Below are 72,089 nucleotides of genomic sequence, written 5' to 3' on the forward strand. Positions count from 1 at the left end.
TAGATACATCCCAAAGCAGAAAAAGTATTCTAAAGAGAGGATAAGGCAACTGTGGCTGATAAGGGAGTCAAAGCCAGCATAAAAGAAAAGAAAGGCATATAAGAACAGCAAAAATTAGTGAGAAGTTAGAAGATTTGAAACCTTTTAAAAACCAGTAGAAGGCACTAAAAACTCATAAGGAGAGAAAACATAAAATATGAAGGTTAGCTAGCCAATAATATAAAAGAGGAAACCAAAAGTTTTTTAAAGATATATAAAGAGTAAAAGAGAGGTGAGAGTGGATATTGGGCCACAGGAAAATGATGGTGGAGAGGTAGGAATGGGGGACAAAGAAATGGAGGAGGAACTTACAAATATTTTGCATCAGTCTGCACTGTGGAAGACAGTAGCAGTATACCAGAAATTTAAGTGTCAGGGGCAGAAATGTGGGTAGTTGCTACTACTAAGGAGAAGGTGCTTGGGAAACTGAAAGGTCTGGAGTAGGTAGGTCACCTCGGCAGAGGGTTCTGAAAAAGAGGTTGTGGAGACATGAGTAATGATCTTTCAAGAATCACTAGATTCTGGAATGGTTCCAGAAGACTAGAAATTTGCAAATGTCACTCCACTCTTCAAGAAGGGAGAGAGGCAGAAGAAAGAAAATTATAGGCCCGTTGTTCTGACCTCAGTGGTTGGGAAGATGTTGGAGTCAATTATTAAGGATGAAATTTCAGGTTACTTGGAGGCACATGGAAAAAGTAGACCAAAGTCAGCATGATTTCCTTAAGGGGAAATCTCACCTTACAAACCTGTTGGAATTCTTTGAGGGAAAAACAGGCAGGATAGACAAAGGAGAATCAGTGGATGTTACTTACTTAGATGTTCAGAGCCTTTGACAAGGTGCCAAAAATGAGGCACGGTCATAGACCGTGGAATTACTGGAAAGATACCAGCGTGTATAGAAGATTGGTTGACTGGCAGGAGGCAAAAAGTGGGAATAAGGGTGTCATATTCAGGTTGGGTGCTGATGGCTAGTGGCATTCCACAGGGGTCACTATTGTGACTGCTTCTTTTAAGATTTAATGTCAATGATTTGGATGATGGAATTGTTAGCTTTGTGACCAAGTTTGCTAACAATACAAAGATAGGTGGAGGGGCAGGTGGTGCTGAGGAAGCAGGGAGCCTGCAGAAAGACTTGGACAGATTGGGACAACGGGCAAAGAAGTGCCAGATGGAATATAGTGTAGGGAAGTGTTTGGTCATGCACTTTGGTAGAAGGAATAAAGGCACAGGCTATTTTTTTTAAATGGGGAGAAAATTCAAAAATCAAAGGTGCAAAGGGACTTGGGAGTCCCCATGCAGGATTACCTGAAGGTTAACTTACATGGTGAATTAATGGTAAGGAAGGGAAATGCAACATTAGCATTCATTTTGAGAGGACTAAAATAAGAGCAAGGATGTGATGCTGAGGCTTAATAAAGCATTGGTCAGATTGCACAGAGCATTGTGAGCAGCTCTGCGCAATTTATCCACTGGAGAGGGTCCAGAGGAGGTTTATAAGAATAATTCGTGCGAAGGGTACGAGGAGCATTTAATGACTTTGGGCTTGTACTCGCTGGAGTTTAGAAGAATGGGGGAGGGGGAATCTCATTAAAACCTATCGAATATTGAAAGTCCAAGATAGAGTAGATGTAGAGAGGATGCTTCCTACAGTGAGTGAGCCTCGGACCAGAGGGCACAGCTTCAGGATGGACGCACATCCATTTAGAAAAGAGATGACGAGGAACCTCTTTAGCCAGAGGGTAGTGAAACTGTGGAGTTCAGTACCACAGACAGCTGTAGAACCAAGTCACTGGGTATATTTAAAGTGGAGTTTGACAGGTTCTTGGTTAGTCAGGGCATCAAAGGTTACAGGGAGAAGGCAGGGATAATAAATCAACCATGATGGAATGGTGAAATAGACACGATGGTCCAAGTGGTCTAATTGTGCTCCTATCTCTTATGGTCAAATGTGTTTTTCTCCTGACGCTGTGATGGAGAAATTCCCACTGATGGAACCTGACTCATAGCCTATTTTGATTCTTAGAGAGGCTCTGACTTAGCTGCGATTGTGTGAAAGTGTCAAAAACATGCAGCTTATATACATCTGGATGCTCACCAGCAACAGCTGATGACAGCAGTGATACCAGACAGGGATTCGTGAGGCAAATCAGTAACTTCAATCAAGTCCAAACAGATGAGAGAATTTTCTGCTTAACAGCTTCTAACTTCTAAGGACTCTTAAGACCTTAACTTTCTTGCTCTTGTGCAGCTGAGCGAATAGGTAAATTGTACACTAACAGTGGCTGATCTCAACTTTATGACTGTTGTGACAAGTGTTTAAAGCTTTGATCAATGTATTCAGGGATTCCTCATTAACCTCTCTGAACATGCCACTTCCACTATTATTAGCAGCAATCGGTTACAACCATTTTCATTTACTTCCATAAACTAGGCTATTTAAAACAAAAATTGATCCAGGAAACTTTGTAATCCCACGGTTGTCACACAAAGTATTGAAAACATTATTATGTTTTATCATTAATCATTTTTGCTGCATTATAAATTGTCAAGACCACTTACGAGCCACCAGCCTCACTGAAGAGTCCCCCCTAATGTGGATGTAACAATCAGTCACGGCCATGAATTGCTCAACGTCTCAACAGGGAAGCTCTGCTGTTCCACCCTGGTAGTGAAGCGAGAGTTATTTTCATTAGATTCTCTTCTCTCTACAACGCAGCAAGGGATTGAAGTGAGATTAACTTAATGTTACTGTACTCGAAGCATGATGATACTGATTTCAGGTCACCGATAAAAAGGGAGAGGGTTAAGTTAATATTTTTTTTAACTGTAATGCAAATGATTTTATTTGCAGTGTAACTACAAAAATTGCCAAAATCAGTAAGTATACTTTGGGCAATATTTGGATTCCAGGAGTTTTTGATTTTCTTTTTCAATGCCTGCAAATGGGTGGTGAGTCGTGTGTAAATTATCTCACTGAAGCAAGACATGCATCTTTTTTGTTTGTTTCCAGACCTCGCTCATTTTAATTCAGTGAGCTGAGAGTGTAAGAGTCTCTTTCCTGAAGTGTGGTACTCTGCTGGAGCAGCTGATGTTGAAGAGCCTGCAGCTCCTTCTTAAAGTGCTGGGGTGGGGGCACCTGCAATGAAATCAAACACAAATTTTACATGGCCAGCAATATTTTCACAAAGCACCAAGGATCTGAAAATCTGGACTGCAAGCCTTAAAAACTTCCAGGTCATTAGCATTTTTTTAAAAAAAGTGACAACCACAAACAACACTCATGGACTTCAGCAAGAATGTCCATATGGGAAGCTTAGAATGGCTGTTTCCCATCAATGATCAACGTTTGATGAGTAGGGTCAGATAAGGTGATCATGCAGGTAGAATTGAGGATCATGCAGAAGGTGACTTTGATTAATACATATTCACGAAGCTGAAAAGCAATAAATACCTAGCATTGTTTACAGAATTGGTCTCTCTATCCAAGGAAGGATATACTCGCAGTAGAGGGAGTATATTGAAGGAATACTAGGTGTATTCCTGGGGTGTATTAGAAAAGTAAATAGTCTATTGCTCTTTTATAACGGGATACAAAAATAATGATATCTGACTAGAATGAAATGGGGCCTTTCATCTGCACTGTTGTGCACAGTTTTTGCCTCCTTACCAAAAAATAGTGTATTTGTTGTGCAGGGATTATAGATTCACCAGACTGGTTCCTGGGATGGCAGGTTAGTTGTATGAGGAGAAACTGACAGAACGTTTTACCATAGGACCATAAGATAAATGAGCAGATAAAGGCCATTTGGCCCATCAAGTCTGCTCTGCCATTTCATCATGGCTGATCCAATCTTCCTCTCAACCACAGCTACAAGATGAATTCATAACTTCTATCGTCAGGAGAACAATCATGAAGGCAGCTTCCTTTACCACCCCACTCACTTGTGTTTCCACTTTCGGGGGGCTACGGACTTGTACCCCAAGTTGCCTCGGTATATCAATGTTCCTCAGTGCCCAGCCAATCATTATACACATTCCACTTGCACTTAACCTTCCAAAGTGCAACACTATAGCTCTCTCTGCTCTTTCTCCACCCAGATTTCCAACTGATCTCTATCCTGCTCTAACACAAACAGAAGAAAATCTGCAGATGCTGGAAATCAAAAGCAACACACACTGTGTCCTGCTGTGTCCTTTGACAACCATCTTTTCCAGCTACAAACCCAGTGATTTGCATATCATCTGCACACTTACTAACCAGAGTTTCTGCATTTTCATCCAAACTATTAATATATATTATAAACAGAGATCCCTGCACTAATCCTTGTGGAACATCACTTAGCACATACCTCCAGTCAGAACAACACCCCTCTATCACTAAACTGGCCATACGGCCTCTCTGAAATGTATCATGAGGCTGCTTGCCCTCTGACCTAGCCTTAAAAGTTTTAAAAGAAGACCTGTCTTGCAAACTGAGAGGGAAACACACTTGCTGGTACATGCAGAGGCTCCGAAATTGCATTGTTTGGTTGAAGGCAGATATAAAGATCAAGAGCAGCAACAAATGGCTCAGAGCTCAGCTTGATTTCATAGAAAAAGAACAAACCAGAAGCAGTGGGAGGTATAAGGTTTGCATTGTATAGAGAGAAACACTTTGTTTTTTTTATGGGCTTTGTTCAGATGAACACAAAATGAGCCAAATTCAAGTGGGTTCAATAGCTCCATAAAAAGGGAACTGATAGATACCTGCTTAAGCACTGTCTTTAAGGACACAAGCATAGGGATTGACAGGATAATTAAATCCTCAAAGGATCTATGAATCATGCAACCAAAAGTCTTAGTCTGGACACCAATTACTCACAGTGGTCTGAATGAGTCAGGCTGAAATTTCCCATTTAATTACTGGGACAGTTGATCTGGATTACCTTCCTGAGTAGTCCATTAGTAAGAAAGTGTCTGTGAAAGGATCAGGTATGAGAGACTGAAAGTCATTACCTTCTACAATGAATATCCCACTTCTTACAGTTAATAGCAAAATTCATAATGAAAATAAGAAACAGAATCCAATGAACTCCAGTTGTCCTTTCATGCCTTCTCCACCGTTCCATCAGATTATGGATAATCAGCGACCTGGTATTATTCTCCCCACATCTCTACCTACCATGAAAAATGTATGCTTTAATGGGATCACCTCTTATTCTTCTAAACTCCAGGGAGCATGAACCTAATCTCTCCACTCAGGACAGATCCCCCCTCATTATCTGATGTTCACTTGAGTGATTCCTATACTCCACTCTCATGAAACAAGGTGATTAGTAAACACATTTATTCTTGTCCCATGAACTGAGGTGCAGAGAAAAACTTTTCTTGTGCACAGTTCATACAGATCAATTCCTTTTCCGAGGATCGTGGTGGAAAGGCTTGTAAACTCCTGAGATCTTGAGAGTGATGCTGTCTGGAGTTTAGCCATTTGGAGCTTAGCTCCTGGTAGGGTCACCCATTGTGGTAAGGTCAAGAGGCAGGCTCCGGACAAAGAGCGATCCAGCCACGACCATCGTAAGATGACGACATATCACAATGGCACTGAAGCTGGAGGAAGACTCCAGCAGTGAAGGATTCCCAGTCATCTTGCATTCCATGATGCTAGAACCTGACACAATCTGTCAAGGACCGTGTGCATTCCACAGTGCTAGAACCTGACCCCAATCTGTCAGGAACCGTGTGCATTCCATGGTATTAGAACCTGACATAATCTGTCAGGGACCGTGTGCATTCCACAGTGCTAGAAACTAACCTAATCTGTCAGGGACCGTGTGCACTCCACAGTGCTAGAACCTGACCCCAATCTGTCAGGGACCGTGTGCATTCCACAGTGCTAGAAACTAACCCAATCTGTCAGGGACCGTGTGCATTCCACAGTGCTAGAAACTAACCCAATCTGTCAGGGACCGTGTGCACTCCACAGTGCTAGAACCTGACCCCAATCTGTCAGGGACCGTGTGCATTCCATGGTGTTAGAACCTGACCCCAATCTGTCAGGGACCGTGTGCATTCCATGGTGTTAGAGCCTGACACAATCTGTCAGGGACTGTGTGCATTCCATGGTGTTAGAACCTGACCCCAATCTGTCAGGGACCGTGTGCATTCCACAGTGCTAGAAACTAACCCAATCTGTCAGGGACCGTGTGCACTCCACAGTGCTAGAACCTGACCCCAATCTGTCAGGGACCGTGTGCATTCCACAGTGCTAGAAACTAACCCAATCTGTCAGGGACCGTGTGCACTCCACAGTACTAGAACCTGACCCCAATCTGTCAGGGACCGTGTGCATTCCATGGTGTTAGAACCTGACCCCAATCTGTCAGGGACCATGTGCATTCCACAGTGCTAGAAACTAACCCAATCTGTCAGGGACAATGTGCATTCCACAGTGCTAGAAGCTAACCCAATCTGTCTGGGACTGTATGCATTCTACTGTGCTAGAAACTAACCCAATCTGTCTGGGACCATGTGGTGGCTGCCGGTGCATCATCTCTCTACATTAAACAAAGTCATGCACAGACCTTCTCCATTGATCTGGTATGGTATCAGCCTCTACAGGCATCTGAAGACCCACCAATAGATAATTCCTTAGGAAAACAGCATACTTGACTTGAGTGATGACACTACAACAGATCAATTCATTACAACAGTACATTGAAGTAGTAAAAGTCCAGAAAATAGTGAAAAGTTAAAGCTACAGAGAAAGTGCAGTGCAGATAGACAATAGGGTGTGAGGTCATAGTGAGGTAGATTGAGGTCATGAGCCCAATGTTAAGGTATAGTTTTAAATACCATTGATTTGTGAGTCACTTTATTCTGATTTTTTTTTAGTGATTACATGCTATTAATCGGCTGCCACTAATTCTAATTCTAGAAGACTTCAAGAAGGGAAAAAAGAAGAGACTACTATCGGTGGGATCCCATAAAGAAACCCAAATTCACCAACATCAACATGGAGTCATACAACATCTCGCAAACCATGACAAATGAGACACATTTAATTATCCCAGAAGCAGCCCACTACATCATCGTCATTCTGTATGCGTCGGCCACCTTTCTGTCATTGAGTGGAAACTTGCTGGTCATCTGGGTCCTGACCATGGGCTGCAGAACCAGAACAGATATCACCGTGTTCCTCATCAACCTTGCTGTGGCCGACCTGACCATGGCCATTTTTTGCATCCCCCTCACATTTACCGAGGTTCTCTTGCAACGGTGGCTCTTTGGGGAATTCCTCTGCCCTCTGGTGCGGTTTGCACAAGTAAGTGTTTTGCTTAAAATATCAAATTCTGTTCTATTACTGGTTTAAAGCAGTACAGTCTTTTAAAAAAAATTAAACAGTTTTGCTTGTGAAGTATGACGTCTGTATGACAGGTGAGTCAACACTATCATGATAACATCAAATGTCTGTAAATGGAAAATGAATGTAATGGTTTCTTCTTTCTTAAAATGCATGAAGCAGGTTTTTCTCGAATAATCATCACAGTTAACACCCCTGCTAATCTAACGAATCATGGTGCCAGAGTCAAACAAGTATCTCTGCCATAACTGATTTCATGCTCTGCTTTGAAAAGTTTACAGCCATCCTTTCACATAAATTTTCAAATTAATACCTGATAGCATCAAAAACTATGCAGAAAATCAAGGCCAGCAATATTTCAAGAATCCATATGATTGAAATTATTTTTGATCCTCCCCTGCGCAAAAAATGAGCCACAAGCACTGAACTGATTATATAATATTATTCTAATTGTACGTATCAGTCATGTCAGCTTCAAGAAGCCCAATAAGCTGCAGAGCATGATAAAAGTATCAATAGGACTTCTGCACAATGACTCAAAGCAACTTCCCTTTGCACCGTATAGATGACAGGATGGTCTGTGCTGAGTTAACAGATCTTCCATAGGTTACCCGGACTCAATATTCATGGACTCTTGCAGATGTTGAGACAAATTTTCATGGTTTCACTTGTGATTTGATAATTTCATCTTCTTAAGTGACAGTGTAAGTTGCATACTATATCTGCACAAGGAGAGTAGTGGACACTGGAAGCTGCTGTTGTCCATGAGGCATTGAGAAATTTATACTTGCCCATTTTGGAGTCAGTACTTGCTGCACCTAATTTCAGAATGTATGGATATGGTTGGAAGGGTCTATGATATCAACGGCCTGGCTTGTCTCAAAGAGCCAGTGAGAATCAGGCGGCTGCTGGCGTCATTGTGTGGATTTTAGGCAAACAAAGATGAAGGATAAATAGGAGGTGGAGGGGAATGGAGATGAGAAATAAGACAGAGACAGAGGAGGAGCTGAGCTAGCAGGGATTAGAAAGAATGGTTGCTGGGGAGACAAGTCAGCCCTCATACAGTAAGTGTGGATTAAAATACTTTGCTTCAAAAATTTATTTTGCAGATCGCTCGGACTAGTTTTACAAAGTGTAGTCAGCAGTTGCTTCAGATCTAACCAGACTTGCAGTGGGGTCCTTGAGAAGGGAAAGGCCACTGACTTGTTATAAAGTCTGAAATAGGTATGTCTTTCCAACACAATAAGCTACACACACTCAATGAACAATACAGAACCGTGCAAAAGTCTTAGGCACATATATACAGCTTGTTAATGGAGAGGAGAGCGAGTTTGATAATCTGGTGGGAGCACAGTATATTAGGAATGGTGAAAATGGGGCACCGTGAAAAGGATGTGTGACAGGTGGCAGAGAAGGAGTCCCAGGGGCAAGGGCTGTCATGGCATGGCAGCATACACACCCAGCCCTGAGGCACCAGGCAAGGTCATTTGATTGCAAACAATTGGTTTATTGATCATTACAGAATGTCTCTCTGGTCCTTCCCACTCCTTCCTCTCTCCCCAACCATGATTCCCCTCTCCCTGTTCCCTTCCCACTCTCAGTCCACAATAGAGACCCATATCAGAATTAGGTTTATCATCACTCACATGTGTCATGAAATTTGTTTTTTTCTCCAACAGCAGTACAGTGCAATACATAAAATTACTACAGCTCTCTGCAAAAGTCTTGTGGACCCAAACTATATTTATGTTCCTGGACTTTTACACTGCTGGATGTCTGTGCCTCCTGAGTACAATATTGGCTGCTCATCAGACTGGCAAATGCCTGACAAGTAAGAACAGCTCAGCTGAACTTAAGACCTTATGTTTCTGGATGAGACAGAATAACATTCTCTAGGTAGAAAAAGAACATGGTTAGAATGCTTTTTCAGACATCAGTAGCATCTGCTTAATGAAAGATAAAGACCTCTAGATCCGTGACTGAATGCTAATCTACTCTCTAGTTCATTGACTTCCCACAGTGAACACAGATTAATAGTTGCAATTCTATTGAAATTAATCCTTTTTCTAGATTCTGCAAAGCTCAGTAACTCTGTCAAACCAATCCCTGCAATAATAACTGAATTTAGATTCTACTGAACTGCGGGCTCCAGAATTTCTCACCAACCCATTCCATAAGACCATAAGACAAAGAAGCAGAAGCCAGCCATTCGGCCCATCGAGTCTGCTCTGCCATTTTATCATGAGCTGATCCATTCTCCCATTTAGTCCCACTCCCCCACCTTCTTACCATAACCTTTGATGCCCTGGCTACTCAGATACCTATCAATCTCTGCCTTAAACACACCCAATGACTTGGCCTCCACTGCTGCCTGTGGCAACAAATTCCATAGATTCACCACCCTCTGACTAAAAATATTTCTTTGCATTTCTGTTCTGAATGGGCGCCCTTCAATCTTAAGTCATGCCCTCTTGTACTAGGCTCCCCCATCATGGGAAACAACTTTGCCACATCCACTCTGTCCATGCCTTTCAACATTCAAAATGTTTCTATGAGGTCTCTCTTCATTCTTCTAAACTCTAAGGAATACAGTCCAAGAGCGGACAAATGTTCCTCATATGTTAACCCGCTCATGCCCAGAATCATTCTAGTGAATCTTCTCTGTACTCTCTCCAAGATCAGCACATCCTTTCTTAAATAAGGAGACCAAAACTGCCCACAGTACTCCAAGTGAGGTCTCACCAGTGCCTTATAGAGCCTCAACATCACATCCCTGCTCCTATACTCTATTCCTTTAGAGATGAATGCCAACATTTCATTCGCCTTCTTCATCACCGACTCAACCTGGAAGTTAACCTTAAGGGTATCCTGTACGAGGACTCCCAGGTCTTGTTGCATCTCAGAACTTTGAATTCTTTCCCCATTTTAAATAATAGTCTGCCCCTTTATTTCTCCTGCCAAAATGCATAACCATACATTTTCCAACATTGTATTTCATTTGCCACTTCTTTGCCCATTCTTCCAATCTATCCAAGTCTCTCTGCAGACTCTCCATTTCCTCAGCACTACCGGCCCCTCCACCTATCTTCATATCGTCAGCAAACTTAGCCACAAAGCCATCTATTCCATAATCCAAATCGTTGATGTACAATGTAAAAAGAAGCGGCCCCAACACAGACCCCTGTGGAACACCACTGGTAACCGACAGCCAACCAGAATAGGATCCCTTTATTCCCACTCTCTGTTTCCTGCCAATCAGCCAACGCTCTATCCACGAATGTAACTTTCCGTAATTCCATGGGCTCTTATCTTGTTAAGTAGCCTCATGTGTGGCACCTTGTCAAAAGCCTTCGGAAAATCCAAATATACAACATCCACTGCATCTCCCTTGTCTAGCCTACTGGTAATTTCCTCAAAAAATTGTAATAGGTTTGTCAGGCAGGATTTTCCTTTAAGGAATCCATGCTGAGTTCTGCCTATCTTGTCACATGCCTCCAGGTACTCTGTAACCTCATTCTTGACAATCGACTCCAACAACTTCCCAACCACCAATGTCAAGCTAACAGGTCTATAATTTCCTTTTTGCTTCCTTGCCCCCTTCTTAAATAGCGGAGTGACATTTGCAATCTTCCAGTCCTCCGGAACCATGCCAGAATCTATCGACTTTTGAAAGATCATCGCTAATGCCTCCGCAATCTCCACAGCTACTTCCTTCAGAACATGCGGGTGCATTCCATCTGGTCCGGGAGATTTATCTACCTTTAGACTATTCAGCTTCCTGAGTACTTTCTCTGTTGTAATTGTGACTGCGCACATTTCTCTTCCCTGCCACCCTTGAGTGTCCGGTATCCTGCTGATGTCCTCCTCAGTGAAGACTGATGCAAAATTCTCATTCAGTTTCTCCGCCATCTCCTTATCTCCCATTACAATTTCTCCAGCATCATTTTCTATCAGTCCTATATCTACTCTCACCTGTCTTTTACTCTTTATGTACTTGAAAAAGCTTTTAGTATCCTCTTTGATATTATTTGCTAGCTTTCTTTCATAGTTCATCTTTTCCCTCTTAATAACCTCCTTAGTTTTCTTTTGCAAGCTTTTAAAAACTTCCTAATCCTCTGTCTTCCCACTAATTTTTGCTTCCTTGTATGCCCTCTCCTTTGCTTTAACTTTGGCTTTGACTTCTCTTGTCAGCCACGGTTGCATCCTTTTTACACTTGAAAATTTCTTCTTTTTTGGAATATACTTATCTTGCACCTTCCTCACTTCTCGCATAAACTCCAGCCACTGCTGCTCTGCCGTCCTTCCCGCTAGTGTCCCTTTCCAGTCAACTTTGGTCAGTTCCTCTCTCATGCCACTGTAATTTCCTTTACTCCACTGAAATACCAACACATCGGATTTCGACTTCTCATTTTCAAATTTCACAGTGTACTCAATCATGTTATGATCACTGCCTCTTAAGGTTTCCTTCACCTTAATCTCCCTAATCATCTCTGGTTCATTACACAATACCCAAACCAGTACAGCCGATCCCCTAGTGGGCTCAACAACAAGCTGTTCTAAAAAGCCATCTCGTAGACATTCTACAAATTCTCTCTACAAATTTTCCCAAACCACTCGCATGTTAAAATCCCCCACAATTATCATAACACTGCCCTTCTGACAAGCCTTTTCTATTTCCTGTTGTAATTTGTAGTCCACATCACTGCAGCTGTTCGGAGGCCCGTATATAACTGCCATCAGGGTCCTTTTACCCCTGCGATGTCTTAGCTCAATCCATAAAGATTCTGCACCTTCCGATCCTATGTCACCTCTTTCTAATGATTTAATATCATTTCTTACCAATAAAGCCACGCCTCCTCCTCTGCCTACCTTCCTATCCTTCTGATAGACCATGTATCCTTGGACGTTCAGCTCCCAGAGACATGCATCCTTTAGCCACGTCTCAGTGATGGCCACAATATCATACCTGCCAATCTGTAGCCGTACGACAAGATCATCCACCTTATTCCTCATGCTGCGTGCATTTAAGTACAACACCTTAAGTCCAGTATTTGGTACTTTTTGCTTTGATTGCACTGCAACTCATCCCAATGGCTGCAAATTTGCCTCATCCCCTGCCTGTCTTTCCTGACACCTTTACTGCTCACTATGTGAGATTTATTTCTGCTTTCCCCCTCCTCTGCTCTATCATTCCAGTTCCTATCCCCCTGCTAAATTAGTTTAAACCCTCCCTACAGCTCTATTAAACCTTCCCGCCAGGATATTGTTCCCCTTCGGGTTCAAGTGTAACCCGTCCTTTTTGAACAGGTCATACTTCCCCGAGAAGAGATCCCAATGATCCAAGAATCTGAAGCCCTGCCCCCTGCACCAGTCTCTCAGCCATACATTCATCTGCCTGATCCGACTACTCTTGCCCTCGCTAGCACGTGGCACAGGTAGCAATCCTGAGATTACTACCCTGGAGGTCCTGCTTCTCAGCTTCTTTCCTAACTCCCGGAAATCTCTCTTCAGGACCTCCTCCCTTTTCCTATCTATGTCATTGGTACCAACATGTACCAAGACAGCTGGTTGCTCGCCCTCTCCCTTCAGAATATTCTGGACCTGATCCGAGACATCCTGTACCCTAGCACCTGGGAGGCAACACACCATGTGGGTATCTCTATCAGGCTCACAAAATCTCCTGACTGTTCCCCTGACTATAGAATCCCATATGACTACCCTCTTCACAGTGTACTCAATCATGTTATGATCACTGCCTCCTAAGGGTTCCTTCACCTGAATCTCTCTATCATTTCTGGTTCATTACACAATTCTTCTTCTCCCTCCTTCCCTTCTGCACAACAGCGCCAGGCTCAGTGCCAGAGACCCGGTCACAGTGGCCATCCCCTGTCAGGTCATCCCCCTCAAGAGCATCCAAAACAAGATACTTGCTGTTGAGGGGGGCAGCCACAGGGGTGCTCTCCACTATCCGGGCATTTTCCTTCTTTCTCCTGATAGTCACCCAGTTTTCTGAACCCTGTAGCCTAGGGATGACTGCCTCCCTGTAGCTCCTGTCTAACACCTCTTCACTTTCCCTAATAAGCAGCAGGTCATCGAGCTGAAGCTCCAGATCCCTAACACGGTCTCTGAGGAGCTGCATCTCGGTGCACCTGGCGCAGATGTGGCCATCAGGGAGGCTGGAGGTCTCCCAGGATTCCCACATCTGACACCTTGAACAAAGCATTAACGCTGCAGGCATGCTACCTAGTTCTACAGGAATGAAACAAGGATAAATAAGTCTACTCACCCACTTACCTTGCCAAACACACAAACTTTTTAAACTGTTAGCTCATACCATTAGTTGTGTGAGCCCTATTGTTCCTCTGGCTGTCCAGGCCGATTCACCAAGGGGTAAAAAAAGAGTTGGTGCCTTGCTCACACCTCTTCCCATTACCGCCTAAGCCTGTTGAGCCAAAGCCCTACACTCTGCTGCCACTCACTCCACTGCCCGCTCCGACCACTACCCACTGTATAGGGTGGTCTCGTTTTTAAACTCTCTGTGCTGTCCTGTCTATGTCACGCGCCTGCGCGGTCTCGTCCTTCTTGTACTCAAAGAAGTTTTTTAAAAAACTGCCTTCCTTCAGAATTTAGCTCTAAGACCGCTCTTCTTGTCCCGATCCAAAATGGGCAATAATTGGTGGTGATAACTACATCCTGAAAAATAAATAAGCAAAAGGGTGTTCCTCGCGAAAGACTTCTCTAAGGCCTGTGCACTTATTAACAGCATCAATCTGTATGCAGTCCCTGCTTAATTCACTGCCAGAGACGGTTGTGGAGGCCACTAATTGGCTATATTTAAAGCGGAGGTGGATAGTTTTTGATTAGTAAGGGCGTCAAAGGTTACGGGGAGAAGGCAGGAGAATAGGGTTGAGAGGGAAAATAAATCAGCCATGATCGAATGGTGGAGCAGAGTCAATGAGCCAAATGGCCTAATTCTGCTCTGACGTCTTATGGTCTTAATGTCACTGCTGCACTATTGATTACATTGGGTTTGTAATGAGGGCGACAGAGAAGGAAGCAAACTCACTTATGTGTTCCATAACAAGAAGAGTTTAGGTCCTACCTATAGGTTACATACTTACTTCCCCCAAACAATCCCCAGATCTTCAATTCCTTGCCCATCAATCTGATTGTGTACCTGACCACTCTCCAATGGCTGATTGACTTGCAGCAAGCCTCAAGAGGCTGACGTCACCCACTTCCCTTCTCCTCACTAATGCCCAACCATCTACCTGAACTTGGGCTCCCCTGCCTGAAGTCACCAACTTCCCTTCTCTCCAACCATCTACTCAAACTTGAGCTCCTCTGCCCTGCAGTGCTGGCAACCTATACCCGAGACAAACCTCCCTCTCTTCACACACACCACCAATGCAAAGTGAGTAAAGGACTGTCATGGGTTAATTATTTCAGGCAGAATCTGCAGCAACTGGCTCTCAATAAGTTGTTGTCCCTCCTTGTATAGTCAAGTGAAAACAAAACTGCTGATTCTAGAAACCAGAAATAAACTGTTGGGAATACAGAGCAGATCAGACAGCATCTGTGAAAATAGAAACAAGGTTAACATTTCAGGCTGAAAAGCTGGAGGGAACAGAAGTAGTTTTAAGTTACAGAAATAGTGTGGATGAGAAGGAAAGGACAAAGGAAATGTCTCTGAAAGAGTGAAGGCAGAGGTGCCATGAAGATAAACTGTTAATGAAGTAACCTGGTTGGAAGATTAATAAGACAGGGAGAAAACATCAAAATAAAATCTGTGAGATGTGGTGAATTAGAGAGAAAAAAACGCAAAGGAATGTGAAAACTGCAAAATGCAGAGCTGTAGGAAATGCCCAGTAGATCAGGCCAAGTTAATGGAGAGATAAGATTGACCTAATGTAACTGATGGATAACCTACAACAGAACTGGTCCATTCTAATACAAAACAAAGAAGTGAGCTGTTAAATACAGTATCAATTGTGATAAGCTGGAATTTGCCCAAATTGAAGATGAGATGCTGTTCCTCACACTTGTTATAACAGTGCAGCAGCCCACAGTTGGATGGGTCAGAGTGGGACTGGGATGAAGATTCCACGTGGCAAACATCAGGAAGCTCAGGGTTGGCAATGCAATTGCCCCACAAATCAATCACTAGTCTGTGTTTGGTCTCTCCAATGTCGTGGAGGTCACTTTATGAGCACCAAATGCACATTAGATTGGATGAAGTGTAGCGAATTGCTGTTTCACCTAAAAGGATTGTTCAGTCCTTGGATGGCGGGAAGTGGTTAATCTCTTCCCCAAGTTGAAGGCAGAGGTCAGAAATGGAGGACCAAACCAAAGACAGACCACATGAAGGGGAGAGCGGGTGAAACATTTGTGATTACATTCTTGAACTGTTTGTGAAAGTGTCTAAAATGATGACAAACTTCTATAGACTTCTATAGTGGAGAGGATACTGACTGGCTGCATCTCAGTCTGGCACGGAAACACCAATGCCCTTGAATGGAAAATCCCACAGTAAATAATGGATATGGCCCAATCTATCATGGGTAAAGCCCTCCCCACCATTGAGTGCATCCACACAGAGCATCACAGGAAAGCAGCACCCATCATTAGGGACAGTCACCACCCAGGCCCTGCTTTGTTCTCGCTGCTGCCATCAGGAAAAAGCTACAGGCACCTCAGAACTCACACCACCAGGTTCAGGAACAGTTATTACCCTTCAACCATCAGGCTCTTGAACCAAAGGGGATAACCTCACTCAAACTCACTCACCCTATCAGTGAACTGTTCCCACAACCCATGGACTCACGGTCAGGGACTCTGCATCTTAGGTCCTCAGTACTTACTGCTTATTTATTTGACTTACTATTTATTTCTTGTCTTGTTTTCCATTTGCACAATATCTTGTCTTTTTTGCACACAGGCTGTCCTCTCTGTTGGATGTGATCTTTTATTGATTCTATTATAATTATTGGATGTATTTGCCGGCAAGAAAATGAACCTCAGGGTTGTATATGGTGACATGTATGCACTTTGAAAATAAAATTACTTTGACCATTGTAGATCGGTCAGCAGTGGTGGAGAGAAAGATTTCATATTCTTACTTTTCATCCAACATCCTGATTCTCTCACACAGCCTATTAATTTCAGCAAGGCCATTGGCATTTCCAGCCTCATTGACACACGACAGCCAGAACACCCCATCGACAGTGACTGTTGTTGCTGGAGGTTAGCCTAACTGTTCATTCAGCTGCCCACTTGTCAAATCAGAACCAGAACCAGGTTTGTTATCATTCACGTATGCTGTGAAGTTTGCTGTTTTGCGACAGCAGGACAGTGCATGACATAAAAGAATTACCATAGGTTACGCTAAGGAACAGAAAAATAAATAAATCAATAAACAAACAGTGTAAAAGGAGAGCAAATAATGAATAGACCATACAAAATTCTGATGGTGGAGGGAAAGAAGCTTTCCAAAACAGCTGTGTGTGGGCCCTCGGGCTCCTGTACCTCCCTACTGATGATAGTAATGAGAAGAGGGCGTGTCCTGGGTGGTGAGAGTCCTTAATGATGGATGTCGCCTTCTGGTGGATTGCCTTTTGAAGGTGTCCTGGACAGTGGGAGGCTGGTACCCATGATGGAGTATAACCCTCGGCAGCCTTTTCCAGCTCTGTGCAATTCCTCACCGTGTCCCTGCGAGCAAGGGATCTTCCGGCTTTCCCATCAGATGAGTGAGCACTGATCCTTGGCTCTGCTGAGGTTTCCCAGTGCAACAGGACCACTGAGATGCTGAGCTATCTGGCTCCATCAGAAAACGTGAAAAATTGGCTCTGTCTCGCACAATGAGAAGTGGTGTTGGGGGCAAACTTACGGAAACTATGCCACCGTCACACAACTCATTCTGATCAGCTTTTTGAAGACCCTACCTCTTGTCATCTTCTCTGCCCTATATATTTTTCTTGTTATTTTCCTTTTAATTGTCTATCACATTGTTAGCATTAAAAGTGCTAACCCTTGTTCAGTTTTCGTAACAATGTTACTTCATTCTCTTTAGGCCCACTTGTAAATATTGTTGCTGTTGTTTCTTGAAGTCTCAGTAATATTCCCCTGAGTATCTATCATTATCTTTGCATTATCAGAGAATTTTTAGCATGCATCCCTTTTAAGAGCTTTGTAAAATCATTGCCGATATTAGACCATAAGACATAGGAGCAGATTAGACCACATGACCCATTGAGTCTGCTCCACCATTTCATCATGGCTGATCCAATTTTCCTCTCAGCCCCAATCTCTGGCCTTCTCCCCGTATCCCTTTATGTCCTGTCTAATCAAGAATCTATCAACGTCTGCCTTAAATATACCCATTAACATGGCCCCCACAGCTGCCTGTGGCAATGAATTCCACAGATTCACCACCTTCTAGCTAAAGAAATTCCTCCTCATCTCCGTTCTAAATGGACATCCTGCTATTCTGAAGCTGTGTTCTCTGGTCTTAGACTCTCCCATCATGGGAAACATCCTCTCCACATCCACTCCGTTGAGGCCTTTCAATATTTGATAAATTTCAATGAGGTCCCCCATCACTCTTCTGAATTACAGTGAGAACAGGAACAGAGCCATCAAACACCCCTCATCTGATAAGCCTCATATTATCAGCTATGTAGTTGTGAATTGTAAATGCTAACCAAAAGTTATCCAGAAATACTTCTCAAAAAAATCCTCATTGCTTTCTACTCATAATTATCTCATGTTCTCCTTTTAACGGTGTGCTGAACAATAGAAATAAATTATTAAACCTTCCTAAACGTGAAATACAAACTCATCATTTTAGAGCAAAGGAGCCTCTTAGATGAGTTAATAATTCAATCTTTTCATTGGATTTATAACTCTCCCTATAACAGCATGGTGCTCAATATTCTACAGGATAAGACAGATAAGTTTTATGTGAATGCTGTGTCCACAGAGTATAGTGATACAATTTTAATGATCAGGAAAAGGAATGTGGATGGAAACTAACCATCTATCTAACAGAAATACCAGTTACTTTTTGGTGTTTTTTTTAATATATTCTAAGCAGAATTTGTTTGAGATAAGCATTAAGAGTTCCGTGAGTTTAGCTGTTAGGAGGTCTATTTCTGAATTCTAGTTGAATTTAAGTATAATTCAGAAAGAGACTGAAACACAGAGTGGGTGGGATGCTTTGAACTGTGGAAAACTAGGGAAGAAAATGTTGGTTTGGGGGTCAGTTTTTAAGGCCGCAAGATCAGCAGTGAAATAAAAAAGACTTTAGAAAAGTACTGGTAGGCCCCAAACTAGTTTTGCTTTGCTATATTGTAGTATATTCTGTTGAATTCTGTAGTTTGCACTTTAACAGAGTTAGCAGAATGGACAAATAACCAAATTACTCTTGAGGGAATTTAAATATTATAGAAACATAGAAAATAGGTGCAGGAGTAGGCCATTTGGCCCTTCGAGCCTGCACCGCCATTTATTATGATCATGGCTGATCATCCAACTCAGAACACCGCCCCAGCCTTTCCTCCATACCCCCTGACCCCCGTAGCCACAAGGGCCATATCTAACTCCCTCTTAAATATAGCCAATGAACTGGCCTCAACTGTTTCCTGTGGCAGAGAATTCCACAGATTCACCACTCTCTGTGTGAAGAAGTTTTTCCTAATCTCAGTCCTATAAGGTTTCCCCTCTATCCTCAAACTGTGACCCCTCGTTCTGGACTTCCCCAACATCGGGAACAATCTTCCTGCATCTAGCCTGTCCAATCCCTTTAGGATCTTATACGTTTCAATCAGATCCCCCCTCAGTCTTCTAAATTCCAACGAGTACAAGCCCAGTTCATCCATTCTTTCTTCATATGAAAGTCCTGCCATCCCAGGAATCAATCTGGTGAACCTTCTCTGTACTCCCTCTATGGCAAGGATGTCTTTCCTCAGATTAGGGGACCAAAACTGCACACAATACTCCAGGTGTGGTCTCACCAAGGCCTTGTACAACTGCAGTAGTACCTCCCTGCTCCTGTACTCAAATCCTCTCGCTATAAATGCCAGCATACCATTCGCCTTTTTCACCGCCTGCTGTACCTGCATGCCCACTTTCAATGACTGGTGTATAATGACACCCAGGTCACGTTGCACCTCCCCTTTTCCTAATCGGCCACCATTCAGATAATAATCTGTTTTCCTATTTTTGCCACCAAAGTGGATAACTTCACATTTATCCATATTAAATTGCATCTGCCATGAACTTGCCCACTCACCCAACCTATCCAAGTCACTCTGCATCCTCTTAGCATCCTCCTCACAGCTAACACTGCCTCCCAGCTTCGTGTCATCCGCAAACTTGGAGATGCTGCATTTAATTCCCTCATCCAAGTCATTAATATATATTGTAAACAACTGGGGTCCCAGCATTGAGCCTTGCGGTACCCCACTAGTCACCGCCTGCCATTCTGAAAAGGTCCCGTTTATTCCCACTCTTTGCTTCCTGTCTGCTAACCAACTCTCCACCCACACCAATACCTTACCCCCAATACCGTGTGCTTTAAGTTTGCACACTAATCTCCTGTGTGGGACCTTGTCAAAAGCCTTCTGAAAATCCAAATATACCACATCCACTGGTTCTCCCCTATCCACTCTACTAGTTACATCCTCAAAAAATTCTATGAGATTCGTCAGACATGATTTTCCTTTCACAAATCCATGCTGACTTTGTCCAATCATTTCACCACTTTCCAAATGTGCTGTTATCACATCCTTGATAACTGACTCCAGCAGTTTCCCCACCACCGACGTTAGGCTAACCGGTCTATAATTCCCCGGTTTCTCTCTCCCTCCTTTTTTAAAAAGTGGAGTTACATTAGCCACCCTCCAATCCTCAGGAACCAGTCCAGAATCTAACGAGTTTTGAAAAATTATCACTAATGCATCCACTATTTCTTGGGCTACTTCCTTAAGCACCCTGGGATGCAGACTATCTGGCCCTGGGGATTTATCTGCCTTCAATCCCTTCAATTTACCTAACACCACTTCCCTACTAACATGTATTTCGCTCAGTTCCTCCATCTCACCGGACCCTCTGTCCCCTACTATTTCTGGAAGATTATTTATGTCCTCCTCAGTGAAGACAGAACCAAAGTAATTATTCAATTGGTCTGCCATGTCCTTGCTCCCCATAATCAACTCACCTGTTTCTGCCTGCAGGGGACCTACATTTGTCTTTACCAGTCTTTTCCTTTTTACATATCTATAAAAGCTTTTACAGTCCATTTTTATGTTGCCTGCCAGTTTTCTCTCATAATCTTTTCTCCCCTTCCTAATTAAGCCCTTTGTCCTCCTCTGCTGAACTCTGAATTTCTCCCAGTCCTCAGGTGAGCCACTTTCTCTGGCTAATTTGTATGCTGCTTCTTTGGAATTGATACTATCCCTAATTTCTCTTGTCAGCCACGGGTGCACTACCTTCCTTGATTTATTCTTTTGCCAAACAGGGATGAACATTTGTTGCAGTTCATCCATGCAACCTTTAAATGCTTGCCATTGCATATCCACCGTCAATCCTTTAAGTGTCATTTGCCAGTCTATCTTAGCTAATTCACGTCTCATACCTTCAAAGTTACCCCTCTTTAAGTTCAGAACCTTTGTTTCTGAATTAACTATGTCACTCTCCATCTTAATGAAGAATTCCACCATATTATGGTCACTCTTACCCAAGGGGCCTCTCACGACAAGATCGCTAATTAACCCTTCCTCATTGCTCAAAACCCAGTCCAGAATAGCCTGCTCTCTAGTCGGTTCCTCGACATGTTGGTTCAAAAAACCATCCCGCATACATTCCAAGAAATCCTCTTCCTCAGCACCTTTACCAATTTGGTTCACCCAATCTACATGTAGATTGAAGTCACCCATTATAACTGCTGTTCCTTTATTGCACACATTTCTAATTTCCTGTTTAGTACCATCTCCGACCTCATTACTACTGTTAGGTGGCCTGTACACAACTCCCACAGCGTCTTCCGCCCCTTAGTGTTACGCAGCTCTCCCCATATCGATTCCACATCTTCCCGGCTTATGTCCTTCCCTTCTATTGCGTTAATCTCTTCTTTAACCAGCAACGCCACCCCACCTCCCCTTCCTTCATGTCTATCCCTCCTGAATATTGAATATCCCTGAACGTTGAGCTCCCATCCCTGGTCACCCTGGAGCCATGTCTCTGTGATCCCAACTATATCATAATCATTAATAACAATCTGCACTTTCAATTCATCCACCTTATTACGAATGCTCCTTGCATTGACACACAAAGCCTTCAGGCGCTCTTTTACAACTCTCTTAGCCCTTATACAATTATGCTGAAAAGTGGCCCTCTTTAATGCTTGCCCTGGATTTGTCGGCCTGCCACTTTTACTTTTCTCCATAGTACTTTTTGTTTCTACCCTCACTTTACACCCCTCTGTCTCTCTGCACTGGTTCCCATCCCCCTGTAGTGAACTAACCTCCTCATGCCTAACCTCTTTAATTTGATTCCCACCCCGCAACCATTCTAGCTTAAAGTCACCTCAGTAGCCCCCGCTAATCTCCCTGCCAGGATATTGGTCCCCCTAGGACTCAGGTGCAACCCGTCCTTTTTGTACAGGTCACGCCTGCACCAAAAGAGGTCCCAATGATCCAAAAACTTGAATCCCTGCCCCCTGCTCCAATCCCTCAGCCACGCATTTATCCTCCACCTCATCGCATTCCTACTCTCACTGTCGCGTGGCACAGGCAGTAATCCCGAGATTACTACCTTTGCGGTCCTTTTTCTCAACTCCCTTCCTAGCTCCCTATATTCTCCTTTCAGGACCTCATCCCTTTTCCTACCTATGTCATTGGTACCTATATGTACCACGACCTCTGGCTCCTCACCCTCCCACTTCAGGATATCTTGGACACGATCAGAAATATCCCGGACCCTGACACCAGGGAGGCAAACTACCATCCGGGTCTCTGGACTGCGTCCACAGAATCGCCTATCTGACCCCCTTACTATCGAGTCCCCTATCACAACTGCCCTCCTCTTCCTTGCCCTACCCTTCTGAGCTACAGGGCCGGACTCTGTGCCGGAGGCACGGCCACTGTCGCTTCTCCCGGGTAAGCCGTCCCCCCCAACAGTACTCAAACAGGAGTACCTGTTGTTAAGGGGCACAGCCACCGGGGTACTCCCTATTACCTGACCTTTCCCCTTCCCCCTCCTAACCATGATCCACTTGTCTGCCTCCCGTGGCCCCTGCGTGACCACCTGCCTGCAGTTCCTCTCTATCACCGCCTCACTCTCCCTGACCAGACGAAGGTCATCGAGCTGCAGCTCCAGTTCCGTAACGCGGTCCCTAAGGAGCTGCATCTCGATGCACTTGGCGCAGATGTAGACGTCCGGGAGGCTTGTAGACTCCAGGGCCTCCCACATCCGGCACCGAGAACAGCAAACTGCCCTCACACTCATACTGCCCCTCTCCTCAAATAACAACAGAAAATGAATGCCAAACCTCCCTCGCCTCACCTGTTTCCGCCTAAGCCCGTTGAGCCGAAGCCCTTAAGTCTTCACTCTGCTCCCGGCTCACTCCGCAGCCCGCAAACTCCGCTGCCCGCTCTATGAGGCTCTGTTCCTTTTAAATCTGCCGCGCTGCACAGCCCGACGTCACACGCCTGCGCAGTCCCGCCTCTCAGAATGCCATTGGAGAAAAAAAAATAACAAAAATTTCAAAAATGTCTTTCTCGGCACTCCCACTCAGACTCTCAGACTCCTTCTTCGAATATATTATATTGAGAGGTAGGGTGGAGATACGTCTCTACCAAATGAGATGTAAGGCACTCCTTCCCTCCACTGGTCTACAGGCCACCCTTGGGCAAGGTGTAGCACCTGCTTGGCCCCCTGATCAGTGAAGCCATGGGAGCAGGAGGTGGGTGGTCATATGAACAGCTGGTGCACATCACAAGTCCTGGTTATGCGACCACTGATGCCAGACAGACAATGTCTGAAGAATATTGATAATGGCTGGGGCCACCCGTCTTGTAAAGACACTGCCCAGAAGGTGGTAATGGCAAACCACTTCTATAGAAAAATTTGCCAAGAACAATCATCGTCAAAAGACCATGATCAACATTGTGCGATAAGTCATACGATACGGCACATAATGATGATGAAGATGAATGAGTCTAGGCAGCTCATTCTTAACAACTATTGTGGTGTTAGTCTCAGCTAGCAGAGCTTTCAAGACCTTATGAAACACAATAGAGGTAGGGGCTCCTGGGTCCAGCTTACTTTCTTCAATGAGCTTCCATCCTTTGACAATGGACAAATCTTTTTGTTAGGCAAACTTCTGCCCCTTCTGATCTCAGTCGCTAACTCTGCTCCCTTCCCTAGACTTCTTAACTTGTACTTGGTCTCTAAATTTCTTTGGGCTCTGAACCACATTTGGCCTTTAATTATTGGCTTTTAACTTTTGGAGTTTCATCTCCCTGTGCATTCACAGTTTAACACTCGCTGCTGTGGCTATAAAATAGGAGACAAAGTCCTAGTCAGATCCTGTCATTAAATTCATTGGGACTTCAGAGAAACTCATATGTTTGTCTTCCTGCCTCTGAATTAATATCCAATCCTGTGTGCCAGTCCTTGTTCCAATGGGAATCCAAGGCATATTATGTACATTTTGCAAGGAGAGGCTCAACATAATGTCTCACTTAACACAGCATGAACTGGTTATGAGGATGGTGCCTCTTTTTACAACACTCACAGTTTTTTGTCATTAATGGCCAAGAAGAGTTATAATGCCAGAAAAATGATGCAATATAATAAAATACCACTCTCTCGACACTCAGGGCACACTGTATGTCAGTGATAATAAACCTGATTCTAATTCATTGATTTCCACATGTCCTCATGCTATCCTATTGAACGAAGCTCCACTATTAGTCAATGTGACTTTAGCTGTCAATAACAATAATTATATTCCTGAACCTCTGTGCTGTCTTTACTCCCTTAACATTCTCCTTAAGAACTAACATACTTGACCAACTTTTTGACCATTACCCTCAATGGCTTGCTGTTAAATTCCATTTGAGGGACAATTCTGTGAGGTTATTTGGAATACTTTAGACTGTCAGAGTTAATATACTGGTGCAAATTGTTATTGCAAAATTTATTTTAAAATATTGATCCTTTACATTGTTAATAAATTCTTCGCTTGCAGCTTTAATGTGATTGGCTTTAGCCTGTCCATTCTTTTGCCCAGATTCTCTCCGTGTCTGTCAGTATCTACACCCTCATGACCATTGGTGTAGACCGTTATTACGCTGTTTGCCATCCGCTGAAGTCTCGCATGGGTCGCTCCCGAAGTAAGATATTAATTGCTGTGATCTGGATGGTGTCTTTCAGCATTGCATCTGTGCAGTTACTTGTATCCAGGGTAAGTGCGGAAGTACTGAATCCTAATTTCGAAAAAAGGTTGCATTTCAAAAGCTATCCTTAAGATTCTTTAATAGAGGAGCCCTGAAGTGGACTGGGAGTCAGGGGTTGTATTGCTGTAGTTTTTTTTCTGAGGGGGAAGGGGTCGGGTTGCTGGTTTTTTCTGTGGAAGAGGGGGTTGGGGATTGTTATTGACGCTTTTTTTCTGCAGGGAGGGGGTCGGGGATTGTTATTGATGCTGTTTTTTTCTGCAGGGAGGGAGGGTCAGGGATTGTTATTAACGCCGTTTTTTTCTGCAGGGAGGGGGTCAGGTATTGTTATTGACACTTTTTTCTGCAGGGAGGGAGTTAGGGATTGTTATTGACACTGTTTTTTTCTGCAGGGAGGGGGTCGAGGATTGTTATTATCACTGTATTTTTTCTGCAGGGAGGGAGTCAGGGATTGTTATTGATGCTGTTTTTTTCTGCAGGGAGGGGTCAGGGATTCTGGGGTCTGCGAGTTTTGTTTCTTTTACTTTTTCATATGTATTTTGTGGCTATCTGGAGAAGACAAATAGAGTTATATTGTACTTGCATACTTTTGACAATAAAATGAACCTTGAACCCTGAAAATCCCAGATAGGAGGATGTTGCTGGAAATCCCAGGTAGGAGAATCCCACTGGAAACCCCAAGGAATTTCAACACAAGCATTTGCATTTTTCATAAGCTATATTTACAATAGTGCTATTTGTGAACAAAGTTTTAAAGGAATGGTGTACTAACTGTATAGTCATTACTGAAATGTTGCCATGGCGATTTACTAATGGTAAATCAAACAGCTTGTCAACAAACTTTGTCAACAAAGCTTGTCAACAGACTTTGCTAAGTCAATTTGCAATCTGAAAGCTCTTTCCTATCTTATCCAAACATGCTGGTGACTGAACATTTGAATGTTGGAGCTCCAGTCTGTGATGAGTTTGCTGATTTCAGGCAAGGTGTAATGGGCAATAATTGGCCTTAAGAGACTAATGCATTCTGAGGGAAAATGTCAAGGGGAGACAGTGTTTTGAATTGTTCTTTAAAAACCTAAGCTAGGAGAACTAGCTTCAAGGCGCAGAATGATTGGGCTGGGGTGGTGATGTTGCCCTCTGTGCTTGGCCAGCAAGATGGCTTTTCAGCCCCCATTTTAATGGGGTAAAGAAGGATTAGTATTACCAAACCCCCACCCCACTATACACATCCAGCAGTCTACATGACCCACCCCCCCCCCGCACATGTATGCAAAAGCATGACTGAGATTCAGAGTTTAAAATCCAGGGACTAAACCTGACAACGTCTTAAACAATCAGGTCAACTGTAAATCCAAAAGAGAACAATTGAAGTAAATTAATTTTCAATTCTTAAATCAATTTTTAATTCCACTTCTCTGGAGATTGCCTGCAGCCTAATTTTACCATCCTGACAGGCGCCTGACAGCAACATCCCTGTCACCTTCGCTCACTCAGCCTACAGGACAATGTGATTAAAGTCATGTGGAAACAGGCTATTTAGCCCATCACCTCCATGCAGACCACACAGATTAAAGAAGAGCTTCGCTCCCCACCCACCCTACACTGCAATCACACTGCTGAACCAACCACCTCCTTCACACCCACTTTTTGGTGGTGCTGCCTCATTCTCTTAATTCCACTTCTCTCAATTATTCTGTTCTTGTCACTTTGAGTTTTTTTTTGCACTCATTCAGGCTACACTACAGTCTTTGCACTATTCTGCTGCCTTGTGCATTATTGCATTTATTGTATTTATTATTAACATGTTTCGTGTTCACTCTGTCATCTCAAGAGAACAAGGGATTTCATTACACTCTGGTGTACATGACAATAAATTAATAACCTAATCTAATCTAACAAACAAAGGTAATGGCCCTTGCGGAACACAGCAGAGTGGAAGAATTACATTTAAAGGCTGGAATAATATTGTTTGGTGGAAAAAAGAGACAAAATAAATAAAAGATTAAAAGGGGGTTGGGAGCAGGGAGATCTGAGTGTTTACAGACATAAATCATTGAAGAAAAGCAGGACAAAAGGCTGTTAAAAGGATTGAAATACGCAACTTTATTAATTAAGTCATAGGTATAAAATCCAGTAGATTTTGGACCACGCTACTGGGCCAAATCAGAAATATCGTGTTCAGGAATCAGCATCAGATTTCAGGGCTTTGGCGAGTCGGAACAGATGGGAAAATTTATTTATGTGTTTGGCAAGAGATTGCTCTTTGTAGAGTGTGAAGTTTAAGAGAGGATTTAATACAGGCGTTCAGATCTTTAGTTTTGCTGGAGTAAATAAAGAAAAATGCTTTCAGTAGAGAGAAGAGTTGGAACCGAAGACTCAGATTGAAACAATTGGCAGGAGAACTGGAAACCTTTTGTTTTTGGCAACGACTTGCGATCGGGAAATTATTCTCTGAAGGATGTCAGATTCAGTGACTAAATTCAGAATGAAACGCTTGAAGAGAAAACCAATCAGTATGAAGGACTGATCTGTGAATATTGGATCTGCTAGAACAAACAATTTGAGCAGTATGTAAATTACGATTCAAACTTTAAATTTAGCCCTTTTAAGGCAATACAGTTCACACTCACATAACCCACAGACCAGGAAACTTGGCATGTCATAGTGGCTCCAAAGACACAGAACTTGAAACATTTAATATTTGAAAGCAGAAGGACAAACTAATATTGGAGGAGAGGATGGCTTTATATCTTCAAGCCTTTCACTAATCCTCTAAATGTCAAATTCCAGGCACAAACTTCAGATGTGATTGACTGATATCTCTCAAAGGAAATACATCTGACTATAAGTCGGGAAATGTTTCAAAGAGAAAAAGGAACATACTATTGAAACAGCTGCAGTCATCTGCCCAGTTTGTAGTCTGAGGTCATTGACACTGAAGTTAATAAATGCTATAGAGTTAAACAGAATGGAAGGAGATCCACCAGCTCACTGAGTCCTCGCTGAGTAACAAATGCACATTTACACCAAATCCTTTTCCAGCACAAGACATAGGAGCAGAATTAGGCTATTCGGCCTGTCGAGTCTGCTCTACCATTCCATAATGGCTGATTTATTATACCACTCAACCCCATTCTCCTGACTTCCCCTCATAACCTCTCGTTCTTTATTTTATTCTCCCCACATTCCCATAAATTCGCCCTAGAATCTATTGCCTATCTACACTGGCCAGTTAACCTACAGCCCAAACCAGAGGAAGCCCACATGTTTGCAGAGAGAAGGTGCAAAACTCCACACAGACAGGACCGGGGGAGGAGGGAGGGCAGAATTGACCCTGGGTCGTTGGAGCTATGAGTCAATAAAGCTTAGAGGTAGTGATGGCTGAGAGACTCGTTTCCATTTTGATACATATGAACTATATAACTTTCTGATACATGTAAGCTGAAACAGTGGTTTTAAGTTTAAACATATTACTGAGGTATGAAATGAGGTCGTTCAGAAAACTACAATATTTTACAGTAGGTGCGCAATAGATAACATTTAAAGAATTAACAGAGAGTTTACAGTTAATAAATATTTCTTTGAGTCACAAAAGCCCAACATGAAAAATGGCCCAGCCTTGGTGTCTTACTCTGCGTTATGCTATTGGCATTCGGGCAGTAATGAAGGTCCTCCATCTCTGGTGGTGTTCAGGGCTTCTTTCATCACGTCAGTAGCTTCCTCTCAGTCATTCAAGTCCTGACTGGAGACTCAGGAATACCATCACACTCAGATGTAGAAGGATTCTTCATTGCTGCTTCTGCAATGATTTTGTTTTACCAGTCAGGGTCATTATCCCTGAGCTGAACCCCCGAACCTGGAGGACCAGTGGACCGCTCTTAGTCTGGCCTCTACCCTTTGCCCTGTTTGGCATGGGTGACCCTAGAAAGAACCAAAGTCTAAAGCCCTGACTCCAGCCAATATGGCTGTCTGGGTCGCACCAAAAGAATATCAAGTAACTGATAAGGAAAGGAAATACAGAATACAAGTATAATATAGTGAGAAACAATGACAACTGTTAAAGTTTTAATAGGTAAGGGTAAAATAAAAGATACACAAAGGTTAATGTGGATGCTTTGCAGACTGAGAAAAAAGTTGCACTGGCAGATAAGGAAATGGCAGGAAAAACAAACAAACATCCTAGATCTGTCTCTGCAAAAGACCACATTGAATACTTCCTAGACATAATAGAGAACAAGTCTTGTGCGAATTAGGAGCTCACAAAAATTAGCATTAGAGAAAAATTAGTACCGGATGAATTAATGGGACTAAGGTGTGATAAATCCCTAGTGTTGGGAACCAGGGGTCGGATGGGACTAGCCAGTCAGGAATGAGATAAGAAGAGATTTCTTCTTTCAGAGGGAGGCAAATCCTTGGAATTTTCTACTCAAAGGCGGCTGTAAAGTATCAGTGATTGTGCATATTCACATTAAGAATTGTGGTGTGGTGGATACTGAGGAAGTTTGTCTAAGTTTACAGAAGAATTTGGATCAAATAGAAAGTTGAGCAGGGCACTGGAAGGTGAAATTTAATCCTAAGAAGTGTAAGGTGATCCATTTAAGGAAGTCAGATAGGAGTAGAACATATACAGTTGTTTCTGGGGCACTAACAAACATTGATGAACAGACAGACCTTGTAGTTCAAGTCTGTTATTCCTTGAGGATGGCGAAGAAGCTGTATGACGTGCTTGCCTTTATAGATCAGGCACAAAATATAAAATGGGAGGTTACAGGTAATGTCGTAGCTTTAGAAATCTGATTCGAATGCACTTGCAGTTTTGTGTGCTGATCTGGTCCCCAAGTATAGTAAGGATGTAATTGCACTGGAAGACAGCAGAGAAGATTCACCAGAACCTAGCCTGGACTAGAAGAAGTCAGTTATGGGGAGATATTGGATAGGCTGGTCTTGTTTTCCCTGCAGCAAAGGTGGCGGGGGTGGGGCAGGTGACGTGATAGAGATGTATAAAATTATGGGAGGCATAGATAGAGTAGATGATCAGAATCTTTTTCCTATGCTAGGAATGGTAGGGATATCAAAAAACCAGAGAACAGAAAGGAATTTGAAAGGAGATCTGAGGGGAAAGTCTAATTTACAAAAGAAACACAGAGAGTGGTTGATATCTGGATCACACACTGTTAGAAGAGGTACAATTGTTATTTCTTTTAAAAAAGGTATTTACTCAGGTACTTGATTGGCAAGGCAGAGTAGAACACAGAGCTAAGATGGGCAAAGGGGATTAGAGTGTGTAGCCAAAATAGCTGGCACGGACATGGTGAGCCAAAGGTTCTGTTTCAATGCTGCATAACTCTGTAACTCAGACTATGTGGTAATGATTTATTGATTTTTTTTGGATTTAAAGACACATTGGGATTAATACTGTGACGAGAATACACATAAATTAAGATGTTTGCTGGCCTGGGCTAGCACCAGTGGCATCAGCAGTTGGTCTGCCACCTGTCCTCAGGGGAGGGAGAGATAAGGAACAATGAAGCAGCATTTGAAGATGTTAATGAAGGAGCCATCAGTCTGGGTATTGTCAAGATCGGCTCCCCCTTTGAACCCTGAACTGTTTGAAGTGATGGACAGGCGATCTGGAGATGTGTAATGAAGGGACGGGAGAGAGAGCTGTCTAGAGCGGCTCCCCCTTTGAACCCTGAACTATTTGAAGTGATGGACAGGTGATACCCCAGCAGGGGGATAAAAAGGGACAGGTTCGCTAAGGCACACACACACGACACCCAAGGTAACGAGACCCTGGAAGCGGTGCGCCTCTCACAAGTCGGTGGGAAGTACCGGGCCATAAACGCACAGGGTGGAAAGGTACAATCAGCGGGAACCCAGTGTGTGTCCACCCTCGCTTGGGTGCCGGGTTCACTGCAGAGGATCGACCGCATCTGGAGGAGGGGTCACAGTCGGTGACCTCAGGTGACATCACAAAGGACCCGCCCGAAAGCTGCTTGTGAGCAATATCGCCGGTCTGTGAGTGGAAGCCGTTCTGAATGATCAGTCGTTCTCGTTCTCTCTCTCTCTCCCCCCACCTTGTCCATCGCCATGGCAACGATTACTGCGAACTGAACTAAATTGGACTGAACTTTGTGTCACTTTGAAATTGGTCATTTACCCCTCGACAACGATAGAGCTTGATTGATGCTGTTATCTTAATTCTGTGCACATATGTGTTTATCATTGCTGAACTGTTGCATTTATTATCCTTTCCATTACTGTGTTGCTTGTTTCTTTAATAAAACTTTCTTAGTTCTAGTATTCCAGACTCCAACTGAGTGATCCATTTCTGCTGGTTTGGCAACCCAGTTACGGGGTACGTAACATAAGTGGGGTTCTCGTCCGGGATTTTGAACGCTAAATTTGGGACGGAGTAAATTGATTGGGTCAAAATTCCCAAAAGAAAGAAAAGACAAACAGAAGAAATGGAGGCTAAGGAATTTATAAAGGCGCCGACCTTGGAGGCATTAGAGGATGCCAGGAAATCGGAATTGGTAGCTGTGGCCAAACGGTTGAATCTTGCTAAGGGGAAGTCGACAATGAGGAGAGAGGAGATACACAGAGCTATCGTAGAGCACTATGTATCAAAAGGTGTGTTTCCCCAAGGCGAGCTGGGGGTGGTGTCTATTGAAAAACCTGCTGGAGACGCGGTACAGGTGCAGCTTGAAAAACTGAGACTCGAGCACGAGTTCCGGGTACGACAGTTGGAGCGAGAAGAGAAGGAGAGGGACAGACAGTTACAGCGAGAAGAGCAGGAGAGAGAGGTAGAAAGGCAAGAGAGAGAGAGACAGTTGGAAAGAAAAGAGAAAGAGAGAGAAAGACAGTTGGAGAGAGACGAGAAAGAGAGAGAGAGACAGTTGGAGAGAGAAGAGAAAGAGAGAGAGAGACAGTTGGAGAGAGAAGAGAAAGAGAGAGAGAGACAGTTGCAGCAGTTGGAGAAACAGAGGGAAAGGGAATTCGAGCTGGAGAAGTTAAGGTTAAGGGCAGAGCAGGGGCTCGTGCTGAACCAAGGTGGAGGGTTCCGGGCTACCCAGGAGGTTAGGCTGGTTCCCCCATTTGACGATACCGATATGGATCGGTACTTCCTCCATTTCGAAAAAGTGGCTATAAGTCAGGACTGGCCGAGGGATAAGTGGGCTGTTTTACTTCAGAGTGTACTGAAAGGGAAAGCCCAAGAAGCTTACTCAGCTTTGTCCGCGGAAGATGCCCAGAGGTATGAGGTGGTGAAAGAGGCCATCCTCAGGATTTATGAGTTGGTCCCGGAGGCATACCGGCAGAGGTTCCGGAATACGAGGAAGCAGTGGGACCGCACATATTTAGAGTTTGCCCGTGAGATGCAGACGTATTGTGAGCGTTGGTGCGCCTCGAAGGGGTAGAGGGGGATTATGACAGACTGCTACAGCTGATCCTGATTGAGCAGTTTAAAGGTTGTGTCCCTGAGGGTATGAGACCCTACCTAGATGAGAAAGAGGCAGCCACGTTAGCCGCAACTGCTAAGTTAGCCGATGAGTATGCGTTGACGCATAAAATGAAGTTTGCCCCGAGTAAAGGCTACCAGAAGGGTAGTCAGGACGGCGGGGAGAGTCCGCCAGAAAAGTCAGAAAGTAAGCCGAGGACTAGTGAGAAGGATAAGGTAGACCGGGAGCAGTCTGGTAGGAAGTCTCCTGGGATCGTCTGCTATAATTGCAGGAAAGTCGGACACTTTGCATCCAGGTGCTTTGCCCCAAAGAAGGAGACGGGAAAAGGGAAGACAGCGATTTTGAATGGCTGTATCGAGCTGTTAAGCGAACCGCTAGGGAAGGACAGGTCTGCCAAAGTTCAGGAAGGGCACGAGAGGTTTATCTCGGCCGGATTGGTGTCAGTGAAGGAGGGGTTAAAACCAGTTCCAGTGCGGATCTGGAGAGACACAGAAGCGTGTCAGTCACTAATACTGAAGAGTGTATTAGAGTTTAGCTCAGAGACCCAGACTGGGGAGGTAGAGCTCAAAGGTGTTGGGGAAGGGACAGAGTCAGTCCCTTTGCACCAGATACACTTACAAAGCAACCTGGTCTCTGGACTAGTCACGATTGGGGTGAGGTCCGAATTACCGATGAAAGGCATGGAAGCCTTGCTCGGTAATGACGTCGCCGGGGGAATCGTGTTCCCAATCGTGAGATTGACAGGTCAGCCTGCCAGCATTGAGGCCCCGCCCATGGACTCACAGGTTCATCATGGGACCGCGGTAGTGAATTTAGCTGAGACGTTTCTGCCAGTCTTGTACGAGAAGAGGGTAGAAAGTGAAAAGAAGGAGTGTAGTGAGACAAGAGGTAGTGAGGGAGCTGGGACAGACGTAGCAGTAACCAGGAAAGAATTTGTGCAGACGCGGGAGCAAGACAAGGGGCTGATGGTTTCGGCAGAGACAGCTCTCTCTGACACAGACTTGACAAGGGAACTAGTAGGCTATTGTGTGGAGGAGGAAGTGCTAAGGAAGCAAGGGAGACCAAGTACTGTGCCCGCAGATGAGGAGTGGGGGGTGGTGCAAAAGAGTTATGGGGATGAGGTTTTTAACATGGCCCACGAGGTACCCCCCGGTGGACATTTTGCGGTGCTGGAGGAAACAGTTGGTGGAATGATGAAAGAGGTTTACCGGCTGCCCAGGGGGAAGAATGTTATTGATCATGACCGACGCGAACTGAGATGGTCACCGGGTTTTGACATGCAAACAAACCTAGTCGGTGTTAGCGTGGAAATCAATGAAGCTAGGGGCCCCCTGATAAGAGAAAAAAACCATTTTGAAAAGATTAGTATGGGATCGATCAGATGGGAGAAGGCTATTGTTTTGGCCAGGTCTACTGATAAGGTCTCTCCCTTAATCCCCGAACAAAACGGCTCTTTAGGAGAAGTAATTAAATGACTCGCACCCGTGTGTTTGATTGTCCCGAGGCGATGCAAAGAACTGGGACGTTGGGTGGTGTCTGTAACAATAGGTCAACCTAGTAAGCAACAGCCTTATAGAATGAGTAATTCAGTGACTAAAGGGCTGACGAACACAAAGGTGTGTATTGGCAATTTAATACGGCTGTCTGAAGCCAGCTTGATAGTGAACCTTGAAAAAAATGAGTTCAGCCACGCAAAGGTCACTTACCTGGGAATTGTGGTGACACAGGGGCAGCTGGCAGCGATGCAAGCTACAGTGCAGGCTATCGCTGACCTCCCAACCCCGACAGACAAGAGGGCCCTCAGAAGGCTCTTGGAGATGGTGGGGTACTGTAGGAAGTTTTGCAATAACTCTGCGGTCACTACCCCTCCCCCTCCTACTAAGCCCTTGCGAGAGAAAACTGAGTCGGAATGAGACGACCCTTGTTATTGTGGTCCGGGACAAAACCAAATGAGAGGTTACATTGATCGCAATTCATCAGTGTTTTTGGCCACTATGAAGTTTGCTGAGTTGGAGCCTGGTCTAAGGGATTATTAATAACACATATAAAAGAAACAGAAAATGTGATGGCTGACTGTCTGTCAAGGTGTTGACAACTTCAAATTCTCTGTATTAGCCAAATAGCTGATAAAGATGTATATTTGTGTGTATCAAATAATGTACTCATGTTTGTAATTTTTACCCCGGTAAAAATCCTTAAAGGGGGGAAGTGTGACGAGAATACACATAAATTAAGATGTTAGCTGGCCTGGGCTAGCACCAGTGGCATCAGCAGTTGGTCTGCCACCTGTCCTCAGGGGAAGGAGAGATAAGGAACAATGAAGCAGCATTCGGAGGTGTTAATGAAGGAGCCATCAGTCTGGGTATTGTCAAGATCGGCTCCCCCTTTGAACACTGAACTGTTTGAAGTGATGGACAGGCGATCTGGAGATGTGTAATGAAGGGACGGGAGAGAGAGCTGTCTAGAGCGGCTCCCCCTTTGAACCCTGAACTGTTTGAAGTGATGGACAGGCGATACCCCAGCAGGGGGATAAAAAGGGACAGGTTCGCTAAGGCAGGATACACACGACACCCGAGGTAACGAGACCCTGGAAGCGGTGCGCCTCTCACAAGTCGGTGGGAAGTACCGGACCTTAAACGCACAGGGTGGAAAGGTACGATCAGCGGGAACCCGGTGTGTGTCCACCCTCGCTTGGGTGCCGGGTTCACTGCAGAGGATCGACCGCATCTGGAGGAGGGGTCACAGTCGGTGACCTCAGGTGACATCACAAAGGACCCGCCCGAAAGCTGCTTGTGAGCAATATCGCCGGTCTGTGAGTGGAAGCCGTTCTGAGTGATCAGTCGTTCTCGTTCTCTCTCCCTCCCCCCACGTTGTCCATCGCCATGGCAACGATTACCGCGAACTGAACTAAATTGGACTGAACTTTGTGTCACTTTGAAATTGGTCATTTACCCCTAGACAACGATAGAGCTTGATTGATGCTGTTATCTTAATTCTGTGCATGTGTATGTTTATCATTGCTGAACTGTTGCATTTATTATCCTTTCGATTACTGTGTTGCTTGTTTCTTTAATAAAACTTTCTTAGTTCTAGTAATCCAGACTCCAACTGAGTGATCCATTTCTGCTGGTTTGGCAACCCAGTTACGGGGTACGTAACAATACAAATAAAAGATCAGTCATAATCTTATTTTGTGTCATAGAAGGTGTAAAAAGCCAAATGGTCTTTTCTTCTTTCTACTTCATAATAAGGAACAACGAATTATATGAAGTATAAAGCTACTAACCTATATGTAGTCACTCGCACATGCAAGTCTTCTTAGGTTATCACTTGGAGTTGGGAACAACTTAGTCCCACTCCAGTTCTACATTCTGGCTGATGAGCCTAGTGAGGAATTTTAAGACTTTACCATGGGTGGGGCAGGAGATGCTCCAGCCAAGTATGTGGATGAATCTTCATCTATTACTTGCATGAGTTGCACATGCTCCCAAACTGATACACACGTTTACTATGTCTTCCTCAATTTACTTTCTCCATTCGGAGCAATAACTGAAGAGGGATTAGCATGAGCTGGAGGGTGATGGGCTGAACAATTTCCCATTCATCCAGTGGATTACTTCTTCAAGTGTACAACTCACTAGCAAGGTGGAATATTTTGGTGAGGAAGACTGCGAAGAAGGTTGAAGAAATGACAGGAAGCATTGCTGCTCTTGGTCAAGATCGTGGCCAGTAATCCAGGTGGATTGAATCCAAGCAATCATTTAGGAAGAAGTCTTCAGCCACTGGGAAGAAAGGAAGAAGAGAGCCATTACAAAGACTTTCCCTATGGTAAATAACAGGGAGACCCCTCTGTAATTCCCATGAGTCAGAAATCTCTCATAAAGACCATTGCAATCACAGAATACATCCGAGGTTCTCTGGCACGATACCCTCGCCCAGATGATGACCAACACAAGACATTTCTCTTTGCCAAGTTTCCCATTCACCACAGGGATGCCATCTGCCACCTGCCATCTGCTCTGATTTCATGGCTGGTGTGTAACTTTTTCAGTCTCTAGGCTGGGAGAGCAGTAAAACCGGACTGGACACCGTGTTATGAGATGAGACAAGAACTCTCATTTCAGCCGCGTGTCCTGGCTGAAATGCTCTTTGAAGTGATCCTTGAAACAGACACGGACTTCCTCTCCACTGTTGACAAGCCATTCTTTCCCTTGACAAACACTTCCACTCTTGTTTCTGAACGGATGGATCCCCAGAATGGCCAACATCGGGGAGCGAGAATGTAGAGGGGAGGAGGTGGAAACCACTGAAAATGAATTTTTAATGCCATGAAAACATATAATAAGTCTTTAACTTTAGAATCATAGGGCACTCCAGCACAGAAACAGGCCTTTGGGCCATCTAGTCCATCGCAAAATGTTATTCTGCCTAGTCCCATCGACCCACACCTGTCCTCCATATCCCTTTCATCCAGGTACCTATCCATATTTCTCTTAAATGCTGAAATCAAACTCACATCCACCACTTCTGCTGGCAGCTCATTCCACACTCTCACCACCGTCTGAGTAAAGAAGTTCCCCTTTAATGAGAAAGATGAACAAGAATTACTACAGCTCATTACAGTATTACCATATTGAAGGCTTACAGATGTTCCAGTCTCTGTCAAGGTTAAAAATAGTTAATTGACAGTAAAACAGAGAGTGCCAGAAGCACACAGCAGGACAAGTAGCATTTCCAACATTTTCTCTTTCTGTTTTGGTGTTCCAGCATGTACAGTTCCCTTGCACCAATTACTTTACAGTGAGCGTGGTGTCTCTCTTTGAAAGACAGAGGAAGCATTTATATTGTGACTGCTAAGTCCAGCCTGAATCTGGGCTCATGACTCATTGTGACACTGGATAGCTGAGGATGTTTTGCTTTGTTTGAGAATGTTTTGGAACTTTGTACTCAACTGGCAAGATGAGTGTTTGTTCAAGCAGGCACAATTTTTCCATCAATGTTAGACCAATTTTCCTGAATCTGTTCTGCTCTGCTGGGGCTCTCCACTGGAATATGGAGAGCAGGTAAAATTGAGGCTGCTTACTAATCTCAGAACTGAAAAGGCAATTCTTTGTTTTATTTATTGAGAATAGGCCTTTCTGGCCCTTTGAGCCATGCTCTTCCTGCTGTTTTCCATGTCGGTCTTTGACGTTCCCAGCACACCCTTGGGGACTCCGGTCTTTGGAAGGGTGTGATGTCAAACCCACTGTTCCTTCCCCAAAGCTTCTGTTTGTAGGCAAACTGAACAGCTATACAAAAAAAAGTCAGCATTTTTCCCTCCCACTGGCATTCAAGGCCTACACCTATTATAAATCGTTCCAACACTGCCCCTGACAAAAGTCCTGAGGAGCAAAAGGTGATGTAAAGGTTGCAGAAAACCCCAGTCTCTAATTTCTGTCCTATAGAAGAGGATTAAAGATCAGGACTATCAGCTCTTCTAGAATGTTGAAAACAGGAAAATAATTCTGTTTGGTCATGACCTTGTCAGGATCGATACTTCCATTGATCCTCATTCCACTGGTTTTCAAGAAGTTTATGACAAGGGGTGTATTTGAAGACAAGTGCATGACTACCTTGTTCCAAATTTTCCACCGACTGTGGAAAATATGATCATATATGTACAAGTTTTGCATTTCTATTGCCAGGTTGCCTCAATTTTCACTGCACAGATTCAAGTCATTGGTGCAAATAATTAAATGTCATGGAACAATTTAAGAACTTGCAGAATTTAAAGTGGTTTTAAGTTAAGAAATGTTATCTAAAGTGTGATTTAAAATGTGTTACATTTTGTATGTCAGGCTAAGTACCTGAGTGTGGAAAGTGAATCTGAAATGATCTGTTTGGAAACTGGTTGGCCCAGCAATACTTACCGGAAGATCTACACGCTCTTCCTGCTGCTTTTCACTTACATGCTTCCCCTATTCATCCTCACCGTAACGTACTGGAACGTGGGGTTGAGGCTGTGGGGTCGGAGACAACCTGGAAATATGGACAGAAACAGAGAAGCTCAGCAAGTCAAATCAAAGCGGAAGGTAAAGTTGCACAAGTCACACACTGGGTAAAGGAGTAGACATATGTGCAGAATATACTGTATGCCTAGATACGCTGGTTTAGAAAATCAGTAAATAAAGTATTGGTTACACTGCTGTTAACCTGGGGATGCAATTATCTATCAGCTGCCATTGCTCCTGAAAAGGCATTTTTTCTGTTTCGATTATGTCCCAAAGAGAAGACAAGGCATATTTTTGCATTTGTCACATTATTGGCTAGAAGGGCTATTTTATTAAAGTGGAAAGATGCCTCTGCTCCACTTTGATACAATGGTTCTCTCAGGTGATGCTATGTCTTAGTTCGGAAAAAATTAGAAGTTGAACTTTTGATCCTAGATTTGACTTCGAGAAAAGGTTGCCCGTTATTATCATCTGATTTGAGTTAATAAAGATGGTCCTTTTCTGATGCTTGGGTAGATGGATTTGGTTGGCGGATTGATGTCTTTTTTTTAATGGAAGCTTGTATGGCGTATAGCTCCGGGTTTTTTTTTCCCGTTTTTTTTGTTATTAGAGTTTTTTTTTCTGTTTTAGTTAGTAGGGGTTCTTTTTTTTCTTTCTTTTTTCCATTAAAAAAAAGATTTAACATCTTGTTTTTTTATTATTATTGATATACTGTTCAGCTTGGTTGATAGTTTAGCTCTTATTCTACATATGGATATGTTGTCTTGATTATTTTGATGTATTTTTCTCTGTTGATTTTCAATAATAGTTAATAAAAAGATTTAAACATGAAAAAAAAGGAAAAAAGGCATATTTCCATAGTTTCTATGTGTTGTAGCATTCTACTGTGGAGGTTGGACTTTGTTCAGGCATTTAATTATGTTATGAGAAAGAACCTGATAAATAAGCTTACCTCAGACTGGGTAGCATTGGGGACCTGTAATTCGTCACTGAGTCACTATAGGGACTGTGAAAAGGTTTCTTTCATGCATTTTGCCCCAGTACATTTCAATAAAGATGAGTGTAATGGTCTTTCATATTCTGCTCCAGCACTTAACTAATTCCCATCAGCAAAACTGTTGTCCATCCCAGCCTGGATGACAACACAAACATGAAATCTGTATCAATTGCTTGCAGAGATTTGATCCTATCTCGACATTGATAGCTTTCTTGGCAGTACATCTGCCTTACCACCAAATTTTTTGATGGATGAAAGTTTTAATAGAGAATGTTTTAATAAGAAACCTTATTTGTATATTTAAAAAGAGTTTTAACCATACATCAACTGAAAAGGTGGCTGAAAGAAGTTTTCAAAGAAATTCCGGATGAAGAAGAATGGTGTTGAAATAAAAGATTATAATCACTATGAAGTAAAGCTGATTGTTTTGTTACTTGAGATGACTAAACTGGGATAAATTATAAACTCTTTCAGGTAATCAAGATGCTGTTTATCATAGTGGCTGTTTTTGCTCTTTGCTGGCTACCATTCCACATTTTCAGTGTTACGTACGAGTTCAATCCTGCTGTGCTGCCAAATGATCCCATGGAGATTACTGCCCTTTACTTCTTCTCCCACTACCTGGCCATGTCACATAGTTTCTGGAACCCACTCATTTATGGATTCTACAATGATAATTTCAGGGTATGTTGGTATTTGACATAATTTGTTTATGATTAGGGACATGCGGTATGCACAGGAGAAGTGGCTGCTAACCTTTAGTGCGGATGCTTTTCAATTCAGTGGAAAGAGCAAAACTGAGATATGGATTATAGAACATACATAGAACATAGAATAGTACAGCACAGTACAGGCCCTTCGGCCCACAATGTTGTGCCGACCCTCGAACCCTGCCTCCCATATAAGCCCCCACCTTAGATTCCTCCATATACCTGTCTAGTAGTCTCTTAAACTTCACCAGTGTATCTGCCTCCACCACTGACTCAGGCAGTGCATTCCACGCACCAACCACTCTCTGAGTAAAGAACTTTCCTCTAATATTCCCCTTGAACTTCCCACCCCTTACCTTAAAGCCATGTCCTCTTGTACTGAGCAGTGGTGCCCTGAGGAAGAGGCGCTGGCTATCCACTCTATCTATTCCTCTTAATATCTTGTACACCTCTATCATGTCTCCTCTCATCCTCCTTCTCTCCAAAGAGTAAAGCCCTAGCTCCCTTAATCTCTGATCATAATGCATACTTTCTAAACCAGGCAGCATCCTGGCAAATCTCCTTGGTACCCTTTCCAATGCTTCCACATCCTTCCTATAGTGAGGTGACCAGAACTGGACACAGTACTCCAAGTGTGGCCTAACCAGAGTTTTATAGAGCTGCATCATTACATCGCGACTCTTAAACTCTATCACTCGACTTATGAAAGCTAACACCCGCTTTCTTAACTACCCTATCCACCTGTGAGGCAACTTTCAGGAATCTGTGGACATGTACCCCGAGATCCCCGAGAGTACAAAGTAAATGGCAGGATACTTGGTAGTGTGGAGGAGCAAAGTATCCTGCCATTTACTTTGTACTCTGCCTTGGACTTTGTCCTTCCAAAGTGTACCACCTCACATTTCTCCAGGTTGAACTCCATCTGCCACTTCTCAGCCCACTTCTGCATCCTATCAATGTCTCTCTGCAATCTTTGACAATCCTCTACACTATCTACAACATCACCAACCTTTGTGTCGTCTGCAAACTTGCCAACCCACCCTTCTACCCCCACATCCAGGTCGTTAATAAAAATCACGAAAAGTAGAGGTCCCAGAACAGATCCTTGTGGGACACCACTAGTCACAACCCTCCAATCTGAATGTACTCCTTCCACCACCACTCTCTGCCTTCTGCAGGCAAGCCAATTCTGAATCCACCTGGCCAAACTTCCCTGGATCCCATGCCTTCTGACTTTCTGAATAAGCCTACCGTATGCTTAATCCAGTACACACAGATCTCAAAGGAATGTTTAATTTATGAACGGATAGTATTTTTTTAATTATTCATTCTAGCACCCTTTCAACATAAAGTGAGATGAGAACCACTGCAGGAACAATTGTATTTAAAATGAAATAAGGGCATCAATAAAGGGCAGAAGAGGAAGGCTGTAGAGTTTGACATTTGTAAATGCAAAGTACTTAATGGAGCGTCTAAGGCTATTTAGGGAATTTTAAATGTGCAGATCTAAGGGCATTAGAAAAGTATTTTATTTAGGAGAAACAGAACTAAATGGGGTTGGAAATGGCTATGGAGTAATTGGGTAGCAGTCAATTCAAAGAAGTACTTAGACTATCCTTAATCATCCTAATGGAATAAAGATATTAGTTGAAGAACACGATAGAAGGTGGCTGTGAATATGGATAAGAGGTTTTGGGGTAAATGATGGCAGGTGGGTTATTGATATCACTGTGGATAAGGCATTCAAACTCTAAATATCTATACCCAGCCAGAAACAACCTTAAAACTTCACAGCTCAGTCAGCGTCTGCAGAGATTAAAACATAGCTAATGCTTTGTGTCACTGACTTCACTGGAGTTGTAAAGTTTTACAAATATAATAGGTTTTAAGTATTAAGGCAAAGGAATAGCAAGAGAAGGGGAAAAGTGATAGAGAAGCTGCCAGTGAATGGTCAACTCGACTTTCACCTCACAGAAGTTTCGGGTCAGATCTGCGGTAGAACCCACACTACAAGTAGGATTGGCTAATCCCGGCAACGTATGTGGGAGTTAATATAACAGCAGAATTCTTTTTGTCCCCAGGCTGACCTGCAAAGATTGTGCATTCGTTTCAATCCATCCAGATGCTGCCCTCACATGTATGGGGATAACCTTTCAACCTACAGTGACTCGGATATCTTTAGGAAAGAGAATACCATAAGTGTGCATCTGAGCTCAATGGAAAGTTGTAGATCTCTGGTCTCCAGGAAGCAACCTGTTGTCCCCACTCCCCGAACAGTCCAAATTCATGGTAAGTATTGCAAAAAAGAACACTATACTGTATTCTAAATGTACTAGAGTGAATTTATTGTAGAAATAACAAGCAGGATAGACAAAGGAGAGTCAGTGGATGTTGTGTAGTTGGACTTCCAGAAGGCCTTTGACAAGATGCCACACATGAGGCTGCTTAACAAGATAAGAGCCCATGATATTGCAGGAAAGATACTAGCATGGATTGAAGATGGGCTGATTGGCAGGAGGCGAAGTGTGGGAAGGAAGGGGGCCTTTTCTGCTCGGCTGCTGGTGACTAACAGTGTGCCACAGTGGTCGGTGTTGGGACTGCTTCTTTTTGTGTTATATGTTAATGAATTAGATGATGGAATTGATCAAACTTGTGGCTAAGTTTACAGATGATACAAAGATAGGAGGAGGGGCAGGTAGTGTTGAAGAAGCAGGGAGTCTGCAGAAGGACCTAGACAGATGAGGGGAATGGGCAAAGAAGTGGCAGATGGAATATAGTGTAGAGACTGCTAGGTCATGCACTTTGGTAGATGGAATAAAGGTATAGGCTATGTTCTAAATGGGGAGAAAATTCAGAAATCAGAGGTACAAAGGGACTTGGGAGTGCTCGAGCAGGATTCCCTAAAAGTTAAATTTCAGGTTGAGTCGGTGGTGAGGTTATGTTAACATTCATTTCGAGAGGACCAGAATATAAAAACAAGGATGTAATGCTGAGGCTTTATAAGGCATTGGTCAGACCACACTTGGAGTATTGTGAGCAGTTTTGGGTCCCTTATTAAGAAAGGATGCATTGACATTGGAGAGGGTTCAGAGAAGGTTCACAAAAATTACTCCGGAAAGAAGGGTTAATGTATGAGCAACTACTCCTGCACGCATGCTGAGCTCGTTGACTTCAATAACTTTGCCTCCAACTTTCATCCTGCCCTCAAGTTTACTTGGTCCATTTCCGACACCTCCCTCCCCTTTCTAGATCTTTCTGTCTCTCTATCTCTGGAGACAGCTTATCTACCGATGTCTACTATAAGCCTACTGACTCTCACAGCTATCTGGACTACTCTTCTCACCCTGTCTCTTGCAAAAACGCCATCCCCTTCTCGCAATTCCTCCGTCTCTGCCGCATCTGCTCTCAGGATGAGGTTTTTCATTCCAGGATGAGGGAGATATCCTCCTTTTTTAAAGAAAGGGGCTTCCCTTCCTCCACTATCAACTCTGCTCTTAAACGCATCTCCCTCATTTCACGCACATCTGCTCTCACTCCATCCTCCCGCCACCCCACTAGGAATAGGGTTCCCCTGGTCCTCACCTACCACCCCACCAGCCTCCGAGTCCAACATATTATTCTCCATAACTTCCGCCACCTCCAACGGGATCCCACCACTAAGCACATCTCCCCCCCCCCCCCCACTTTCCGCAGGGATCACTCCCTACGCAACTCCCTTGTCCATTTGTCCCCCCCATCTCCTCCCACTGTTCTCCCTCTTGGCACTTATCCTTGTAAGCGGAACAAGTGCTACACATGCCCTTACATTTCCTCCCTTACCACCATTCAGGACCCCAGACAGTCCTTCCAGGTGAGGCGACACTTCACCTGTGAGTCGGCTGGGGTGATATACTGCGTCCGGTGCTCCCGATGTGGCCGTTTATATATTGGCGAGACCCGACGCAGACTGGGAGACCGCTTTGCTGAACATCTACGCTCTGTCCGCCAGAGAAAGCAGAATCTCCCAGTGGCCACACATTTTAATTCCACATCCCATTCCCATTCTGATATGTCTATCCATGGCCTCCTCTACTGTAAAGATGAAGCCACACTCAGGCTGGAGGAACAACACTTTATATTCCGTCTGGGTAGCCTCCAACCTGATGGCATGAACATTGACTTCTCTAACTTCCGCTAATGCCCACCTCCCCCTCGTACCCCATCTGTTATTTATTTATATACACACATCCTTTCTCTCTCTCTCCTTTTTCTCCCTCTGTCCCTCTCACAATACCCCTTGCCCATCCTCTGGGTTTTTTCCCCCCTCCCCCTTTTCTTTCTCCCTGCACCTCCTGTCCCATGATCCTCTCATATCCCTTTTGCCAATCACCTGTCCAGCTCTTGGCTCCATCCTTCCCCCTCCTGTCTTCTCCTATCATTTTGGATCTCCCCCTCTCCCTCCCACTTTCAAATCTCTTACTAGCTCTTCCTTCAGTTAGTCCTGACGAAGGGTCTTGGCCCGAAACGTTGACTGTACCTCTTCCTAGAGATGCTGCCTGGCCTGCTGCATTCACCAGCAACCTTGATGTGTGTTGCTTGAATTTCCAGCATCTGCAGAATTCCTCGTGTTTGCGGTTAATGTATGAGAAGCTTTTGATGGCTCTGGGCCTGTGCTCACTGGAGTTTAGAAGACTGGTGGGGGGGAATCTCATTGAAACCCTATTGAATATTGAAAGGCCCAGACAAAATGGATGTGGAGAGGATGTTTGCTGTGGTGAGGGAGTCTAGGACCAGAGGGCACAGACTCTGAATAGAAGAACATCCATTTAGAACGGAGCTGAAGAGGAAATTCATTATCGGGAGGGTGGTGAACCTGTGGAATTCATTGCCACTGTGAAAGTCAAGTATTGGATATATTTAAAGCGGAGGCTGATAAGTTCTTGATTAGTAAGGGTATCAAAGATTACAGGGAGAAGGCAGGTGAATGGAATTGAGAGGGATAGTAAATCAGCCACAGTGGAATGGTGGAGCAGACTCTAAGGGCCAAATGGCCTAATTCTGTTCCTATTTCTTATGGTCTTTTGGTCTAAATTTGAAGTTTGGTCACGTACATGGTCAAAGAATACAATGCACATAGTTTGGAAGAGGAATGATTTAGAGTGCATCAAGAATTGCTTCCTATCGAATTTTCCTGGAACAACAAAAAAAGAAACATTGCTTTAATTCTTTAAAAAATCTATCTAAATACAGGAGAACAACTGGAAAATAGTCACCACATTATTGAGTTCAATGAGGAACAGAAAAGGGAGAATAGATAAAAATGAAAATATCAAAGTGAAAAGCAATTGATCAGAAAACGCTGGACTTAAAATATTAGAACATAGAATAGTACAGCACAGTACAGGCCATTTGGCCCACAACATTGTGCCAACCCTTAAACCCTGCCTCCCATATAACCCCCCAACCTTAAATTCCTCCATATACCTGTCTAGTAGTCTCTTAAATTTCACTAGTGTATCTGCCTCCACCACTGACTCAGGCAGTGCATTCCACACACCAACCACTCTCTGAGTAAAAAACCTTCCTCTAATATCCCCCTTGAACTTCCCACCCCTTACTTTAAAGCCATGTCCTCTTGTATTGAGCAGTGTTGCCCTGGAGAAGAGGCTCTGGCTATCCACTCTATCGATTCCTCTTAATATCTTGAATACCTCTATCATGTCTCCTCTCATCCTCCTTCTCTCCAAAGAGTAAAGTCCTAGCTCCCTTAATCTCTGATCATAATGCATACTTTCTAAACCAGGCAGCATCCTGGTAAATCTCCTCTGTATCCCTTCCAATGCTTCCACATCCTTCCTATAGTGAGGCAACCAGAACTGGACACAATACTCCAAGTGTGCCCTAACCAGAGTTTTATAGAGCTACATCATTACCTCACGACTCTTAAACTCTATCCCTTGACTTATGAAAGCTAACACCCCATAAGCTTTCTTAACCACCCTATCTACCTGTGAGGTAACTTTCAGGGATCTATGGACATGTACCCCAGATCCCTCTGCTCCTCCACATTATCAAGTATCCTGTCATTTACTTTGTACTCTGCCTTGGAGTTTGTCCTTCCAAAGTGTACCACCTCACACTTCTCCGGGTTGAACTCCATCTGCCACTTCTCAGCCCACTTCTGCATCCTATCAATGTCCCTCTGCAATCTTTGACAATCCCCTACACTATCTACAACACCACCAACCTTTGTGTCGTCTGCAAACTTGCCAACCCACCCTTCTACCCCCACATACAGGTCGTTGATAAAAATCACGAAAAGTAGAGGTCCCAGAACCAATCCTTGTGGGACACCACTAGTCACAATCCTCCAATCTGAATGTACTCCCTCCACCATGACCCTCTGCCTTCTGCAGGCAAGCCAATTCTGAATCCACCTGGCCAAACTTCCCTGGGTTCCATGCCTTCTGATTTTTTGAATAAGTCTACTGTGTGGAACCTTGTCAAATGCCTTACTAGAATCCATATAGATCACATCCACTGCATTACCCTCATCTCTATGCCTGGTCACCTCGTAAAAGAACTCTATCAGGCTTGTTAGACACGATCTTCCCTTCACAAAGCCATGCTGACTGTCCCTGATCAGACCATGATTCTCTAAATGCCCATAGATCCTATCTCTAAGAATCTTTTCCAGCAGCTTTCCCACCACAGACGTAAGGCTCACTGGTCTATAATTACCCGGACCATCCCTACCTTTTTTGAACAAGGGGACAACATTCGCCTCCCTCCAAGCCTCCGGTTCCATTCCCGTGGACAACGAGAACATAAAGATCCTAGCCAGAATCTAGGCGATCTCTTCCATCGCGTTGTGGAGCAGTCTGGTGAATATTCCGTTAGGCCCCGGGGACCTATCCATCCTAATGTATTTTAACAACTCCAACACCTCCTCTCCCTTAATATCAACATGCTCCAGAACATCAACCTCACTCATATTGTCCTCACCGTCATCAAGTTCCCTCTCATTGGTGAATACCGAAGAGAAGTATTCATTGAGGACCTCGCTCACTTCCACAGCCTCCAGGCACATCTTCCCACCTTTATCTCTAATCGGTCCTACCTTCACTCCTGTCATCCTTTTGTTCTTCAGATAATTGAAGAATGCCTTGGGGTTTTCCTTTACCCTACTCACCAAGGCCTTCTCGTGCCCCCTTCTTGCTCTCCTCAGCCCTTCCTTAAGCTCCTTTCTTGGTACCCTATATTCTTCAATAGACCCTTCTGATCCTTGCTTCCTAAACCTCATGTATGCTGCCTTCTTCCACCTGACTAGATTTTCCACCTCACTTGTCACCCATGGTTCCTTCACCCTATCATTCTTTATCTTCCTCACCGGGACAAATTTATCCCTAACATCCTGCAAAAGATCCCTAAACATCGACCACGTGTCCATAGTACATTTCCCTGCAGAAACATCATCCCAATTCACACTCGCAAGTTCTAGCCTTATAGCATAATTTGCCCTTCCCCAATTAAAACTTTTCCTGTCCTCTTTGATTCTATCCTTTTCCATGATAATGCTAAAGGCCAGGGAGCGGTGGTCACTGTCCCCCAGATGCTCACCCACTGAGAGATCTGTGACCTGACCCGGTTCATTACCTAATACTAGATCTAGTATGGCATTCCTCCTGGTCGGCCTGTCAATATACTGTGACAGGAATCCGTCCTGGACACACTTAACAAACTCTGCCCCATCTAAACCCTTGGAACTAATCAGGTGCCAATCAATATAAGGGAAGTTAAAGTCACCCCATGATAACAACCCTGTTATTTTTGCACCTTTCCAAAATCTGAGGATATTTAATGTTGAGAAGTGATCTGTGGAAAGTATTCTACTATCAGTTCCACAGCAAACAAAACAAGTCATTTCCAAAGGATAAAGGTATGTTAAAGACACTCTGGATAAACGTAGAGAGATCAACTAAACACTGATTTAAGAGCTGTGGAATACAAAGGCTAAGTGCATCATTGATTAGGTCCTTCCTGAGGAGTCTTTTCTCCACTTGTGCTAGAGTGGAAGATAAGCCCCTACATAAATTGGTTAGGACTGTATCTGTGCTGCAATTTCTATGCAGATTTCTATAAAATGGCTACATTCAGCTCTTTCAAGTCCGGCTCTGCAGATTGTTCAATGATACTCAGTGCATAAATCATGTGCTGCATTCAATATCGTTTAATAGAGCAAATCCATATCAGCTCCTAGAAAATAAACCTGTGTTCCACTCTTGCACTGGAAAGCTGTTGTCCAAAGGAAGAGTACTTTTCAGTTGACCTTACTTTTATACTTGTAAAGTAAAATCTCACCATTCTACTACCATCAGGCTCTTGAACAAAAAGGGATAAGTACACTCACTTGTCCATCCATCATAACCAATGACCTCACTTCAAGTACTCTTTATCTTGTTATTTCATGCTCTCATTATTTATTGCTATTTATTTATAATTGAATTTGCAGTTTGTTATCTTCTGCACTCTGCTTGATCTTCCATTGATCCTGTTATAGTTACTATTCTATAGATTTGCTGAGAATGTCCATGTAGCCCCCCTGGCCAGCCTCCGGGTCGCTTGGCTCACTGTCGTCTAGGGAAACAGCCCTCGGCCCTGCCAAACTGGGTAATTAGTTTGTGTGGATGCTGTGTGATGTACCCCACCCTGCCCAAATAACAGACAATACACCAGATACAATTAAATGATTTATGGTTTACAGATATTACTGGAACTATAATTAATAGAGAATAAAATATAAAAGGGAAATAAAAGGCGCCACACTTATCAAAGTTCAATCTCTTCAAGCAAAAACAGTTGGAGCTCAGGGCCCTTCTTCTTCACCCTGCGACCCCTCGGACCACCTCGACCGGCCGCCTGGGACCAACAACGGTGGTCAACCAGACGCTCCACACGAGTCCGTCTCCGTCTCCTCTCCTCGCCGAATGCCCTGTTCGGGGTCCGACCCCGTTAGCAGACTCACAGCACCTGGTCCATCCTCTGTCTCTCTCTCCCGCCTTCCGCCCCAAAACCCCGCGCATACAATATCTTACAGACACACCAAAAGCATAACAACTATCCCAATTGGTTCGTAACATCTTCTTATCAGTAACGTGATCCAAACAAACTGCTAGCGGGAGGACTTTCTCAGCAGTTAACATAACAAAGAAGCTCTTTCAATTATAACATAATAAAGAAGCCATTTTAATTAGAATACACAGTAACATAAAAAAAGAAACCCCTTACACCCATAAGAAAATGAATCTCGGGGTTGTATAAGTTGACATATATGTACTCTGATAATAAAATTTACTTTGAACTTTGTACTTTAGAATTAAAGGCACCAAAACAGCAGACTGGTGAACTGCAAGACATGCAATTCCTGCCTTTTCATCTCTTCCTTCCCTTTCCACCATCCCAGGACCCCAAACGTCCATTCAGGTGAAATGACCACCCATCTTCTTCCTGTTGAGTGTACAGCTCATGATGTGATTTCCTCAGTGTAGAGGCAGATTCCTCAAAGGCAGATTATATCTCACTTTCTGTGGCTGTATCAAAGCCGGCCAGTTTATTGTTGACCATCCTTCATCTGTAATACCGGCTCTGATTTTCTCTGCAATAGCACTGCCCAGTGTGCTGGGTATTTATATTCCTTCGTTCACATTCCATCCATGTAACTTCTGGTAGTGAGTGGCTAGTACGGTGCTTTACAGTACCGGTTGTAAGATCGAGGTTCAGTTCTGTCTCTAAGGAGTTGGTACGTTCTCCCGCCACTGTATGGGTTTCCTCTGGGTGCTCTAATACCACCCACATTCCAAAGACACGTGGTTAGGATCAGTGAGTTGTGGGCATGCTGAAGCATAGTAACGCTCACCAGCACAATCCCCGCTGATTTGATTTGACACAAACAATGCATTTCAGTGTATGCTTTGAGGTACGTTCCAATTAAAGCTAATCTCATCTCATTAACGCATCAATTGGATGCCCCATTCTATAGTTTAACCCCACATCAACCCTCCCCTCACTCTATCAGAAATGTTCTTTCTCTTATCCTCCAATCCTCATTTCCTCCATTCCTCATTCTCTCTGCAACTTAAATCGGTTTTCTTTCTTGCCCGATTCTACAAAACACCCACAGCCTGAAACATTAACTCCGCTTCCATCTCCATTCATGCTGTCTAACCTGCTGAGTGTGTCCAGCTTTTATGTCAGACTATTGAACTGCTACCACTGGTGTAGCAGCATCATTTGATCCAAAATCAGAACAAAACGATTGTCACTGGCCTGCAACCCCAGACGGAATTGTTATACTTGCGTGACACGCCCACAACGCCAATGATTGCTCCAAAGAGTCAAATTCCCTATCCGATCCTTTATCAGCGATTAGTAAACATGCAATTAAGCATTATTGAGCATTATCTCAGCAATCTACAAAGATATAACCTCCACCGGTCCCAAGCTACAAACTGCATTGAAATAAGTTAGAATACATAATTTATTCCCTTCACTTTTATTGCACCCCCTCCCACTCATGTGACTAGTTACCAGAATACAAATAATAAACTCACAACACAGAATACATGGCCTCTACATTCCAGCACCCTAACGATTATACTATAATAATTACAACTACATACTACTAAAATACAGAAGACATGAAATCTCTATATTTATAAAATTGTCCTCTTTTAGTAAGCAGTCTATCCTGGAATGTGATCTTCTCCTGACAAATCAAGTTGTCCCTCCTGAATGTGTTCAGGAAAATCTGTCTTGATTCATTGCTGCCAAAGCTCACCAAAGCACAAAACTGAAGCTCTAGCTGAGCGTAGTCTCTTCAGTCACCGTGGTTTCCTTCAGTGGCCCATTAACAGTCCAACCTCGCATTGTTCTGATTGCTTAAGGTTCATCATTAAAACTATGAATGACTTGCAACGGCTCAGAAGCCTTAGGCACATTCACCCCTATCAACACAATTTCTGACTTAATTTCCGACAAATAAATGTGTTTCAGGTGAGACCATTCCTGAAGATCTCTCTGACAAGCAATGTTCCCTATGTGGATGGGCATACGTTTCTGCGTATAGATGTTAGACAGTTCACAATAGTTTTCACTATCCAAGTCAGCTACTTCCAGTCCTGAATTGATGTAGCTACTCACAACCTTCTCTTGATCCACAGTGTGTAAGAGAATGCGTGTTCCTTTTCCTGTCAGGTTGAGCTTGTTCATGAGCCTCACTGTACAGAACATTGCTGTACTTCTTTGATCTAAGAAAGCATATGTAACCTCCGTTGTGTTACTCTTCTTAGACCTCACCTGAACTGGAATTATAGGAAGTTTACAATCATGGTCACCAGCCCTAGTAAGACCATTAGGAACCAGGGCGGTACTCACTGCTGTATTCGATTCAGTCATGGCTTGTTTCGAATCTGCACCCTTGTCATCAGCTCTGTGCTCAGTTTTAGCTTCACTTTCCACAATAGCCACACTAGTGGGAACGCTGCTTCTTTTAGCTTGCTAACAAATTTGTGATCCAGTTTTGTTCACACCTTTGCTTAATGTTGGTGATGTAGCATTGTATTTCTTTCCAAACACCAGGTCTGTAGCAATCTTCACTTGCCTTTCAATAAAATCAACAATGTCAGTGAAAGTAATCTTACTGTTATGTCTTTTTTTTGCAGTTCATACACTGCCGATCTCCATTCTCTTCATAGTTCACCAGGCAATTTATTTATGACAATCTTCATATAAGCAGGCATGTTCAACTCGTGCATGGCCTGCATGCCTCCCATGGCATTGCAACAACTTCTAAGAATGAAGACTATAGTCTTGAAGAGTTTTCACGTCTTCTGGTTTGATATGTGACCAAGAAAGAGCCTTTTCCATGTAGGCCACAGCAGTTTTGTTCTCATCATCGGAATGTTCCTGTAGTAAAGCTTGGGCCTTTAGATATACTTGCTCTGAGCTGATCCGCTGGCAACTTTTGACAAGCTCTCTAGGGTAACCTCCAGTGGACTGTTTGGGAAAATAGAGATGGTCACTATAATTATTCGTAAATACAAAATAATCTGCAGATGCTGTGATCAAAGCAACACTTTCAGTACGCTGGATGAACTCAGCAGGTCGGGCAGCATCAGTTAGAAGTGATAAGTCGACGTTTCGGGCCGGAACCCTTCGTCAGGACTGAAGAATGAAAGATGAGGAAGGATTTGAAAAATGCTTGTAGCTTCAGTTGGAAGACCGGTAATTTGAAAGACCAAGGGGTGGGGGAGGGGAAGCATTGACATCATAGCCCTGAAAACAATGGGTAGTAGAAGAAGGAGGCGGAACCATGAGGGAGCTGGGGGAGGGGGTAGAGTGAAATAGGGATAGAGGGGGAGGGAATTACCAGAAGTTGGAGAATTCTATGTTCATATCAAGGGGCTGGGGACTACCTGGAAGGGCTGTTTGGGGGACCCCAACAGACTCACAAGTGAAGACAACACTTCACTTGTGAGTCTGTTGGGGTCATCTATTGCATCCGGTCCTCCCGGTGCAGCCTCCTCTACATCGGTGAAACCCGACGCAGTTTGGGGAACCGCTTTGTCAAGCACCTCCACTCCATCCGCCACAACAGACAGGATCTCCCGGTAGCCACCTACTTCAACTCTGCTTCCCACTCCCATTCAGATATGTCCATACATGGCCTCCTCTACTGCCATGATGAGGCTAAACTCAGGTTGGAGGAGCAACAACTCATATACCGTCTAGGTAGTCTCCAGCCCCTGGGTATGAACATAGAATTCTCCAACTTCCGGTAATTCCCTCCCCCTCCCTTCCTCTATCCCTATTTCACTCTGCCCCCTCCCCCAGCTCCCTCATGGTTCCACCTCCTTCTTCTACTACCCATTGTTTTCAGGGCTATGACGTCAATGCTTCCCCTCCCCCACCCCTTTGTCTTTCAAATTATTGGTCTTTCAACTGAAGCTACAAGCATTCTTCAAATCCTTCCCCATCTTTCATTCTTCAGTCCTGACGAAGGGTTCTGGCCCGAAACGTCGACTCATCGTTTCTAACTGATGCTGCCCGACCTGCTGAGTTCATCCAGCGTACTGAAAGTGTCACTATAATTATTCATCTTGCCTTCAATATTATTCTTGAAAGCTCTCATAAATGAATGATACTGCAATGGATGATTTCCATTGAAGATTTGAATCTCTCTTTTAGGAAGAGATGCAATGTATTGTCGTTGCACCACTAATCTTGTTATTTCCTTTTGTGTCCTTGTGGCCTCCAGCCCGGCATTTAGACCTTTCTCATCTGAAACACGAGTCAGAATCAGAATCAGGTTTATGTCACCATACTGTAAATCAATGTTCTCAGCAGCACCTTATACTATTGGATATGGCATAGGTTCGGAGTGCCTCCTCGGTGCAGGCTGAGAGTGAACTACCCCTTGGGGTTCAAACTCCTGGCTCATAGATATTTGATTCTCAAATGTATCCATTGAGTATGCTGGATTTTCTCTGTTCCATGCCAACAATGGAAATCTCGTCAGAGGACCGCTCTGCTGGAGCAGGCTTAGCACACACGGCACTTGCAGCCCATAAAACTTAAAACTCTAGCCATCTTGGCTGCAATTTCTTCCTGCAACTTGACCTCCTCCATCTTCCTCCGAAGTTGTTCCACCTGTTGTTCCTGGCTTTGGCGATGCTGTTCCACCTTTCCCACCAAGGCAAGCTTATCCCTCAGTATCTGTTGTCTTGTGTAACCCAGCTAAACCAAGCTTCCACACGGGACATTGATCTGTGTGACGGAACAGGTTGGCAATGCTAATTCTCCCGCTAACCTTGCCCTTTGCCCGCTTAGTCACTCCTCCTCATTCTGTCCCTTGTCTAGTTTCCCCAGTAGTTCACACACTTTGCCCTCCGACTCTGCAGTCCTTGGGAGTTCACCATTTACACACCCTAACAGTAAAACAATTGCTAGCTTGGCTAATCAAAACAATCCCTTCAGTTAACATGCTCTATTGGTTTATAACTCATAAAAATAAGGATTCAAGGCACAGTCATTCCAAACCGTTTCAGTTATTTTCACTCACACTGTTACATTGGTTTGTAGACAACCGAACAGCCCCAAAAGACCCGAGGGACAGTTTGTGGCATCCCAAAATAATGCCTGGGTTAGTGGGAGCAACACCACTGGTGGGGAAGCATTATTCTTTTATATTCATCTGAGCGTGTGGACACGGATCAATAGGTTTAACAAAGACATTTGTTCTGGAATAAAACTGTAGGATGTTAGAATCCCTGTTTAAAACGTTCCAATTCTGCGTCTGAAACAATTATCATTGTGTGGTCACGTGATCCCCACCCTCGGACCAACAGTAGGATTTCCTGGTCCTCCTTGGCCAGGTGGAGGCAGATTTAAACCCTCGGTCTGGCTTTGCTAGAGAGGTGCGGAGGTTAGAGTTGACGGTTGGTGACTAGTTGTATTAGAAAGTTCAGTGTGTCATGGAGAACGACTCCGTATATTTGTAAGATTTTGTACATACAAGTTTGATTTCATTTAACTATTTGTAAGTACTTTTTTACTTCACAACTTTTGGGCAGCTTTTGCATTTTCTTTCTGCTGGCACTAAATAAAACTCCTTGTGCTACTGTGCGGATGTGGCTTACCATCTTTTTTTTCAACTGGTGACCCTCACCAGGCAAGTCTACCCACACCGGACAGCGAGGTGTGACAATCTGCTGACAACGGAACAGGCTCCGCGAACGTTATCCATGCTGTCTTCAGCTTGTATGTAGGCCTCTAACTCATCACCTTTATCAGTTCTCACAGTTTGTTCTTTAACTTCGTAAATATTTTCATTTCCCCCAGGGAAGTGACCTTCATTACTACATGTTTGTTTAATTGCTCTCTCAGCTTCAAGCCACTGCTTCTAGCTGAAATCATTTTGTCTTCCAAGTTGTGCCAACGAGACAAAACAGTGACAGTTTCAATTTAGCTTTTCAATTATAGAAACAATTCAATTATTTCAGTTCAAACAGAAACAGGGGTCGAACACTCAGGCAACCACACAGCTTTTCACTCCAATCCAATTGGACACAGCAATGTTCGACCACTTCAAACCTGTGATTCAACCCAAACACACAATATGAACAACAAAAAAAGGTCGTTCTTGCCACAAGCTGCCATTCATTTGGTATAACTGTCAACATCTTTGCTGACAAAATGTAGCGGCAAAATTTGATCCAAAATCAAAATAAAACTATTGCTACCAGCCTGCAACCCCAGACGCAGTTGTTATACTTGCGTGACGTGCCCACAACCCCAATGATTGCTCTAAAGAGTCGAATTCCTTATTTTAATCCTTTATTAGCAATTAGCAAACATACTATTAAGCATTATTGTATGTTATCAAAGCAGTCAGCAAAGGTAAACCTCCACCAGTCCCAAGCTACAAACTCACCAATACGTAACTTATTCCCTTTGCTTTTACCACGTCTCCACCCATGTGATTAATTACCATATAGACTCACAGCACAAAACAAATACAGGGCTCCTACAACAGGAGTGCTACTGTTGAAGCTCGGCATTGCATGGATCAGGCAAAATGCAAGATAAATTTTTCCAGTGGCTACTGCCTTCCTCACATAGAGTATTTTTCAATGAGAAAACTATCTGCTTGGTCTTGATACACTGAGAACAGATTGCACTTGAGCCCAGAGAATTTCTAACATGCAGTGATGAGAACTATAGAACAAAGAACTAATGTTCTGCACCCACCCACATTGTCTGCTTTGCTTTCTGCAAAGATCTGCAGTCTCTCAACACTAGAAAAATAATATTGCTATGATTCACGTCAAACCTTTTATGATTTCAGGATTTGTGCCTCTTTGTTTGGATAGAGTTGAAGCAGGTTATTTTGATTATCCTCTGCCTTGAAATGATGCAGTCACTGAAAACACTCTCTCACCTCTTGAATCTAGTTCTTTTTTCAATTTGTGTCAAGTAAGTTGGTTGGAGATCGACTCATTCATTCTGTTGCAGGTTGTAACTGAACCACTGGGGTGAGAATGCTGACAGCTAAATAGTCTCTTTTTTTGGCTTTTGTATAATTAGTCACCAAGTGTAGGAGAGATAAATTTATAATCAAATACCAACTGTGAAGAAATAATTTCAACCCTTTGCACAGCTTTCTACAAGACATGTCAGATTTGGCATAATTCAAGAAAATAACACTATATTCTGGATTCTGTCATTTTCCCTTGTAGTATCTCGATGTACTGCTGCGATGAAAGGATCTGGGTGAATGGCATGCAAAACAATGTTCCTCTCTGTATCTCACTAAACTTGACAATAGTGAACCAATTTATCAAATCATAATTTGAATTCTGTCAGACTAATCAAGAGAAAAGAACCAAATAATGTTTCTTATAACCAAATGCATTCAAATAAGATGTTTTGGAATCAAGCAGCATTTGTGATGTCAAGCTATCTCCTTGTAGGTGCGAACAAGCTAAATACAGTGTTTAATTGATGATATTCTTCATGTGACAGTTTGCTCATGTTTACAGAAAATGTATTAATCATTCAGTAATATTTGCCAAATAAATGTCAATTATTTGTACTAAAACTTAGATACAGAATGGAAATTATGTTTTACTGGCAATAAGGCACATGATTTTGATTTTAATTATTGCAAGAATAATTTTGCCCATAGAGAGGGAAAATAAGAATTTTCACTCCCTATTTATTCTTTTGACTTAATCTTTCAAGTTACAGTCATTACAGATGTGTGTTGATTGTAACTGCACAGTACCTCTGTAGTTTATTGATTTGAGAGAGCAAGATCCAAAGCTCAGAAATATCAACATATGACTAGAGGTACTAATAGAGTTTAACCAATATAATTGACCAGTCTATTAATACAGAGCATTGATAATCCACTTGAGGTTTATCTTGCACACTGACCAAGATTGTTCAGCTAGCTAGAGCTAAGTGTTTTTGTCATTAACATTTTTCAGTCCTTGAGCTTCTTCTACCACAGCAATGATCGAACTCTAGATAATCATCAGTGCATCTTTTGCTATTCTACATGCACACCAAGGCCAATATACACTCGGTGGCCACTTTATTAGGTACACCTACTCATTAATGCAAATATCTAATGAGCCAATCATGGGACAGCAGCTCAGTGCATAAAGACATACTGACACGATTAAAAGGTTCAGTTGTTGTTCAGACCAAATATAAGAATAGGGAAGAACTGTTCTCTAAGTGATTTTGACCATGGGATGATTGTTGGTGCCAGATACTGTTTGTTTCAGTACAATATCTCCATGCTGCTGATCTCCTGGGATTTTCACACACAACAGTCTCTGGAGTTTACAGAGAATAGCGTGACAAACAAAAACATACAGTGAGCAGCAGTTCTGTGGGTGAAAATGCCTTGTTAATGAGAGAGGCAAGAGGAAAACAGCCAGACTGGTTCAACCTGACAAGAAAGCAACAGTAACTCAAGTAGTCTGCAGAGCAGCATCTCTAAAATGCACACGTCGAACCTTGAAGCCGATATAGCCAAGAACATGAACGTACACTGAGTGGCCACTTTATTAGCACAGAAGATTCAATGGCACTTTAGAAAGGACTGCTCCCCTGGTATTCTAGCCAAAATTTATTCCTCAACTAGCCCTACCAAATGGTAATTTATCACGTTAACTGTTAGTAGGATTGTATTCACAAACACTCTTCCACTTTTGTGTATGAAACAATGTCATTACTTCAACAATAAATTATTGGCTATGAGATGCTTGGGGATCCAAAGATTTAAAGGATGATTTTTAAGTATTCAGTCTCCAGAATTCTTTCTCTATATTCAACTCTACCATCTTCAATTCTCACCATCATTCGATACCTTGATAGGATCACCCTTTGATCAGGATTTTTCTCATCACTGTTATCATGATTCAGTTTCCTTTCCTTGTCAACAACCTCAGGATGATCCAAAATAAATACCAACTGCAAAGATTGGGCCGGGGGCAGGAGGACAAAACAGCATCAGTACAATTGAATCTAGAGGTTCCAAAAGGAGCCACATGAAGTTGATTGACTGTCCAGAATGGACAGAGCTTATTTGCCTTGTCTCAACAATACAACTGTACCACATTCAGGAAATAGACATGTCATTCACTACAATGATATTGCTATTTCACGCCATCAACCAACCTTGTAGCCTGAGTGAGGTTATTCTGGTCCCGAACTTAGCGGCCTTCTGATAATGCTTGATAAAGGGGGATGAAATGGTCCTAATGTATTTTTTTAGTAAAACACAAGGCAGGACAGCAAAAATGTTATCATACTATGGTGAATTAGAATCCATTGTTTTAATTATGTTCTCACTTTTAAAACATTTAACATTACTGCTCAACAGGTTTGATGCTGAGACACATTTTTCCTAGCTACTCTAAGGGGACTCAGGGCTCAAGGTGACATAGAAATGAGAATCAAGATGAGGAGAAACTTCTTTAGAGTTGTAAAGCTTTGCAAATCTAAAATGGACCTAACAGCCACCGTTAAGAGGAAGATCAAAATGAGAAAAGGATAACAGAGGGTTTAGAATATCAGCAGTGATCATCTTGAATGTCCAAACTTATGCTTTTGTAATTGCTATATTTCTGTTTTCTTACAGCTACTTCCGTGATATAACATGCAATCAATTTGACTGGGTTCCCAAAGGGTGTTTTACATGCAGATGACTGTAAGCTGGTACCAGATGAAGCTAATCCTAGCAGTACCAATTTCTACTTTTGTGTATAGATCCACAAAGTAAAGACAACTGGGTTGTCCCGGTCTCTTAGTAAATTCAGATGGAAAGAGACCAGCTCAATGCCAAAATTGTTAAAAGTTACCTGCCTTGACTTGTCCTTTATCAGACTCAGCTACAGGTAAAACCAAATGTATTGATACAAAATTTGGGTAAATCTCAACACATTCTGTACATACGTTATCTGTTCCCAAGTTTAAAAATCACATTTACTGTACATAATCCATTTTCAATTATGGTTGAATGAAAAAATGTGCATAATAAAAATACTAAATATAAGTAAGCAAAATAGTTGTGATTACTGAGCTTCTTGCATTTGTAAATACTGAAAATAATTACCCCAAATAAGCAATGGACTTTAATTATGGATTTAGACAGCAGGATGTATAACATTAAATTATTGCTTGGTTTCACACTGGTATCATTATTTATAAAATAACAAAATTGGTTTAAAATATATTTGTTACTTGTCTAGGCTGCAAAGCCGGGTATCTGAAAAACACAGATAATTTGCGATAAAATAACTCTATTGCACATTTTGGAGAAGCATTTTCAGTTCATTTAAAATGGTGGACTTGTCACAACAGAAAGAGCAGAGAAACTAGCAATTTTAGTTAATTCATTCCAGGATAACATTGAATTCAAAAGTGAGATGCACAATTCTATCCACAACTGTAAATACACTGAAATGTAGTACTTTATGCTATTGATGGATGCTAGTGTTGCAAACCTCAGCAAAAGAAAAAATCATCTAAACAGGACTGTCAACTTCCTATGCAAAGGATATACTTCAAAGATTTCCCAGTTAATTTCTGAGTTCAAAGTGCATGAAGCTCCCTTTTGCCTTTTCAGAATATGAAATTAAATCCCCCTTTGTATGACTACAGAGGTCCATTTTGGCAAACATACTGGTAGAATGGAAATCTGATTTTTATTAAAGGGCTGTGAAAATGATCTTTCTATTGAAGTGACTGCTTTTTCATTTTTATGAATATTTCCTTTAGGAAACTCTCTTCCATCGACACTAACGGTGTCCACCAGAATCACCATTGATCCATACCATTTCGATTGTTTATCCCTGCAAGAATGTGGATGAGAATACTTAGTGATGACAAAATTGTGATTGAAATACAGGTACTAAGTTAGTATACTGGACAATTGCTACAATTCCTAAAATCTGTATGTGAATACAAGAAACAGCGCAGAAATTGGAATTGAGATTGATCTACCAATTACCTTCTTAATTGCTTGATGTAATTATGTTAACTTACTATTTTGTCTACAAAGGCATCTAAATTCCACCAAAACATTAGCAATTATTATTAAAAGCAAAATATTATTTAATCTTCCTACCAGTGTGAATAATATACTTGCCACTAACTCACCTACTTACAAGGTGAATTGCATCCACCTTGCACCACTTTCCATCCTTATTGGTGAGTATGGATAAAACGAGTGGAGGAAAGTTTAGAGATGTCAGAGGTAGTATTTTGTTTAAAACAGGGAATGTTCTGCATCTGGAACACACTTCAAGGGCTGTTGGTGGTGGAAGCTGCATGTATTTTCCTTCTCCTTCTGCACAATGACAGCTTTGTATGCAGGTCCATGGAATAAGGAAATGGGGTAATGCGAAAAAAAATTCTAGTGAGTGTCCTTAACTGGGAAGGTACTGCGTTTAAAAACAGATGTGGCTGTGATCACCCCAAATAACAGAAACATTACCACCATCTTTGCAAATATGAGAATATGTACAATAATAAAAAATCCAGTTTTAGGACAGTATAATATTAAACATTTAATTAAAGTTTCTCTTACAGAGTAATGATAAATGATAACATGGGGTGCAAACTAAATTCAACAAAAAGATCCACTCACTGTCATTCACCAAATTCAACCAAAGCAACATTTGTAAGCACAGGATTTGTTTTTTTTTAAAACCAGATGATTTAATGATTTAAAATAAAGACTCAATTAACCTGGAGTGACAGGTTAATTGCTTAAGGATTCATTCAGGGAAATACATGTTGATAGTCTTACAATGTATTTATAAGATATGGCAGCTCTCCTTCACTTCAAAGTTGCTTTTCTCATGAGCTGCTCATCACTGCTCATCATTGGTTTTGACAACATAGGATCTCGGAGTTGCCCCTTACTGAACAAAATCACATGCTATACAGCAGCTTCACCAAGATCTTTTTTTTAAAAACACATGCATACATGAATATTATTTTTTAAGTACCTCTTTACGGTAATGGTTCACAATTTAACTAGTAGCAATTTCTCATTTAAATGTTTAATGTAGAGAAGTCTGAACTTGATATGATTGCCTCGCAATCAAATTAACCTTTAATACATCTTCTAGTATTAAACAGCATGATTTGGAAAACAATAACAGACATCAAATCAAAAGGAAAATGAAATTGGTTTGAACTATGTAACAAGATTTTATTCAAGATTCCAGCATTTACCTTATCATAATGTGATATACTCTGCAGCAACACAAATAAGAGGCATTTTCCCCTTCACGTATTATGCAAGCACCCAGTATATAGAGAAAAAAAATTCACTGCTGTTCTTAAACATGACTTCCTTGTTGATTCATCCTGTTCCGTTGCTGGAGGGCAGCAGAGACTGAATAGCATTGAGAATACCTATGTATCATTGAACACTACAAAGTCACGTAAATGTAAAACCTGAGTGCTGGTTGTCAAATAAACTTTTATATCAGTGGCAGTTTTACTGGATAGATTTATACAAATAATTAGACCAAATACGTAAATTGTGATGCATCTAACTTTTAATGGATTTTGCATTGCAAAATAAAAACATTCACTTTGCTCTTGAATGGCTTACAGAAAACACAAAATCTAATATAAATACAAAACCTGGGTGAAATAATTTAATCACAATATGTACAATGAAAGAACAAACACTGAACAATCGAACTTTCAACTTTGAACAAGTTCACACTGAACTTTCCATTCAAACACAGTCCCAAACTGTAGAAACAAACATCAGATAAGTAGTCATTTATAGTGTCAACTTTTCAAAATGATACACTCTTTTGTTGTATTCTTAGTTCCCTTTGCATCACCAAATGGCTTGTGCTAATCATACAGATATAATATGAATATACAGTCAAGGTGAGGTTCTTAGTGCATTCTGAACTGCTTTTGTTTAAACTAGTAGTCGTAACAAACTACCTGATGCCAAACTTTGCAAAAATGAATTAAAGATAAAACATTTCTTGAAGTTCTTTCATTATGGCTTCCCAACCACATAGCTTATTTCTGTTGCTGAATCTTATTTTTCCTTCAACTATTATTTGAGTAAAGTGATCCGAGGGGATAAAAGTAACTGAGAGCCTCCAATAGCCTGAAAGACCAGTGTCTGTTAAGTCTAAAGGAACGAACGGCACAAACAGTATATACCGCAAGGGTAAATGGGAAAAAAAAACTTTTCTCACTTTTCCCTTCCCCTCCTGTGCTGAATGAAGTCAAGGTACATCAACTCCAAGAAAGAGAAGGATTTCATGGGAGAAGATAAAGGTGAAAAAATAGACACAAAGATCTGCAAATACATCTCCCATTTTCCCATATGTATCCATTGAGCGATTGATGACTTCTGCAGGGATTCCCGACAGAAGCAGGGCCGCAGTTAATACCGTTGTCTTTACCTTCTTCTCACTCTACAAAAGGAACAGAATTGTTATTACATATTTTAAAATATCTTCATTGTGTGATTCTTGCAGTCAATCAGGTTTGTGATGAAAAGGTAAAAACATGACCCTGATGGTGTGTCACCAATACTGAAGTGAATGGCAGCATTAACTAAACACAGACTGCACCTTTTATGGTGCAGTCCTCAATTTACCCTCTATTAACTGTTCACTGTCACACTAAACAGACAAAACAACAAGATGAAACTCACTCACTGGGAATGCAATGTATAGAAAAAAATGACTAAAAGTTATGCATTTTGTGAAATCAGTAGCTTTGTAAGTTACAAAGGTAGTGCACTAGAATGCAAGAGTAACATGTGATGTCAATAATCACTAGTGGATCATTGTGCATTTCAGTGGCTCTTTTTAAAAAAAGTCTTTTTAGTCATTCTGCAATGGGGGCTATTATTTTTTCCTGCAGTAGTTTATAAAAATAATCAATATATACTTCTATAAAAATCACCTGGAATTTAATCAACTTACATGACAGATATACCCTAAGTCACACAACACTTAATTATGTGAATGATGATTTCATACATTACCTTCAAATCAGTGGTAGCTGAAGAATGCTAACATTTCTTGATGCATGTATTGCATTTTTTCCCCAAGAACTGGACAGAAGCAAATCAATTCTAGGTAACTGAGGTAACATTTGCAAGATACATTACAAATGATGTGTAAAAAATTTGGAAGATACAAGATGTATACTATCTGCACCTTTTACCTTAATGTTTATTTTTGCTACAAATCAGAAGCTGAAGTTCTATCCAAACTGAAATCCAAACCAACTTTCAGGCCTTTTTTTAAAAGGCTATCTTGCTGCTACTAATTTCATGCTTTGTTGGAATTGTTTTTAAAGCTCCATCCTACTTAATTACATAGTGAAAGAATTAAATCTTACCTTCGGAAAGTACTTTGATAGACCAATATATGCAAGTTGAAGAGTCAGAAAGGGAGCAAAAATGGCCTGCAAGAAAAAGATTAATGAGTGAAAAAGCTACATGTGGAGCTGAGTTGAATGACCTTTTACAAACCCATTACAAGTGAAAGAGTGCATCATTAACTGTAAACTTCCAGAAGCATTGGCTCTGAATTTGCAGTGGTGAAACTGCTGTCCTGTGTTGTTTAATGCAGAAATTCTGAACATGCTAAAAGACTGAACTGTATTGCAGTACGAGTTTCAACAACTCCACAAGTTCAGGCGATACAGAGTTTGCAATTTAGAAATGTTTGGAAACACCAATGTGACATAACATTAATGTAAAAAGATGTCACAAACCAAAACATTGTGTTTCCTTTTATAGTCACGATACTGCGTAAGAATTCTTATTTTAATTTATAAATGCTTATTTCATTTGTTCCTTAAGAGCATTATCAGTTGAACAAATGAAATAAGTATTTATAAATTAAAATAAGAAAAACAGCATGTTTATATTGATAAGATTTATAGCTAAGATGTCAGGGACCATGACAAGTACAGCAAGAGGAACAACATTATAAAAGTTAACATTGCTATCCAAACCCACCTTTCATATCCTCTGCACAGCTGTGTTTTCTATAAGCACTACATCTAATAGCAATTACAATGATCAACAATTGGTTTCAAAACATTAATTAGCTATCTGGTGGCCTACTGCTCTGACATGACAATGATTATCTAATCACTGGGTCTGAACAATTCTGTATAACTACACAAAATTTATTCCCCCAACGACTGTGAAAAGAACCCAATACAATACTTATTGCAATCTTCATTCTCAAAATAATTAACAGAACAGTTTCTGGATCTCAGAAGATGCTCAAAGACACCCATTTTAATGAAATAAATTATTCATTCAATGCAGCGTTCATTTTACATAAAATCAATTATTTCCTATATTCAAAATGCTATTGTCAATCTCAACAACATCAATTTGAACAATTTTTTAAAACTTGTTTTAAACTTTTCAAGTTTTTAAACTAACTTTTTAAAAAGTTACTGGAGTGCCCCTCTACTTCCTAGAGATTTTAATCTAAAGTTTCCAAGAAATAAAACAAGTATTAGCAATGATTGCTTGATCTTTCTGATACTTTCATTCATTATGGTTTCTGCCTCTCAGTTTAAGTCGAAAAAGTGTTTTTTTCATACAATACCCTCCAGGGAAATAGGACATAATTGTAGATAGGACCTTTTATCAGTTATAAAATCAATGAAATCTTTTGCAACCACCAGCATCTTTCTCTTGAAATTCACAAACAACTGAGAAATAGTAGACTTGACTGGGTGGCAAATATTTTAAAAATTGAAATTTGGATTTGAATTCTTACTTAATTGTATCCATTTTATTTGTCATATCATAAATCTAGATAGATATTTTATTGATCCCAAAGGAAATTACAGTCACAGTAGCATTATAAGGGCACAGATTGACAAATATTAGAAGAGAAGAAAGAAAGAATAAAAAATAATTTACCTCAAACAGTCTAACAGCTGGGGGTCATCACCTCCCCGGCTAGAAGTTGACTCATTATAAAGCCTAATGGCTGAGAGCAAGAATGACCTCATATACTCCAAAGAGTGGCGCAGTTGTCTTAGTTCATTACTGAAAGTGCTCCTCTGTTCAGCCAAGGTGGCATACAGAGGGGGAGAAACATTGCCCAGAACTGCCAGGATTTTCTGTAGGGTCCTGTGTTCTACCACAGCCTCCAGTGTGTCCAGTTTAACTCCTATAACAGAATCAGCCTTTCTAATCAGTTTATTGAGCCAGTTGGCACCACCCGTGTTGATGCCATTGCCCCAGCACACCACTGCATAGAAGATTGTACTGGCGACATCAGAACTGGTAGAACATGTGAAGAACATTTTTCCTACATTTATCTTATAAAACTAACAAGTCCCAACTCAACAAATAGTAACTTTAGTACCAGCAGAGATAACTGAGCACTGCAGAACACTGAGGTGGGCGGTAAAGCAGAGGGATCGAGGAATACAGGTCCACAATTCCTTGAAAGTGGCATCACAGGTTGATAGGGCTTTTTGGCACACTGGCCTTCATAAATCAGTGCGCGGAGTACAAGAGTTGGGACGATATGTTAGAGTTGGTGAGGCCAAATTTGGAGTATAGTCTGTAGCTCTGGTCACCTACCTACAGGAAAGATGTCAATAAGCTTGAAAGAGTGCAGAGAAAATTTACAAGGATGCTGCCAAGACTTGAGGACCTGAGTTATGGGGAGAGGTTGAATAGGTTAGGACTTCACTCCTTCTTAATCTTGCGTACCTCTATTAGAGGTATATAAGATTATGAAAATATAGTTAGGGTGAATCATGCAGGCTTTTTCCAGAGGCTGGGTGAGACTAGAACAAGAGGCCATAGGTTAAGGGTGAAAGGTGAAATATTTAAGTGGAACCTCAGGGGAACTACTTCACTTGGAGTGGTGCAAGTGTGGAATGAGCTGGCAGTAGAAGTGTTGGATGCGGGTTCAACTGCAATATTTAAGGAAAGTTTGGACAAGTAAATGGATGAGGGGGTATGGACCACTATGGTGTGGGTCCGGGGAGATGAGACTACGCAGTAAAACAGGCTGGCATGGATTGGACGGGCCAAAGAGCCTGTTTCTGTGCTGTACGATTATAAAACCAAACCGTAAAACTTCAACATCTGAATTCACAAATGACACTGACAAGAATATTTTGAAAACTAAATCAAATCATTTAATGTATTTTTTTCTAAAATAATCATTGGTAATATCAATAAGAAACTGATTTCTGGAAATAAAGAGTACCAATATAAATGACTGGATTCTACCATCCATCATGATGAAGATAATGTTTGTTACTAAACTAAAAAAAATTCAAAATTTAGCTTCACCAACATTCTCAAAGACCTAACTGTCCTTGGAAAACTGTCCATGTTGCAAAGTCAGTCATTCCAAGGTGTATTTATTGTCATCCCTGGTGTTAGGAAGTTCACTGAGAACTAAATCACATGGAAAAATTCTTATAAAACATACCACAAGATATGAAATAGCTTCTCCCCACAAAAAAAGCATGGAAGTTTGCCAAGCTGTTACTTTAGCTCAGTAAAACATTGAAAACAAACCTCATGTAACAAAGCTTAACCTATGTCCTGTAATAAAATAATTTGTAATGAAGCATATGGCAGGTACAGTGTACTGAAATTTTCCAAATTTATGCCAGCACAAAGGCTGATCCACGAGTCCCTGTACATAACAGCATTCCTATAAAACAACAAAACCAGGGATTGTCATGGAATATGTCCAGGTACACAATGTAATTGAATCGAAATTTAATAAAAGACTTGTCTTCAGCAGTATCTCAGGTGCAAGATGAAGGAAATGTTTTAGCCGAATAGTGCCTTGTCAAAAGCTTTCTGCAAAACTGCATTCCGTTCTGCCTTTATTGTATGTATTAACTGGCAATCAATTACAAAACTTTCGCTCAACACACATAAAAATTGCTGGTGAATGCAGCAGGCCAGGCAGCATCTTTAGGCAGAGGTACAGTCGACGTTTCGGGCCGAGACCCTTCATCAGGACGAACTGAAAGAAGAGATAGTAAGAGATTTGAAAGTAGGAGGGGAGGGGGAGATCCAAAATGATAGGAGAAGACAGGAGGGGGAGGGATGGAGCTAAGAGCTAGAAAGTTGATTGGCAAAAGGGATATAAGAGGATCATGAGACGGGAGGCCGAGGGAGAAAGAAGGGGGATGGGGGGGAAGCCCAGAGGATGGGCAAGGAGTATAGTGAGAGAGACAGAAGGAGAAAAAGGAGAGAGAGAAAAGAATTTTTTAAAAATATAAATAAGTAACAGATGGGGTACGAAGGGGAGGTGGGGCATTAACGGAAGTTAGAGAAGTCAATGTTCATGCCATCAGGTTGGAGGCTACCCAGACGTAATATAAGGTGTTGTTCCTCCAACCTGAGTGTGGCTTCATCTTGGCAGTAGAGGAGGCCGTGGAAAGACATATCAGAATGGGAATGGGACGTGGAATTAAAATGTATGGCCATTGGGAGATCCTGCTTTCTCTGGTGGACACAGCGAAGGTGTTCAGCAAAACAGTCTCCCAGTCTGCGTCGGGTCTCGCCAATATATAGAAGGCTGCATCGGGAGTACCGGACACAGTATATCGCCCCAGCCGACTCACAGGTGAAGTGTCGCCTCACCTGGAAGGACTGTCAGGGGCCCTGAATGGTGGTAAGGGAGGAAGTGTAAGGGCATGTGTAGCACTTGTTCTGCTTACACGGATAAGTGCCAGGAGGGAGATCAGTGGGGAGGGATGGGGGGGACGAATGGACAAGGGAGTCGCTTAGGGAGCGATCCCTGCGGAAAGCAGAGGGGCGGGGAGGAAAGATGTGCTTAGTGGTGGGATCCCGTTGAAAGTGGCGGAAGTTACGGAGAATAATATGTTGGACCCGGAGGCTGGTGGGGTGGTAGGTGAGGATAAGGGGAACCCTACTCCTAGTGGGGTGGCGTGAGGATGGGGTGAGAGCAGATGTGCGTGAAATGGGAGAGATGCGTTTGAGAGCAGAGTTGATGGTGGAGGAAGGGAAGCCCCTTTCTTTAAAAAAAGGAGGACATCTCCTTCGTCCTGGATTGAAAAGCCTCATCCTGAGAGCAGATGCGGCGGAGACTTTCGCTTTAATGTCTCATTTGGTTAATTCGCATCTCTCTGTGACTGTGATAGCATATTCTTCCATTTGCTAAGGAATGCCATAGGTCCTTTGCAAGCTTACATAAAAGAAATCCCTATGAAAATGCGTTAAGTATTTTACAGTAGAAACTAGACACAGTACTTACCAGATATTTGCATACAAAGATTCTAACCATTAAGGCTAGAAGAGCACTACCCACCAAGCGGAAAACTCGGAACGTGCCAAATTCTTCATTTTCACCTCCATTCTCCTGACCAGGCTTTTCACTCATCAGTTGATTTCGAAGTTTCATTGCTTCATCAAAGCGTGATATATACTGCTCCATACCACGGCGGGAAGAATGCTCTAGTGACACATCTGATGTTCCCAGGTCCTGACTTCCCGGACCCAAATCATCGTCAACCTCATTAGTTTTGTTAATTGAGTCTTTTCTGTCTGCAGAATATGGCCCCTGATTCTCTGTTCCATTAGCATAATGAATGGATGCCACTGAACCATCAGATTCGTCTGAAATTCCTGGAGTTCTTTTGGATAAGCCTGAAGTCAACAGAGATTCTGTTTTCTCCAGTTCATATGGTGGAAGAGAATCTGCTCGGTTCCCCTCTTCTGCATATAAGGAAACAAGAAAATACTGTATTTATCTTTCAAGTATAATTAAATAAGTATTCAAAACGTATGATAAAAAAATCACTGACATTTGATTTTTTAAGTTGGCATGTTACAAGGTTACTTCCAATTCTAGGTCCTCATTTTTATTTTAACAATTTATGTTGAATCTGATGAAGAGCTTTTAGAAGCCCATATAACATTGTATACCAGAACAGCTGATCAGATTTATGGTAGGATCTTCATATCTAGTATGCCTTTTTATTGGGAAGAGCAAAGCATTACAAAACTTAAATTTGATATATTTGTATTTTCACTTTTAATAAGCATTCACAACACAGTCAAATTTCTAATTCAACCTGAATAATTGTACAGATCATTTCAAAGCTGCTACCTGGTTCCCATGAGAATGTTTGCCAGTTCATTGCATGAAGCAAATCTAAAGTATAAATTACAAGCTAAATTATGTTTCTGGCAATTGGTTACCGTATGATGCACCCTGCTATATGAATATGCTTGTCTACAACCCGTGAAGAGCACCCTTAACTGCTTGCCTAGGCATGCCTGGGTGGGATGGATTCCACTGCACCACCCCAGAACAGAAGGGCAGTGTACTAAAGTGTGCTATCCCAGAAGTATTGTATTGGCCATCTTACACCATCACTAACTGCATTATGCTCCTGTTGAACCCAGAATCAAACACTTGCTGTCAAGGGCAATCTACTGAGCTCGGTATTTTAGAGAGGGGTCTGAGGAGACAGAAAAATAACAGAAGGGCATAAACCATGCGGAGATAGAAACAAAGAAAACTAACAGCACAATACAGGACCTTCAGCCCACAATGCTGTTCCGAACATGTTCTTACTTTAGAAATTACCTAGGGTTACCCAGAACCCTCTATTTTTCTGAGCTCCATGTACCTATCCAGGAGTCTCTTAAAAGACCCTATCGTATCCGCAAATTAAAAAAAACTGAATACAAGGGATAACAAATTCTCAGTGGTCACACTTGCTTCATTTAAAGTACTTAGTGATTAAGTCTAAATAACAAGAAAATAGTCTTCTTATTTTCATTTAGAGATACAGTGCGGAATAGGCCCTTCGAGCTGCACCGCACAGCAATCCCTGACAAAACTGATTTATCCCTAACCTAATCACTGGACATTTACAATGACCAATTAACCACCCCAGTACATCCTTGGACTGTGGGTGGAAACCAGAGCACCTGGAGAAAACTCATGCATGCCATGGAGAGATTGTCAAGGATGAGGTTACAGAGTACCTGGAGGCATATGACAAGATAGGCAGAGCTCAGCATGGTTTCCTTAAAGGAAAATCCTGCCTAACAAACCTATTGCAATTTTTTGAGGAAATTACAAGTAGGCTAGACAAGGGAGATGCAGTGGGATGTTGTATATTTGGATTTTCAGAAGATCTTTGACAAGGTGCCGCACATGAGGCTGCTAAAGATAAGAGCCCATGGAATTACGGGAAAGTTACATACGTGGATAGAGCGTTGGCTGATTGGCAAGAAACAGAGTGGGAATAAAGGGATCCTGTTCTGGTGGGCTGCCGGTTACCAGTGGTTTTCCACAGGAGTCCGTGTTGGGGCCGCTTCTTTTTACATTGTACATCAATGATTTGGATTATGGAATAGATGGCTTTGTGGCTAACTTTGCTGATGAAAGAAGGATAAGTGGAGGGGCCGGTAGTGCTGAGGAAACAGACAGTCTGCAGAGAGACTTGGATAGACTGGGAGAATGGGCAAAGAAGTGGCAAATGAAATACAATGTTGGAAAGTGTATGGTTATGCACTTTGGTAGAAGAAATAAACAGGCAGGCTATTATTTAAATAGTGAGAGAATTCAAATTTCTGAGATGCAACGGGACTTGGGAGTCCTTGTGCAGGATACCCTTAAGGTTAACCTCCAGGTTGAGTCGGTAGCGAAGAAGGCGAATGCAATGTTGGCATTCATTTCTAGAGGAATAGAGGATAAGAGCAGGGATGTGATGTTGAGGCTCTATAAGGCACTGGTAAGACCTCACTTGGAGTACTGTGGGCAGTTTTTGGCTCCTTATTTAAGAAAGGATGTGCTGACGTTGGAGAGGGTTCAGGGAAGATTCACTAGAATGATTCCGGGAATGAGAGGGTTAACATATGAGGAACGTTTGTCCGCTCTTGAACTGTACTCCTTGAACTGTAGAAGAATGAGGGGGGACCTCACAGAAACATTTTGTATGTTGAAAGGCATGGACAGAGTGGATGTGGCAAAGTTGTTTCCCATGATGGGGGAGTCTAGTACGAGAGGGCATGACTTAAGGATTGAATGGCGCCCATTTAGTACAGAGATGCGAAGAAATTTTTTTAGCCAGAGGGTGGTGAGTCTGTGGAATTTGTTGCCACGGGCAGCAGTGGAGGCCAAGTCATTGGGTGTATTTAAGGCAGAGATTGATAGGTATCTGAGTAGCCAGGGCATCAAAGGTTATGGTGAGAAGGCGGGGGAGTGGGACTAAATGGGAGAATGGGTCAGCTCATGATAAAATGGCAGAGCAGACTCGACGGGCCGACTGGCTGACTTCTGCTCCTTTGTCTTATGGTCTAACATATAGATTCCTTAGAGATGGCACCAGAATTGAACTCCAAACTCCGACGCCCCGAGCTGTAATAGCGTCACGCTAACCTCTATGCTACTGTGAGGTACCTACATTCACCCACACATTAACACTCTCCTGACGCTTCAATGAAAAATGTGAGAAACAATACAGTGAAGCTGATGATAAAGCCACATGGTAAAAGTGGCTTAGGTATTCCTGATATACAGGCAATGTATTTTACGTTAACTTTGCTATTCCAAGAGATAAAGCACCAGAAGGACAGTCAGGGACTTAAATCAGGATCATAATAGCCTTCCTGGAATTGCAATGTCAGTGGAGCAAATGGTAACAGTGCATCTTGAAAATTAATAATTTAGTTTCGCTGCAGGTGGCGAAAACAAAAAAACTTTCCCTCATAAATCGATTGGATCTACTGGAAGTGTCCAATGCAAACTTGAAATGACATGTCCCCAATGTAGAGGTTGGTTGGCAAATGCAATGTGGAAAACTGTTTCAGCTGCTGATGGGCTACAAGTAGGGTTCATGGGGAATTCAGTGTTAAGAATTAATGACCAGAGGAGAAACCATGTTAGTTTTAAACATGTATTCCAACCAGCAACGGGAAACAATGATACTTATACTACACATAGATTGGGTAAATTAGATTAAAACCACTACTCAATAACAGGAAAAA

General features: G+C 42.4%; 2 protein-coding genes across 2 annotated transcripts in view; one reads left to right on the forward strand and one right to left on the reverse strand.

Moving 5' to 3' along the window:
* The first annotated feature begins 7,033 nt into the window (after positions 1 to 7,033).
* LOC140200974 (RYamide receptor-like) lies at positions 7,034 to 58,702 on the forward strand. Its single transcript, XM_072264614.1, has 7 exons — positions 7,034 to 7,342; positions 24,675 to 24,848; positions 37,301 to 37,360; positions 38,135 to 38,368; positions 39,759 to 39,968; positions 42,076 to 42,283; positions 58,686 to 58,702. Exons 1-7 carry the CDS (start codon positions 7,034 to 7,036, stop codon positions 58,700 to 58,702), a joined length of 1,212 nt encoding a protein of 403 aa, XP_072120715.1.
* A 1,966-nt stretch (positions 58,703 to 60,668) lies between these two features.
* The window catches only part of camlg (calcium modulating ligand), a 16,853-nt gene continuing 5,432 nt past the window's right edge, over positions 60,669 to 72,089 (reverse strand). The window contains exons 2-4 of the mRNA XM_072263917.1: positions 68,341 to 68,801; positions 63,446 to 63,511; positions 60,669 to 62,508 (exon numbers count right to left, since the gene is read on the reverse strand). Of these exons, the coding sequence (XP_072120018.1) occupies positions 62,317 to 62,508; positions 63,446 to 63,511; positions 68,341 to 68,801 (719 nt within the window). The 3' untranslated portion in view covers positions 60,669 to 62,316. The remainder of the gene's footprint in view (positions 62,509 to 63,445; positions 63,512 to 68,340; positions 68,802 to 72,089) is intronic.

Source organism: Mobula birostris, chromosome 7, assembly GCF_030028105.1.
Source record: "Mobula birostris isolate sMobBir1 chromosome 7, sMobBir1.hap1, whole genome shotgun sequence".
Lineage (NCBI taxonomy): Eukaryota > Metazoa > Chordata > Chondrichthyes > Myliobatiformes > Myliobatidae > Mobula > Mobula birostris.

Bases quoted from the DNA above. Each gene is read 5' to 3' on its own strand.
- LOC140200974 (XM_072264614.1), top strand. From the start codon at position 7,034: ATGGAGTCATACAACATCTCGCAAACCATGACAAATGAGACACATTTA. The intron at 37,361-38,134 runs GTAAAATTGAGG...TTTGTATGTCAG, and splicing joins CACTGGAATATGGAGAGCAG to GCTAAGTACCTGAGTGTGGA. The intron at 38,369-39,758 runs GTAAAGTTGCAC...AAACTCTTTCAG, and splicing joins AAGTCAAATCAAAGCGGAAG to GTAATCAAGATGCTGTTTAT.